The sequence below is a fragment of the Pituophis catenifer genome, unplaced genomic scaffold (genome assembly GCF_029215685.1).
Source record: "Pituophis catenifer annectens isolate HBS135680 unplaced genomic scaffold, rPitCat1.0.hap2 SCAF_16, whole genome shotgun sequence".
In the NCBI taxonomy this organism is placed as follows: Eukaryota; Metazoa; Chordata; class Lepidosauria; order Squamata; family Colubridae; genus Pituophis; species Pituophis catenifer.
Genome location: NW_027256896.1, coordinates 10,892,277 through 10,964,365, shown reverse-complemented (window position 1 = coordinate 10,964,365; position 72,089 = coordinate 10,892,277). Strand labels below are relative to the sequence as shown.

At 44.3% G+C, this 72,089-nt stretch overlaps 1 protein-coding gene across 1 annotated transcript; it reads right to left on the bottom strand.

Annotated features, from left to right (window-relative positions):
* Positions 1–20,322: 20,322 nt before the first annotated feature.
* RAB40C (RAB40C, member RAS oncogene family) lies at positions 20,323–71,321 on the bottom strand. Its single transcript, XM_070955003.1, has 7 exons — positions 71,244–71,321; positions 67,201–67,556; positions 35,119–35,179; positions 29,843–29,903; positions 28,092–28,169; positions 26,706–26,928; positions 20,323–20,899 (listed from the first exon to the last, which is right to left on the bottom strand). The coding sequence occupies exons 2-7, from the start codon at positions 67,352–67,354 to the stop codon at positions 20,619–20,621; spliced, it is 858 nt and encodes a 285-aa protein (XP_070811104.1). The 5' UTR covers positions 67,355–67,556; positions 71,244–71,321; the 3' UTR covers positions 20,323–20,618.
* Between the last annotated feature and the right edge of the window lie 768 nt (positions 71,322–72,089).

Genomic DNA, 72,089 nt, shown 5'->3' with positions numbered 1-72,089 from the left:
GAGAGAAGCAACTTAGAAATCAAGAGAATAATTTTCCGACCGGGAGAACAATTAACCAGCGGAACAACTTGCCCCCAGATGTTGTGGGGTGCTCCATCTCTGGAGGTTTTTAAAAAGAGACTGGACAGCCACATTTGTTTGAAATGGCATAGGGTCTCCTGCTTGAGAAGGGGGCTGGACTAGAAGACCTTCAAGGTCCCTTCCAACGCTGTTAGCTTAAGTCAGATCTTGGCTCATTTGGTTCATGGATGCGGTAGGCCCCCGGATTTAACTAAATTTGCTGCAAGTGAATCCAAGCTTAGCATGGCAGGCAGGCAGGCAGGCAACTTTGATTGTAGGAGGAGATATGTAAGGAAGCATCTTGGGAATTAAATGTAAGGTTTGGGCAAAGCTAACAGGTTTTCTTTGGATCTCTGAAGGCTTCTGGGCCACCAAGGTGGCAACCTATTGTAGGAAGAACAAGAGTCAAATCAGAATAGCAGACTTGGAAGGGACCTTGGAGGTCATCTAGTCCAACCCCCTACTCTCGCTGGAAACCCAGTACCATTGCAGGCAAACGGTTGTCCAACCTCTTCTTAAAAACTTCCAGTGTTGGAGCCTTCACAACTTCTGGAGGCAAGTTGTTCCACTGATTCATTGTTCTAACTGTCAGGAAATTTCTCCTTAGTTCTAGGTTGCTTCTCTCCTGGATTAGTTTCCATCCGTTGCTTCTTGTCCTGCCCTCAGGTGCTTTGGAGAATAGCTTGACTCCCTCTTCTTTGTGGCAGCCCCTCAAATATTGGAACACTGCTATCATGTCTCCCCTAAGGCTTCTTTTCATTAAACTAGATGGACGGGTGTGTGACCAGGGGTGAAATCTACTTACCTTCCCAACCGGTTCAGAACTGCACGCGTGTCATGTGTGCACTTGGACAAACAGGTTACTTCCTGGTTAAAACCAGGAAGTAACGACGACCGGGCGGATGGACACGCTGCCATCACTACCGCTTCTCTGAACTACCAGCCGCCATCGCTACCGATTCTCCGAACTACCAGCCGCCATTGCTACCGATTCTCTGAACTGCCAGCCGCCATCGCTACCGATTCTCCGAACTACCAGCCACCATCGCTACCGATTCTCTGAACTACCAGCCGCCATTGCTACCAATTCTCTGAACTACCAGCCGCCATCGCTACCGATTCTCCGAACTACCAGCCGCCATTGCTACCGATTCTCTGAACTGCCAGCCGCCATCGCTACCGATTCTCCGAACTACCAGCCGCCATTGCTACCGATTCTCTGAACTGCCAGCCGCCATTGCTACCAATTCTCTGAACCACCAGCCGCCATTGCTACCGATTCTCTGAACTACCAGCCACCATTGCTACCGATTCTCTGAACTACCAGCCACCATTGCTACCGATTCTCTGAACTACCAGCCACCATTGCTACCGATTCTCTGAACTACCAGCCACCATTGCTACCGGTTCTCCGAACCACAGGCCGCCATCGCTACCGGTTCTCTGAACCACCAGTTGCCATTGCTACCGGTTCTCTGAACCACCAGTTGCCATTGCTACCGGTTCGGTCGAACTGGTCCAAACCTGGAGTATTTCACCCCTGGGTGTGACATGATATCGGTGTTCCAATATCTAAGGGGCTGCCACAGAGAAGAGAGGGGTGGAGAGGGGCTCACAAAAGGATTGGGAAATCCTCTTGTGAGTTTTGTTAAGCTTCTCAAAAGCTGTCATGGAAAAAAAAAAAGTCTAGCACCAGGCAGTACACTGAACAGTTGGTGGAGCTAAAATAAATCCTCACCGAGAATTGTGTTGCTAGGAAGAAGAATCAGCCAGCAAATTTTGGACCCACAAACCTCATGCTGGAAAGGTTGGGTGCTGTCCGTAACCACCTCATTGCCAGGAAAGGCCAGGAAATTAAATTTTTAATTTAAATTAATTTTAATTCCTTAGCCATGAAAAAGAGAGTTATGGACTCAAAACACACACACACACACACACACACACACTGCTCTTTGCCTTCTTAATAGAAACAACTGCAGAATCGCAGCAAATCAGAACTATTTGGGGAACCTATTTATGCATTTATTATTTGATGGATTGAATTAAAACGTTTATATAGCTGGCCGTTTTCGGGCAGTTCCCAAATATTTTTTTTTTAAATCAAAGTGTTTTAAAAACTAGAAAACACAAATGAAAACAGAACACATTAAAAACAACAAAAATGGGGTGCCAGTTCATGCTAACAGACCATCATCTAATCTCCCAATGCTGAACTGAAATCTCTCTCTGTCTCTTTCTGTCTCTGTCTGTCTGTCTGTCTCTGTCTCTCTGTCTCTGTCTGTCTCTGTGTGTGTCTCTCTCTGTGTGTCTGTCTGTCTCTCTCTGTCTCTCTCTGTCTCTCTCTATCTGTCTGTCACTCTGTCTCTGTCTGTCTCTCTGTGTGTGTCTCTGTCTCTCTGTCTGTCTCTCTCTCACTCACTCTATCTCTGTCTCTGTCTCTCTGTCTCTCTCTCTGTCTCTCTCTCTCTGTGTGTGTGTCTCTGTCTCTCTGTCTGTCTCTCTCTCTCACTGTCTCTGTCTGTCTGTCTGTCTGTCTCTCTCTCTCTGTCTGTCTGTTTGCACATGCGTGTATATGTGCATTCAGAATCCCGTAGACTTTTATTCCCACAGAGGAAGGGAAACAAAGTTGTTATATATAAAGAGATGACTACAGTCTATAACAGAAGGGGGGAAAAGCAACGCGAAGCTAGGAAAATAGTCTGTCATGTTCTTTAATTATAGCAAGTTTTAATGGTAGGCGTTCCTTCCATGTCTCTTTCCTTGGTATTGTGCGTGTTCTAATCCTGCATTTCTCAAACTCAGCAACTTAAAAACACGTGGACTTCAATTCCCAGAAGTCCCCAGCCAGGAGGACTTCAATCCTGGGAGTTGAAGTCCACGTGTCTAATGGTTTCCAATTTTGAGAAACTCTGTTCCACTCCTTTGTAAAGTCAAATGGTCCATCCCAATTTACTCCTCAACCTAAATTCCAGGGATTGCCCAGGGCCGTGGGGGCTAAATTGGACCCATAAACCAGATGTGTGTCAGCTTTTAGACTAAATGACACCCCCAGATGAACAGCCCTTTTCACACGTCTTCTGTTTGTTCAGCTGTTGACTTCTTCGTCTTCTTGAGAAGACAGAATCCTAGGATGGGAAGGGATTTTGAGGTCTTCTAGTCCAGCGGTCACCAACTGGTGGTCCGTGGACCACTGGTAGTGTGCAAGAAAATTTTGGTGGTCTGCAGAAAAATTATTTGCATTTTTTATGTTGCACTAAATCAGGGGTCCTCAAATTACGGCCCCTGGGACAGATACGTGCAATGAACGTTTGTGTTGCTACAGAGAGTCTCCCTCTTTGGAGTCTTTTTGTGTGGGTCAGAGGGGGGCAGAAATTCCGACTTGGGGTCTGCTTCAGCCTCCTGGTGTGGGGCTTTGGGCAAAGGCTGGAGGGAAGCACCACTGGTGGTGAAGAGCCAGAGGACCTCGTTCCAGTGGGACTGCATCATGGCCTGGAACTGGCTGACCATCTCAGCCTGCTGAGCCTCCAGGCACCAGAACCTGGCCTTGCAGTCCCGCAGGTCTTCCCTCTGCTTGGAAAGCCTATGCTCGTAGTCCTCAGTGAGGTGCTTCTACTGAGCCTCCTTCTCGGCCCGATCCAATTTGAACTTGAGCTGTTTTGCCAACTCTTTCTCACTGTGGCTTGTTTATCTCCAACAACTGCTTCCTGTTGGGGCCCTAAGGAGCCCGGGCGAGGAGGCGAGGAGTAGCTGGGAGGGGAGGGGCGAGTAGAGACTGGCGAGGCACCCCTCGACGTGAATGACACAGAGTTGGCCATGCCCACCCAGTCACATGGCCACCTAGCCATGCCCACCCAGCCGGTCATTAGGCAGATCATATTAGTGGTCCGCGGGATTTAAAATTATGAATTTAGTAGTCCCTGAGGTCCGAAAGGTTGGTGACCCCTGGACTAGTCTACTCCCCTTACCCAGGGCAGGAATCCTAATCCCATACAGGGCAAGCGGTTGTCTAGTCTTTTCTTGAAAATCTCCAACAGTCAAAACTTCAGGAGGGAGGGAGTTTCATTGTTGCATAGCTGCCACAGTCAAACAAAATTCTTCCTTGTTGAACTCTGGATCTCTCAAAAGGTAAGGTGTCAATCCTGCAGTTCTTGACTTAACCCCTCTGGTGCTTGGGAGAATAAGTCAATCCCTCTTCCAGGTGACTTGCCCTTCGTCTATCACGTATCTGGCTGAGTTTGGTTGATCTGACAAAAGTGAAGTACAAAGCTGTAGAGGAGCCAAGAAACCTGTTCAGAGGTGGGTCCCTCAAAAGCCAATCTCCACCTGGAGAGTTTCCTTTTTTTAGTGGGTTATGAGGTTTGGGATGTTGATGGGTCAACATGGAACCCTTAGAAGCTGAAAACACTTGAAAAAGTCAAATCAGTAGGTCCTGGTTGAGAGCTTCTTTCTTCCTTCTTCTTCTTCCTCCTCCTCTTCTTCCATCCCTCCTCCTCCTCCTCTTCTTCTTCTTTTCCTTCTTTTTCTTCCTCTTTTTTTCCTCCCCTCCGCCTCCTCTTTTTCTTCCATCCCTCCTCCTCCTCCTCTTCTTCTCCCATCTCTCCTCCCCCTCTTTGCTTCCTCCTCCTCCTCCCCTTTCTCCTCTTTTTTTCTTCCATCCCTCCTCTTTCTCCTCTTTTTTTCTTCCATCCCTCCTCCTCCTCTTCTTCTTCCTCCTCCTCCTCTTCCTCCTCCTCTTTTTTTCTTCCATCCCTCCTCCTCTTCTTCCATCTCTCCTCCCCCTCTTCTCTTCCTCCTCCTCCTCTTTCTCCTCCTTTTTTTCTTCCATCCCTCCTCCTCCTCTTCTTCTTCTTCCATCCCTTCTCCCCCTCCCCCTCCTCTTCTTCTTCTATCCCTCCTCCTCCTCTTCTTCTTCTTCCATCCCTTCTCCCCCTCCCCCTCCTCTTCTTCTTCTATCCCTCCTCCCCCTCTTCTTCTTCTTCCTCCTCTTCTTTTTTTTCTTCCATCCCTCCCCCCTTCGCCTCCTCCTCTTCCCCCTCCTTGTCTTCCTCCTCCTTTTCAAAATTGTTTCCACAATTTTGGCTGCTACTGTATAGTTTCCAAAAGAAGGAAAAGTTTCCGATTTCTTCCTTGTGGCTGGGCCAGAATGGGAACATGTGATGTTCGTGTACATCACAGTGTCCTTCAGTTTATTGTTGCATCTGAAAAGACCTGATGGTTTATTAGATCAGTTCCTGGATAACAATAAATCTAGAATCCATTTTTGAGTCATCCTATTTTGTATAAAAAGACATATAGAACAGCCTTGGTGCTCTGAGGACTGCAGAGTCCATCACCGCTCACTCGACAAGATAAAATTTCAAATCTTGCCAAAATCGAGCTATTACAGAGGATAACATGGCCATACAAGCTCAGTTTTGGGGAGAACTTCTGTCTCCTTCCCGGGAGCAGAAAAGTCATTTATTCTCTCCTGATTGTTTCTGATCCTGCTGATCAACTGGGAACCGAAGAGAGCAAAAGCTGGTCGATCGGATCTGTTCTCTTCCAACAGAATTTCATCCCTCCAATTGGTCTTAATACAATACAACGCAACGCAACGCAACGCAACACAACACAACACAACACAACACAACACAATACAATACTACAATTCTTTATCGGCCAAATGTGGTTGGACACACAAGGAATTTGTCTTCAGTGCATATGCTCTCAGTGTACATAAAAAGACAAGATACATTCGTCAAGAATCAGAAGGTAGAACACTTAATGATAGTCATAGGGTACAAATAAGCAATCAAATCATACTAGGAAACAATCGATATAAATCGTAAGGATACCAGCAACAAAGTTACAGTCATGCAGTCATAAGTGGGAGGAGATGGGTGATAGGAACGATGAGAAGATTAATAGTAATAGTAATGCAGACTTAGTGAATAGTTTGACAGTGTTGAGGGAATTATTTGTTTAGCAGAGTGAAAAAACTGTCCTTGTGTCTAGTTGTTCTGGTGTGCAGTGCTCTATAGTGTCATTTTGAGGGTAGGAGTTGAAACAGTTTATGTCCAGGATGTGAGGGGTCTGTAGATATTTTCACAGCCCTCTTTTTGACTCGTGCGGTAGACAGGTCCTCAATGGAAGGCAGGTTGGTAGCCATTGTTTTTTCTGCAGTTCTAACTATCCTCTGAAGTCTGTGTCTGTCTTGTCAGGTTGCAGAATCCAACTTTCCCAGTTAAGTAACCACCAGGTCAAAGCAAAAGCCAAACCAGGGATTGAATAATACAGAAAGCCCCCCCCCACCCCTCCAGTTTCTATGCTTGTTTTCTTTCTCTCAAAACAAAAACACCTACCCACCCACCCAAAATCGGAAGGATCAACAAACAATTTCACGGATTCTCTCCTCTTGGTGCCCCAAACGCACCAGGCAGCATTGCTGTAATTTCAGGTGCAATTAAGAAACAAACAGCAGGGACGAATGATTGACGGGTATTGTACATTCTGTTTCCAGCCAGATGTCTTTCGGTGTGCGAGGCGGGGGGGGGGGGGGGTTGTCACGATCTTGGAAAGAGGGGGGGGGGCAATCTAAAGATGAAATTTGTTGCAGAATTCTTGCTCTCCCCCCACTTCTCCTCCAAAGCTTGCCTGATGCAGCTATTTCCCCCCCCCCTCCCCTCCTTCGTTGCAAAAGGCCAGCTGGAGGAAATCAAATTATTTGCTTGGCAGATCTTCTTTTAGGAAGATCTAAACTGAATTGATGGCTAGTTATCCTGGCCCTTGCGCTGATTTATTAGCCCTCGAGCTTCCAAAGAAAGCAGCTTGGCAGCCTTTAATATTTTCAGAAGTTGAAGAACACTCCAGAGAAACAGTTTGCGGTCTTCCAACAGTAGTAAAAAGTTGGAAGTGCTGAAGCTACTACTCGGTTGAACAAGCCATTCCTAATTTATTTATTGGTTTATTTATTGGTTCGATTTATATGCCGCCCTTCTCTGGAGACTCAGGGCGGCTTACAATGCGTTAAGCAATAGCCTTCATACTTTTGTATATACCTGCTTAGTAGGGCTTTTGGGCCCCCCCTAAGCGGTGTTCTTTTTTATACAAAGTCAGCTTATTGCCCCCACAATCCAGGTCCTCATTTTACCTACCTCGGAAGGATGGAAGGCTGAGTCAACCTTGAGCCTGGTGAGATCTGAACTTGCAGTAATTGCAGGCAGCTGGTGCTACTTAATAGCACTTTAGTCTGCTGCGCCACCAAGGCTCTTATTCTCATCCTGTTAACCGTAACTGAGTTGGAAGGGACCTTGGAGGTCATCTAGTCCAACCCCCTGCTCGTGCAGGTGTTGTGGTCCGCCAGCAGCCTGTGGAGCTGGCAGCAGAGTCGGACAGGAAGGAGGCTGCGGAGGACCATGGGCCAGTCCTGGAGTCTGGGAAAGGCTCTGCATCGGAGGCAGAGAAAGGGCCGTCTGGGAGGTATGTGCTGCCTCCGCAGCTTCCAGAGTCGGACCTCAGTGAGGCAGAGGAACAGGAGGATCCTGTTCCCAGTGCGCGCATGCACAGAGCTGCCAGAAGGCAAGAACAGTTCAAACAAAAGGGACAACTCGGGAGTAAGGCTTGGAGATGATTGGCCCCTCCCATAAGACTTGAAAGAGGAGCAAAGGCACGTGGGCCTTTGCAGGAAGCAACGTTTGTTCATTCGGTTCAGCTTAAAGCCTGAAGCTCTGTTTGATTCTGGACTCCGTGCGGCTTTGCCAATGAGGTCTTTGGCAGCGTGTCAAAGGAGATAAAGGTGGGTGATTATCCCGAAGGACTCTTGATAACTAATTGGGACTCCTCTGTGAATGAACAGAATTCACAGCTGTTGCAATAAAAGATATTTTTGGGACTACTGGTGTGTTTTACTGACTCAGGAAGCCTAGGCCAGAACAGCAGGAGATCTATACTAGGGATTCGAACCGCTGAACTGCTGACCTTTCTGATCGACAAGCTCAGTGTCTTAGCCACTGAGCCACCTAGGCAGGCCTGTCCTACTCATGACAGCAGAGAGGGCCTACCTCTCGAATCCTGTCGGTCAAAGGAATCTTAACTGTTGGGAAACAGAAGAAGAGCCTTCCCCGCTGGAACAAATGACCTCTCTAGGGTAAGATCTGTCCCCAACCTCCTTCCGTCCTGCACAGCCTGAAGATTTGGCTCTGCAAATTTTGGCCTGGGGGGACCCAATTGGGGGGGGGATTCGACACTGGAGGTGATGGCTGGATTGATGGCAGACTCCATCTCCCCTCTCCTTGCGCTCTGCTTTCCAGTCACCCATCTGATGATGTTACCTTGTTGGGTAATGAAATGTCTGTGAGAAAACAACCAAGCTCAGAGAGCACCACCACTAACAACAACAATATTAATAACTTTATTGTCATTGTACGTGTATACAAAGTATACCCATACAATGAAATTCACTTAACACCCAAAGACCAGGTCCAACACACATAACAATCCCCAAACACCCCCCTACTCACCACAAATTCCCCACCCCACAGAGGAGGACCACACAGTAGTAGTCTCCTCCTTCTCCTTCTCCTTCTCCTTCTCCTTCTTCCTCCTCCTTCTCCTTCTCCTTCTCCTTCTCCTTCTCCTTCTCCTCCTCCTCCCCTCTAGCACTGAAGTTGTTTCCTAGTTGGCTAATGAAATGTCTGCAAGAAAAGAAGCTCAGAGAGCACCAAGGACCCCTCACTCCCCCATCTCTTTGTTATCATGTTGATGCGTTTTCATTCTGTTTCATGGTTTATTTTATTGTTCTGTTATTTTACTTCAAATGCACTCTTTTCATGTCTTCCTCTTGATTGTTGTTGAACCGCCTAGAGTAGCCTAGAATAGGGAGATAGGCGGCAAACGAATTTAACGGTAAATAAACACAATAAACAAATATGGCCGCCAATCAAAATGGCCAGCTGTCTTTCCGAAAGGATTCTCAACGGAGAAAAATACCTGAAGGCCATCGATGAAGGACGTCCACCGCAGTGTTGTTCTGCAATATTGTGTTCCCCTCAGCTTGGGAAGAGGAAATCATTGTGTGTCATTTGTGTGTGTGGGTTTGTATGTCCTGCTTTTTCCCTTAACCCACACTATAGGTAGTCCTCAACTTAGGACCACAGTTGAGCCCAACGTTTCTGTTGCTAAACGAGACATTCGTTAAGTGAGTTTTACCCCATTTTACCACCTTTCCTGCCGGAGTTGTTAAGTGAATCACTGCAGTTGTGAAGTTAGTAACCCGGTTGTGAAGGGCACCCGGCCTAGCAGTGAAATCCAGCCGGATCTATTCAGCTCGCGCGAACTGGTAGCGCCGGGATGTCATTACGTCCCATTTTTTACCCTCTGCCATGCGCAGAAGAGGTGGGTACGGGCATAGTGCACTCCCGTTCCCGAACTGGTAGGGAAGATAAGTGGATTTCACTGCTGACCCGGCCTCCCCATTGACTTTGCTAGTCAGAAGGTCGCAAAAGGGGATAAAAACACTGCAACCGTCATAAATATGAACCAGTTGCCAAGCTCCTGAATTTGACTCCCGCGACCTTCTGGGGATGTTGCAATGATTTGTAAGTGTGAAAAACGGTCATAAATCATTTCGGTGCTATCGTAACTTCTAATGGTCACTAAATGAGCTGCTATTAACTCGAGAATGACCTGTATATGTCTTCCCAATGAGCTGCACTCCAATTCCCATCACTCTCGCCTTAAATCTCTGCTGGACCGGCTGGAGATGATGGGGGTTGTGATGTAGCCCATCTGGAAGCCATCCATCGAGATTTGGAGAAGCCCAGCTGCCCCCTGGCCTTGCTGGCTCTCTTCTGGGGGAAGCAGGCGAGACTCCTGGCTTGGGAGTGACGGGGTCACCCCAGGGGTGGCCAGGGACCATGGGATCAAACGCCCGAGACTGCGGCTGCTGCTTCCTGAAGCGAGAGGGCCTCTCTCTCCGGGGGAAGCCGGAGCTGCTGTTCCACACAAATGTTGCCCTTGACAACTTCTGGCTTCCTGGCGTTTGATCTCCCGGGCAAAGAGCGAGAGGCATCCCAGCATCGCCTCTCCAACCGCCAGGGAGGAACCGGATGTCGCGGAGCGAGTGGCTGGTTGGTTAAGTCACACGGTTGCATCTGGGTCTCTCTCTCTCGCTCTCTCTCAGTCATGGCAAACCTTTGGGGTCCCAGGTGTCAAAAATTTGGAAAATGCCAAGTCTGTCTTTCTTTCTTTCTTTCTTTCTTTCTTTCTTTCTTTCTTTCTTTCTTTCTTTCTTTCTTTCTTTCTTTTTCTTTTCTTTCTTTCTTTCTTTATCTTTCTTTCTTTCTTTCTTTTTCTTTCTTTCTTTCTTTTTCTTTCTTTTTCTTCTGCCCTCCCTCCCTCTTCCTTCCTTCTTCCTCTTCCTTTCCTTCCTTCCTTCCTTCCCTCCCGCTCTCTCTCCCTCCCTCCTTCCTTTTTCTTTTTCTTTTTCTTTCTTTCTTTTTCTTTCTTTCTTTCTTTTTCTTTCTGGATCTCTCTCTCCCCTTCCTTCCCTCTCCTCCCTCTCCTTCTTTCCTTCCTTCCTTCTTTCTCTTTCCTTCTTTCTCTTTCTTTCTTTCTCTTTCTTTCTGTCTCTTTCTTTCTCTTTCTTTTTCTCTTCTTTCTTTCTTTCTTTCCTTCTTTCCTTCTTTCTCTTCCCAATAAAAGATCAACCTGTGTCTCAATTAGAGCAATTTAATCTCCAGAAGAGAGAAAAATACATTATGTTGAAATGTTGCCCTTTGGGGGAAAAAGAGAGACAGATTTCAACATGGACAAAGTGAGATTACTGCTCCTTCCTTCTGACATTCTGGTCTGCAGTGGATATAGTGCTTGTAGTGTACTTTTTTGGCACTTCCACACAAGGAAGTTGTTGTCCGTCTCGATTCATGGTATTGTTTCAATACAGTGATGATAAAATATGATTAAAGGGTATCAATGTTGTATTATTTAGATAGCTTAGGCTTAGGGTATTGTGGAAGAGAGAAGAAAAAGAAAACATATTCTATCAATATTCATTACAATTGAGGATGTCAACGCTAAAAGCATAAAAGTATTTGACATTATGACCATTTTCGATGGCCGGAAGTGCTTTACAGGCTAAATCTCACATCATGTCTGCCGTAACTTTGAACGCTTGTAAAATAACCAATCATTAAGCAGGGATGCCATATATATTAAATCACACTCCCCTTCCCTCCCTCCCTTTCTTTCCTTCCTTCCTTCCTTTCCTCCCTCCTTCTCCTTCCCTCCCTCCCTGTTTCTTCCTTCCTTCCTTCCTTCCTTCCCTCCCTCCTTCCATCTTTTTTCTTTCTTCCTTCCTTCCTTCTTTCCTCCCTCCCTCCCTCTTTCCTTTTTTCTTCCTTCCTTTCGTCTCTCCTTCTCCTTCCCTCCCTCCCTCCCTTTCTTTCTTTCCTTCCTTCCTTCCTTTCCTCCCTCCTTCTCCTTCCCTCCCTCCCTGTTTCTTCCTTCCTTCCTTCCCTCCCTCCATCTTTTTTCTTTCTTCCTTCCTTCCTTCTTTCCTCCCTCCCTCCCTCTTTCCTTTTTTCTTCCTTCCTTTCGTCTCTCCTTCTCCTTCCCTCCCTCCCTCCCTTTCTAACTTCCCTCCCTCCCTTTTTCTTTTTCTTTCCTCTTCCTTCCTTTCTTCTTCCTTCCTTTTCTTCTTCCTTCCTTCTTTCCTCCTTCTTCTTTCCTCTCTCCCTCCCTCTCTCCCTTCCTAACCTCCCTCCCTCCCTCCCTCCCTCCCTTTCTTTCTTTCTTTCTTTCTTTCTTTCTTTCTTTCTTTCTTTCTTTCTTTCTTTCTTTCTTTCTTTCTTTCTTTCTTTCTTTCTTTCTTCTTTCTTTCTTTCTTTCTTTCTTTCTTTCTTCTTTCTCCTGGACCTTCCCTCTTTGGGGGTACGTTCCTTCCCAGAGCTTTTACCTAACTCTGACAAAGTTTTTTTTTTTGTCGGAGGAAGGGTCGGAGAGCAGAAAAGATCTAATGAAATATCTCTGGGCGGTTTTCTAATCCCAGTTGTTTCATGATAGCGACACGTGGCTGGGTCTTCTTGTTCAAAACAGCCGACCCTTTGAAATGAAGCTGGCAGAGGTTGGAGGCACTGAGGCTGCGGATGTTTGTAGATGTGCGAGGAAGGCGCTGGGTTTATTTCTGGTCCTGAAAACACATTCCTTAGCCAGGATTGGATCCAAGGCATCCTTGTTTGTTTTTTACCCCCCCCCCCAAGGACGCCTTCAGAAATTCACTCATTCGGCACGGAGGGACGAGCCAAGAGCATTCATAAGATTAAGGGGCGTCCATGAGGAGAGGTCCAAAAAGACAAGATGGCAGTTGCAATTATGCCATTGAGGCCCCGCCCAAGGGTGAAATTCAGCAGGTTCTGGAGAACCGGTAGCAGAAATTTTGAGCAGAACCGGCAAACACCACCTCTGGCTGGTCCCAGAGTGGGGTGGGAATGGAGATTTTGCAATATCCTTCCCCCAGGAGAGGGGAGGGAATGGGGATTTTGCAATATCCTTCCCCCAGGAGTGTGGAGGGAATGGAGATTTTGCAGTATCCTTCCCTCAGGAGTGGGGAGGGAATGGGGATTTTGCAATATCCTTCCCCCAGGAGTGGGGTGGGAATGGAGATTTGCAGTATCCTTCTCCTGCCATGCCCACCAAACCAAACCACACCCACCAAGCCACGCCCACAGAACCTATAGTAAAAAAAAATTGGATTTCACCACTGGGCTGTATGTAATGTGTGTGTCTCGTTAGCCAGCTAGAGTTCTGTATGTGAGATGGGCCGGCATATAAATATCCTAAATAAATGAGTAAATGAACAAGTAAACAGAAGTCGTGTCTACCATATTAACCCAGTTTAGCGTTACATGTTATCTGGGTCATTACATTTTCTAACAGGACCACTAGAAATAGAGAAAGACTTTTCAGCTTTCAAGATTTTTATGATGGGCAAATTACTGGTTGATTACTGAAATCTCGGGTAAGACTGTGAAATAAAATATTGTATTAAAAAAATATCTTTCCAGGATGCCTTGATGCTGACCCTTATTCCCACGCCTCCTTCTCCTCTGATTCGGGTGCTGGAGGGGCTGGTGGCCGAGAGGCCACAACAGAAGGGATGGATGGATGGATGGATATATGAATGGATGGTTGGATGGATGGATGAACAAACAGATGGAACAGCTTGCCTTCAGGAGTTTTTTTTTTTTTTTAAATTGATTTATATGCCGCCCTTCTCCGGAGACTCAGGGCGGCTTACAATGTGCTCAGCAATAGCTTTCATCCTTTTGTATATTTATACAAAGTCAGCTTATTGCCCCCACAAACTGGGTCCTCAATTTACCTACCTTAGAAAGGATGGAAGGCTGAGTCAACCTTGAGCCTTGGCGAGATTCGAACCTGCAGTAATTGCAGGCAGCTGATCTTAATAACCAGCTTAATAACAGGGTGCCTTAGACCACTGTACTACCAAGGCTCTTATACGAGTTATACGCGCTCCATCACTATAAGTTGTTAAGAAGAGACTGACCATTTGTCTGAAATGGTATAGAGAAAGTGTCAGCAACCTGTAGCTCTGGAGCCGCATGCGGCTCTTTGAGCCCTCTGCTGTGGCTCCCTGTCAGGTGATCCCACCACTCCCTGGCCCTGGCCCTCCCTTCCCAGTCACTTCTTGCCTGGCCTAAGAAGGGTGACAGCGGGTGATGGAGAAGTGGCCGGGGCAGAGACAGAGAGATACAGAGAGACGAGGAGAGAGAGAGACATAGAGAGATAGAGAGGTGGGGAGAGCTGGGGGGAGGGAGGAAGAGAGAGATGTCAAAAGGGTTTTGTGGTTCCCGGTGATTTTTAGCAACTGGTTCTCTGCCCTAATGACCGGTTGAGTAGGTGTGGCTAGGGGGGGATCATGTGACTGGTGGAAGTAAGTGACATTGAGTTGGCCACGCCCACCCAAGTTTTGTGGCTCCCGGTGTTTTCTTTTCTGCGGGAAACGGGTCCAAATGGCTCTTTGAGTGTTTAAGGTTGCAGACCCGTTATAGTTTTTCCTGCTTGAGCAGGGAGTTGGACTAGAAGATCTCCAAGGTCCCTTCCATCTCTGTTATTCTGTTTCTGTTTAATATTAAAGATTCGGATTAAATAAATCTGCCTGTAGTTCAAATGGAAGAGTTCCGAGATTACAAATACCCTCTGCTCCACTTCAACAGCAGGGCTGTGTATCAGTGGATAAACTGGGTCATTGCAGGAAATTCAAATATAATTTTTTGAAAACTATTCAAATACATGTATTATCTGCTCCTCGGCTGTGTATCTCACAGCGTCACTATCTTGTCCCATCTACAGGAAAGCACCATAATTTCGGATGGTGATAAAAAAATGTTTTCAAAGACTCGCTTATCTTGTAAGGTTTGTTTAGTGTCTGCATCAATAAATGTTTTACTAAGCAAAGAGATTAAAGGCGTCATAAATAATCAGGCACAATTTGACCATGGTAAGATACAAGCTCTGAGATGGGGCTAAGTAAGAGGGCCCCGATTTAACGGCTAAAAGGAAAAGAATAGCTTCTATATACGTTCCATAAGAATGAGGATAGAAATTGAATTGCGAAAAAGTAGTTTTTTCTGAGAGATTTCTTGAATCTAAAGTTACTTTGTCTACCGTGTTTCCCCGAAAATAAGACCCTGTCTTATATTTTTTTTGAACTCTGAAATAAGCGCTTGGCCTTATTTTCAGGGACGTCTTATTATTTTGGGGCGCATGGAACAAGACGGGGCTCCCCTTGCCGTCTTACCTGATTACCAGCTCTGTCTCCTTAACCCTAACCAGAGGAAATGGCAGGGACCTGCTGGGCATGCATTTAAATATTTTGGGGAGGGCTTATTTTCATGGGGGGGGGGCTTATTTTAGCCCATGCGCTCAAAAGTCCAATTAGGCTTATCATCAGGGGATTATTTTTGGGGAAACAGGGAGTGGTTAAAGCGCTAGGCACAAAATTGGAAGACAGTGAGTTCTAGTGCCAATTAGGAGCTTTGAGCCAAGCACTAGGAGATGGTGAGTTCTAGTCTCACTAGGTTTAGGCATCTGGGTCAATTTAGGTCAATCACCAGGAGATTAACAGAGTTGAAAGGGACCTTGTAGGTCATCTAGTCCACCCACCCAAGCAGGAGACCCTACACCATTTCTGACAGATGGCAGTCCAGTGTCTTCTTAAAAGCCTCCAGTGATGAAGCTCCCACAACTTCTGCAGGCAACTTCTGTTCCATCGGTTGATTGTTCTCACTGTCAGAAAAATTCTCCTTATTTCCAGGTTGAATCTCTCCTTGTTCTATTTTCCTTTTCTGGCCTTTGGGTGTCTTGGAAAATAGCTCGACCCCCTCCTCTCTGTGGCAGCCCCTCAAATATTGGAAGATGCTATCCTGTCTCCTCTGGTCCTTCTCTTCACTAGACTAACCGTGCCAGTTCCTGCAACCCTTCATCATATGTTTTAGCCTCCAGTCCCCTAGATGGCGAGTTCTAGTCCTGCCTTTGGCACAAAAGCCAGGTGGGTCTCTTTGGCCCAATCACCCAGGGAACGGTGAGTTCAAGTCTCGCCTCAGGCATGAGAGCTGACTGGGTGACTTTAGGCCAGTCCTCCTCTGTCAGCCCAACCCACCTCAAGAGGGTTGTTGTCATGGGGAAAATAAGAATAGGAAGGGGTATTTGATACATTTGTCTTATTTCTAAAATCAAGACAGGATTTTTTTTTTTTAAAATGCCTGTCTTCTGTTTGTCAACACAGCAGTTAAATACTAGAAGACACTACTTTCTAAAGATGCTGAAAACAAAACCTAGAATAGAATAACAGAGTTGGAAGGGTACATGACTACAGTAACAGAGTTGGAAGGGACCTTGGAAGTCTTCTAGTCCAAGCCCCTGCCTAGGCTGGAAACTCTACGCCACTTCAGACAAATTGTTGTCCAATCTCTTCTTAAAAGCTTCCAGTGTTGGATCATCCACCACCTCTGGAGGCCAGTTGTTCCACTGTTTAATGGTTCTCACTCTCAGGAAATTTTTCCTTCGTTCTAAGTTCCTTCTCTCCTTGATTAGTTTTTATTTTTATTTTATTTTATTTTTTTATTTATTTTTATATGCCGCCCTTCTCCGGAGACTCAGGGCGGCTTACAATGCGTTAAGCAATAGTCTTCATACTTTTGTATATTTTATACAAAGTCAGCTTATTACCTCCACAAACCGGGTCCTCATTTTACCCACCTTAGAAAAGATGGAAGGCTGAGTCGACCTTGAGCCTGGTGAGAATTGAACTCGCAGTAATTGCAGGCAGCTGGATGTTAAATGCTGCCTTAGTAGGAGGCATTAGCCTCCTATGCCACTCAGGCTCTTAATTTCCACCCATTGCTTCACAAATGATGTGCTGCCTAGGGAGATCAAGGTGTTGTTGTTGTTTTAACTTTCTCAGGAGGCTCTTTTCCAGAAAAGTTTCAAATAAAATCTTATCGGCAGGACCCAGGAGGGAGCTGCAGACCGGTGTGTACGAGCCCTCCTTGCCTTGGCACCGAAGGCAGATTCTCTACCTAGTCAAACGCGAAGGAAACACGCCTCTCCTTTTGATGCTGCTTTTTAAGTCTCTGGCCGCTTCAAATGAGGCCGTTAATCAAGTGCCTTCCACTGTCCCCTCCTGGGAATATCGCATCCACACAAGCTCCCTTAATCCCTTTAAATCCACCCTGCCCATCCTTCCTCCCCTCCCTTCTCCTTTGCCCTCGCCCTGTCCTTCAACGTCACCCTCTGAACAGCAACGCCATCTAAGCTCATGCCCGGACAAAAATTCCACAGCCAGAAGGATGGTTTCCAAAGAAAAGAAGAAGAAAAATATATATTTTTTCCCCTGTGATGGTGTGTTTTAATTTATATAAAAACCGTCACTTTTTAACATCGACTGTACAAAGCCATTAAAAAAAAAACCAGGAGGAAGTGTGTCCCACAGCAGCGAGTTTTTTAGTGTTTGATTCTCGGATCACATTCTTGGAACGTTCATTAAAATAAGGTTACAAACAAAACCCAGCTCGGATCGGGGCAGCAAGCGTACTGGAGCAAGGCACCTCTGCAAAAATCTGCCAGGATTAAATAATAATAATAATAATAATGCATTGGGGAAGACGGGGAGGTGGAAATCTGCAAGAGGTGAGGCTGAAACGATTCTCGCGTGATTTCAAAGGGAAAATTAATAAAGAGTGCGATCGGATCTTGATTCTCCATCTGGAGCATCTTTTTGACTTTCTGGATGGAAAACAGCCGTGCCTGCTACCTCTCGGGATCAAAGGAAGACCGCAGGGAGGAGTGCCGAGTGCCAACCCGCACGGGTTGAGGATTCCCTGTAATTCTTCAGAAGAAATAAGACTCACACACACAATGCACATTCTCCGGCTGTTTTAGGAAGGGGCTATTTTAAAACCCAGGGTGGAAAGATGGCTGCCTTCCTGGATCACCTGTTCTCTGCGTTACTCCAGAATGCCAGGCTTTTGAGTCAGCGATTTGTCTCTTGCTCCATTTTGAGCAGACGGCAACAGGTGCCGGGGCTTGGCGGACATACCCCGTAAATCTCCCGGCTTCGGCGCTCCCTGCCCTTGGGCTTGGCACTCGCTTTCTTCGCGGGCCAGGAAGAGGCCGCCGGAGGCTTTATCCCCCCTGCCCTTGACCCGTCCCCGCCACCTGGCTTGAGCCGGTCCCGAGCGCTGGGACTCGCTCGATGCCTCGGTGCCAAGCGATCTCCGAACAGCCGAGGGAGGCATGGAGGTGCCAACCAGGCGCTTGTCAAAAAAAAAGAAATAAAAAATTTCCGGAACAAAATGGGCGATCAGCTGTGCCCTCGGGCGCTGAACAGCGTCATGCGGCCCACTCCATCCGTGGCCAATTTCTCTGGGTGGCAGCTGCGGAGAGAGAAGGCAGCTTGGAAAAGACGTTAATGGGGAGCAAATGAAGATTGGAGTAAGGGGAGAAGCGGGGTGAAATCCTCCCGGTTCGCACCGGATCGGGTGATCCGGTAGCGATCGTCCCAGGTGGTTCGGCGATCCGGTAGCGATGGCGGAGCAAAGCTCCGTCCACCCTCCTGGGTGTCATTACTTCCTGGTGTTAATCAGGAAGTAATGTGTTCTTTACCTTCTGTGCATGTTCGGAAGTGGCGCATGCACTTCCGAACCGGTAAGGAAGGTAAGTAGATTTCACCCCTGGGGAGAAGGGGGTATTGGGTTGGGTGAACTAGCTAAAAAAAACAACAACCACCCGAGGACCCCTTGCATTTCATGAAATCAAAATTTAAGTGCTGCCTGGCTTTTATCGCTTTCCCTCAGTTTCTTATCGGGTTCTTTCAATGTCAACCCAAGTTAGAAGGCCTTTAGGACCGGGGTCTCCATCCTTGGCAACGTGAAGACTTGTGGACTTCGGCTCCCAGAATTCCTCAGCCATCATGGCCTGCAAGGGGAATGCTTGGAGTTGAAATCCACAAAGTCTTAACGTTGCCAAGGTTGGAGACCCCTGCTGTAGACGACTTCTAGAAGACCTAGATTTGCAGAGGCAACAGCTTGGCTGGCGTTAGGAGACATAAAACGAGCCCAAGTCAACTTCTGGCCAGAGGGCACCAGAAACAGCCCAGAAGCCACACACACACACACACACACACACACACACACACGCACACACAAAAGCTGCAACTCGGTCTGAAGAAAGATTCTGCCATGGAGCGAGAGGATAACATCGAAGGAAGCAGCATAATGAACAAACATGATCTGGTTGATTGGGGGGGGGGGGGTTTAGGCCACTTCAGCTTGAAGGTTTTGGGGGCCTGGTGGCATCTCCTTCCAATGTCCCTTCCAGTATTTCAAGAAATCTACGCCCAGGGCCTGTTCTTAAGGAGAGGCTACCACCACTCCGGGGCTTCTTGGCACAACCTGGAGTGGCCATGTGGCAGAGCCCGGAGAAGACGACAACCGGAGTCCCTCAATGGCGATGGTCATCTTGAAGTCTCCTCCAAGCAGCTCTGAATCAACAACCCCAGCAAGCTGGGGAAGCACCATCAATTCAAGTGACCAAGCCAATGCCAAAACATGCAAATATTTCTGTATGGGCCAAAAAAAAATTGTGCTAAAGAGGTTAAATCAGGAACTCTTGAGTGGGGCGTTGGCCTCCACCTCTCAACTATGCTAAGACACAGAAAAGCAACCGGGGAGAATATTCTGTCCTTCCCAACCAGGATCGTGAATTCTTGATATACCCAACATTTTTGCCTTCCTTCCCTTGAAGGCAGGGAGGGCTCCAGCGTGATCTGCTGCTAACCAACTCCAGATGTGGACGATGTTAGCCCCCCCCGCTGGCCCCCCACAAGCAGGTAATCCCCATTCCAAGCCTAACTTTTTTGCTTGTCTGTCTGAGCTGTGCACTTGCTACCAGGGAATGTCTGGAAAACTCCAATTTAAAAAAAACAAAAACAAACCAAAAACGAAAAAGGGAAAGAAAGGAAAATCTTCTCTCCTTCTTTACCTATTCGTCTTCATCTATTCTTTTGTAGAAGGAAGGAAGGAAGGAAGGAAGGAAGGAAGGAAGGAAGGAAGGAAGGAAGGAAGGAAGGAAGGAAGGAAGGAAGGAAGGAAGGAAGGAAGGAAGGAAGGAAGGAAGGAAAGAAAGAAAGAAAGAAAGAAAGAAAGAAAGAAAGAAAGAAAGAAAGAAAGAAAGAAAGAAAGAAAGAGAAAGAAAGGAATCTCAGGACAATTCTCCAGAGTGTTAGATCATTTCACCTCCTGACCCCTGCCAGCCCCCCCTCCGACTTCAATTAGCCCCAGAATTCAAGGCTCAGCGCTTCTATTTACAAGACATTTCCCTTCCCTCCGTGGCCTTGGCTTAAAAAAACAGACCGGAGGTGCAGAGTTGGGAGGGGGGGACGGGACGGGGACGGGAGGGAAATTTCACATCGCGAGCTAATTTCTTTATAAATAAAAGCCAAAAAAAAAAAAAAAAGAAAAAGACGCGAAGTGGCCTGCTTCCTCAGGAGCCCTAGGCAGCCACAGTCTTCGTCCGGTCAAAGCTGGACTTTTTTTTGTCTGGGTCACGTCAGTCCAACCCGCGGTCCCATTGATGTGGGGTTTTCGTTTTCCATGTAGCACCGGCAATCCCCTTGGAAAACCAAGGATTAAAGTGGCAGCACGCTGCCCTCCCTATCACTCCCCCCCATCAGCCCTCCACCCCCCACCTCCCCCAAAAAAGAAGAAAAATTGACGCCCTGAAGGCTGCTGGTCCTTTCCTGCCAGAGAAGGGGAAGACCTATTGCATTCTGGGAAAGCTAGTGTGGTGCGCCCTTGTCCTTCCTCTCGCCTGGGCTCCCGCCACGCCGAGCTGGTTCTTTGCAAACCCGTGGCCGACACGGTGGGCGTGTGGCCGTCGAGGGCGACCGAGGAATGGGTGACGTGCGGTGTCGACATCTGTACATCGGCGAGCAGCTGCAGGTGCATGCGCTTGGAGGAGACAGCCCTCCCTCCCCCCGCCATCCCGGGGGCGCCTCCCCGCTAAGAGATCTTGCAGTTGTTCCGCGAGCAGTTCTGCGGTGGGCTCTGTGGCGGGCGGATCGACTTGGAGCGCTTCAGGCTGTTGCCTTTGCTGCTGCTGCCCCCTCCGCTGCTCGCCAGGGAGTACGAGCGGCCGTGCATCATCACGGCGTTCATGCCGTTGGCCATGGAGAAGGACTTCAGGTGGCTCTTGATGGTGACAGGAAGCGGCAGCTTATCGATCAGGTGGACCGGCGTGCAGGAAACGATGGCCCGACAACAGAGGTCTTGGAGGCTGAATACTGAAAGGGGGTTGGGGGTGGGAAAAGAAAGAAAAGTTTAATTCTCGAAGGGTGGAGTCAAGGATATAAGTCTAGTATAGCCTGGGGGTTAAGGCACCAGGCTAGAAACCAGAATACTGGGAATTCTAGTTCTGCCTCAGGCATGAAAGCCAGCTGGGTGACTTTGGGCCAATCACCTGGAGATGGTGAGTTCTAGTCCCACCTCAGGCATGAAAGCCAACTGGGTGACTTTGGGCCAATCACCTGGAGATGGTGAGTTCTAGTCCGGCCTTAGCCATGAAAGCCGGTTGGGTGACCTTGGGCCAGTCACTCTCTCTCAGTCCAACTCACCTCACAGGGTGGTTGTTGTGAGGAAAACAAGAGGGGGGAAGAAATCTCTGGAGAAGACCATTAAAATGGCTTCCCTGGCTGAAGACTGAATGTGAGAATACTGGCCTAGTCTAGACGTGTGATGGTATGTGAGAATGACATTGAGGGACGAGGGGGAGAGGGACATTAGGGAAGGGCCAGTTAAGAAAAGGGGGAGCCCTCAGTGGCTTAATAGTCAGAAGAAGAATCTTAGGAAGGTCTTGCCCTGACTTATGAGGCATTAAAAAAAAAAGATGGTGGGAGATTTGTACTATTAAGACTTGGAATACTCTGTTGATTTAGCCTTACAATAAAGTAGGATTGGCTCATCGCATCCTGTTCCCTTTTGACCCTCCCTTGGGAGGCTGACAAGAGGTGAGGTGGGAGGAGGGCTTGGCACAGAATCCAGTCCAAGGTGGACATGCTCTGGCAATTGAGTCTGTCATCTGCACCTCTATAACTGTCTGGTTTGGTTCTGCAACCCAACAAGACAGACACAGACTTCAGAGGATAGTTAGAACTGCAGAAAAAACCATGGCTACCAATCTGCCTTCCATTGAGGACCTGTATACTGCATGAGTCAAAAAGAGGGCTGGGAAAATATTTACAGACCCCTCGCATCCTGGACATAAATTGTTTCAACTCCTACCCTCAAAACGAGGCTATAGGGCACTGCACACCAAAACAACTAGACACAAGGACAGTTTTTTCCCCAACGCCATCACCCTGCTAAACAAATAATTCCCTCAACATTGTCAAACTATTCACTAAGTCTGCACTACTATTACTATTAATCTTCTCATCGTTCCCACCACCCATCTCCTTCCACTTATGATTGCATGACTGTAACTTAGTTGCTTGTATCCTTATGATTTATATTGATATTGTTGCTAGATTCCTTATTTGTACCCTATGACTATCATTAAGTGTTGTACCTTATGATTCTTGATGAATGTATTTTATTCTCCTTATGTACACTGAGAGCGTATGCACCAAAGACAAATTCCTTGTGTGTCCAATCACACTTGGCCAATAAAGAATTCTGTTGTTCTGTTCTGTTCTGTTCTGTTCTGTTCTGTTCTGTTCTGTTCTATTCTATTCTATTCTATTCTATTCTATTCTATTCTATTCTATTCTATTCTATTCTATTCTATTCTATTCTATTCTATTCTATTCTATGCACCATTCTGAACTCTGACCCCTTCCCAACAGGTGGACCGGACTCTACAAGCAGAAAAAGGGCATTAACTAACTATGAGAATTTAAGGCCTTGCATTGTCTGGTTAACTCAATGAGCTCAAGCCAGCCTCTTCTTTTGGAGATGGGACGTTAAAAGAGATCATGATGTCCAGACATGGCTTCTAAGCAGGCTTCAGGCTAACATCTAATGACACATCCCAAGGCAAATCTAACAAGAACTATCAGCTGGAGCCAAATCACTACTCTTGCCAGGTAGAGAATAAATTCACTTCCTTCCCCCTTCCTCCTCTTCTAGGCCCCCTGTGAATCCATGTTCCTGGATCTACAGGTAAGCAGCAACCCAGCGGCCCCTATCCCCGGTGCAGACCTTAAAAGCTCTCCACTTTTCAACGCGTATTTTGGCCTATGGGGTCTCAAAAGAGGGAGAGAGAGAACATGGCAACTTTCAGAAAAAACGGGGTGCTTCTGTGCCAGACAAGAGATTCGTATCCGGCGCAGAAATTAGGCATTGCCATCTTCTGGCCAACAGATGATCTGCACCTTAGAGGAAGACAAGAAAGTTGACTTGCCACAAGAAACTTTTGCAAAAACTTCAGGGGGCTGCGCAGGCAGCTGGCAAGATGGTGACAACGATCAGCAAGGCCCCACCAATTTATACCTTTAATTATTTACGAATCAAATCTAATTTATTAATCCAATTCTTCTCTGCTGCGGTGCCCGCCTTTAATGGAACATCCTTCCCTCCCCACCCCCGAAATTAGATCAGCTTCATTATTTCTTTTGATGTTCCGGAAGGACCTCAAAAGCTGGTTATCATATCAGGCCTGGGGGCTACGAAGGAACCGGAGATGTTCTTAGGTGTTTCCACTGCTGAGCTGGCTATTTTTATTCCCTCTTCGCTTAGGCACGTCTCTTGTTTTTGTAATATTTACTGTTAATGTGATTTCTCTCTCTCTATATATATTTTGTATCTGAGGCTTCTGGTTTTACCTGTGTGTTGTGTGCCTTTGGTGAAGTGGGAACTGTATGCATTTGATTAAAGAATAAGTAGATAGATAGATAGTTAAGTGGTTTTAATCTCCTTGAAAAAAATTGAAATCTCACAGGAGGGCTCTTTTCCTAACCGAACATCAAAAACGTCATCAAAAAAGCACAACACAAAATGTTCTTTCTGCACCAACTCAGAAAGCTCAAACTGCCCCAAAGAGCTGCTGATCCAGTTCTACAGAGGAATGATTGAATCTGTCATCTGCATCTCCATAACTGTCTGGTTTGCCTCTGCAACCCAACAAGACAGACACAGACTTCAGAGAATAATTAAAACTGCAGAAAAAACCATGGCTACCAACCTGCCTTCCATTGAGGACCTGTCTACTGCACGAGTCAAAAAGAGGGCTGGGAAAATATCTACAGACCCCTCGCATCCTGGACATAAACTGTTTCAACTCCTACCCTCAAAACGACGCTATAGAGCACTGCATACCAGAACAACTAGACACAAGGACAGTTTTTCCCCGAACGCCATCACTCTGCTAAACAAATAATTCCCTCAACACTGTCAAACTATTTACTAAGTCTGCATTACTATACTATTACTATCTTCTCATCATTGCTATCACCCATCTCCTCCCACTTATGACTGTACGACTGTAACTTTGTTACTGGTATCCTTACGATTTATATTGATATGGTTTCCTGATTGCTTATTTGTACCCTATGACTATCATTAAGTGTTGTACCTTATGATTCTTGACAAATGTATCTTTTCTTTTTATGTACATTGAGAGCATCTGCACCAAAGACAAATTCCTTGTGTGTCCAATCACACTTGGCCAATAAAAACATTCTATTCTATTCTATTCTATTCTATTCTATTCTATTCTATTCTATTCTATTCTATTCTATTCTATTCTATTCTATTTTATTCTATTCTATTCTATTTAAAGAATAAGTAGATAGCTAGCTAGTTAAATGGCTTTAATCTCCTGGAAAAAATATGAAATCTCACAGGAGGGATTTTTTTTCATAAACGATGCTATCATTCACAGCAGCCTCCTAATTCAGTTCTTTATAAAGGATTAAGAATTTGTTAAGCCATTTCTACGTTAAAGAGCGAACTCTGCTCCAAGGGTAGCGCAACATAATTCTCAATACACCATTTTCTACCAATAGAGGAGAATAGATGGACAGTATATCACAGAAGTGAGTATACCCCTTCCCGTTTTGTAAATATTTAAGTATACCTTTTCATGTGACAACTCAGATGAAACGACACTTGGCTACAATTTAAAGTAGCGAGGATACAGCTTGTATCCCAGTGTAAATGGGCTGTCCCCTCAAAATAACGCAACACACAGCCATTAATGTCTAAACATCTAAATTCTATGCCAAGGTCTTAGCAGATGCACCAAGTTGACTCAATTTATTATTTACTGTTTATAAATAAATAAAATAAAATAAAATAAAATAATAAAATAAAATAAAATAAAATAAAATAAAATAAAATAAAATAAAATAAAATAAAATAAAATAAAATAAAATAATAAAATAAAATAAAATAAAATAAAATAAAATAAAATAAAATAAAAATTATTATATGTATATGAAATCTTAATCTGTTCACCGCCCTGAGACCTTCGGGAGAAGGGCGGTATAGAAATTCAATGAATAAATAAATAAACTGCTGGCAACAAAAGGGAGTACACCCCTAAGTGATAATGTCCAAATGATGCCCCAAGTAGCCGTTTTCCCTCCCTGGTGTCACGTGACGTGTTGTCACATGAAAAGATATACTTAAATATTTACAAAATGTGAGGGGGGTATACTCACTTCTGTGACATACTGTAAAGTAGCATCCTCGGTGCTCTCTGAGTTTGTTTTTTCCCCCTACAGACGTTTCATTACCCAACTAGGTAATATCATCAGTGCTAAAAATGGGGTGGGTTTGCTCTCTGCTTATATACAAATGGCTTGCCTCCATTCAACACTCCCATGGACACTGAGAGGGCAAACTACTTGGATATGAACAGAGAGCAAAAACCCCACTCCCTGCCTGGAACTGATGACATCTTCTATCTGGGTAATGAAACATCTGTGAGAAAAGCTCAGAGAGTCCCAAGGAATGTAAGAGCAAATATGGAATGGAGCCTTTTAAATTATACGATGAATATGATGAACGGTTGCAGGAACTGGGCATGGCTAGTCTAGTGAAGAGAAGGACCAGGGGAGACATGATAGCAGTCTTCCAATATTTGAGGGGCTGCCACAGAGAGGAGGGGCTCAAGCTGTTTTCCAAAGCACCCGAAGGCCAGACAAGTAATGATCAATGGAAACTGATCAAGTAAGGTACTAATACCACTCTATAAAGCCTTAGTAAGTCCACACCTACAATACTGCATCCAGTTTTGGTCACCACACTACAAAAAAGATATTGAGATTCCAGAAAGAATGCAGAGAAGAGCAACCAAGATGATTAGGAGACTGGAGAGTAAAACATTATGAAGAACGGTTGCAGGAACTGGGCACGGCTAGTCTAGTGAAGAGAAGGACCAGGGGAGACAGGATAGCAGCCTTCCAATATTTGAGGGGCTGCCACAGAGAGGAGGGGGACAAGCTATTCTCCAAGGCACCCAAAGGCCAGACAAGTAATGATCAATGGAAACTGATCAAGTAAGGTACTAATACCACTCTATAAAGCCTTAGTAAGTCCACACCTAGAATCCTGCACCCAGTTTTAGTCACCACACTATAAAAAAGATGTTGAGACTCTGGAAAGAGTGCAGAGAAGAGCAACCAGGAAGATTAGGGGACTGGAGGCTAAAACATAGGAAGAACGGTTGCAGGAACTGAGCATGGCTAGTCTAGTGAAGAGAAGGACCAGGGGAGACAGGGTAGCAGTCTTCCAATATTTGAGGGGCTGCCACAGAGAGGAGGGGGTCAAGTTATTCTCCAAAGCACCCGAAGGCCAGACAAGGAATAATGGATGGAAACTGAACAATGAGAGATTCAACCTGGAAGTAATGAGAAATTTTCTGACAGCGAAAGCAATCAATGGAACAGAAGTTGCCTTCGGAAGTTGTGGGAGCTTCATCAATGGAAGCTTTCAAGAAGAGACGAGACTGCTATCAGTCAGAAATGGTGTAGGGTCTCCTGCTTGGGGTGGGGGTTGGGGGTTGGACTAGATGACCTCCAAGGTCCCTTCCAACTCTGTTCATCCATTAAGGACTCCACAGAAAGGGAGGGGATTAAGTTTACTCACCCCTGTTGGGCCTCCAGATCTTCTCCATGCCATGTCTCATCAGCACAATGCGGGACAACTCGGTGAAGGACTCGATCACGTTGAAGTTGCACAACGGGCTGACTTCGAAGAAGGTCATGCAATTCTTCTCTGCGTAGGATCGGGCTTGCTCTGTGGGCACCTGCCGCTTGAAGGCCAGGTGAAGGCGGTTGCCAACCAAGATCCGGGGCACCCCAGGGGCATGCTTTAAATAGATACAGAATAAGGTTACGCACACTGGAAACACTCATGCGCCCCATCCAGGCTTCCGTCATAAACGTTCTTTAGATTTGGCAGTCAATTGTACCCATCCAGCAGTTCTTGCAACTTTAATTAAACTTTCTAGTTTAATTAAACTTTGAGGTTTAATGAAAAGAAGGACTAGGGGAGACATGATAGCAATGTTCCAATATCTCAGGGGCTGCCCCAAAGAAGAGGGAGTCAAGCTATTCTCCAAAGCGCCTGAGGGCAGGACAAGAAGCAACGGGTGGAAACTCATCAAGGAGAGAAGCAATCTGGAACTAAGGAGAAATTCCCTGACTGGACTTTTTTTTTTTTTCAATTTTTATTTTCCATTTTTCCAATTTACATAACAATAAGCATTTTTTAACAGTACTGTGCCATGTGTCTCTTACAGTTATCTACATTTATTTCTATACATTTTTGTTTCCCTGTTCTAACCACTTATATCACTTATCCCAAACCTCGTAAAATTCTGTTTCTTCCTTGTCTTTTATTTCTAACGTGAGCTTATACATCTCGGCACTTTCTAATATCTTATGAATAATCCTTTCATTGGCTGGTATATATTTTCAAGTTTCCAACATTGGGCATAAACAATTCGTGCTGCTGTTACTTATATGTAAAATGATATGTTGGAGTTGCTTCTTTATCTTTTGATTAATTATTCCTAATAAAAATAATTCAGATTTAAATTCAATTTGTTCTCCTGTTATCTCCTGGACTTTCTTAAGTTTATTTCTTGAAAACATTTTGCTCCTCTATCCAAGAAGCTTCTTCCCTTCTGGAACTGAAAAAGCTTCTTGGAGGAGAAGTGAAATGTTTTTCGGAAAAAAAAAGAAAAGAAAGAAAGTCCAGTTGCTTTTTGGAAAGCATCTTCGGGGTGATCATTTCCAACTGCAAAAAAGATATGGATACAGTTAATGGAGCAGGTATCCACTGATTTAACTTTCCTTTTCTTTACTTCCCCATGCCTTTCCTTTCCTTACCTCTCTGGGTTTGTTTGTTTTTTTTAAACACGTCACATAAGGTTGCTGATCTCAAAACGGAACAGCGTGACTGGACCAAGGTAAGGTCACTTTGACTGCATTTTAAGAGCTTTCAAAAGCCCAGCTCTGCCACGCTTACCTCGTCAATTTCCTTGATCCATCGGTCTATTCCATCAAAGGACCAGCGATTGGTGATGTCGTACACCAAGAGGATGCCCTGAGTGGAACAAAACACTCCGTTGATTTATATATTTACCGATCAAATTTATACGGCTGCCCATCTCACAAGAAGTGACTCCGGGTGAACAGCAGGGGTCCCTAACTTGTGGGCTGCGGCCCACTACCAGGCTGCAGCCTGTTGGCCACCGGGCCCGCGTGAGTGGCTGGCCAGTGCATGTGGGCACGCCCTGCCTACTAGCGCTAGTGTCATTGCAAGCGTCGTACGGGTGCTCGCAGCCACATTCACGTTGCGCATCAAGGCACCTGCCCAGTGGTGAAATATAAAATTTGTTACTACTGGTTCTGTGGGTGTGGCTTGGTGGGGGGGGGGGTAATGTGACGGGATGGGCGTGGCCAACTTTAAAAAAAATGCTTTTAAAAGGCTCTGACGATCCCAGCTGAGCCCCACGATCATCAGAGGTTTTTTTTTTTTTTTTACTTTTAAAAGCATTTTTTCAGCCAAAGAGGTGGCTCAGCTGGGCATGGGGGGGGGGCAGGGATTTTTGCTACCGGTTCTCCAAACCACCAGCTGCCATCGCTACCAGATCAGGCGATCCGGTCCGAACCGGGAGCATTTCACCCCTGCCCCTCCCCCACTCCGGGCCACCATCCCAGAAAGGTTGGGCTATTCTAAACTCTTAAAAAAACAAAAAAAACAAAAAAAAACAGACCCCATAAAAGAGGAGGAGGAGTTGCACTGTATGTAAAGGACCACTATATTGCTACAGAAATGCACGAAACCGAAGACAAAAAACCTCCTAGAATGCATATGGGTCAATATAAAAGAAAAAAAAAAAAGAATGACATGGCCATAGGTGTATACTACAGGCCACCCAATCAAGCAGGAAAAAAATAGATGTCCTTTTTGCTAACCAACTAACAAATATTATGTAGGAAACAGACTTACAATAGTAATGGGAGTAAAAAAAACAACTACTACTACTTAATAAAACAAGAACAAATTAAAATATTTCAGAAAACCATTGACATGTACTCACAACAAAATGAATCTGATTGCTTTGATTATTTTTTTGTTTTTGTCTTTTAATGACCCCATAATCCCTTACATCGGGGTGGAGTCGGGGCAACTGAATGGAGCTTTTACTGGCCGGATGCCCTTCCTGTCACCAATGCAGAGTTCGCAGCAGATATAATTACTTACTGGGCCCAGAGAGAGAAATATCTGCCGCTACCTAGGTTTGAACTCACAGCCTCCTGATCGTGAGGTGAGAGCTCCAACCTCTAGGCCACCGCACCACTCAATCCGACTGCTTTGATACTGAAAGTCATCTGAAAGTTCGCGCAATGCGTATATATTTTTGGATATAAAGACCGCCCGAAGAGAGAAAAGGCCAGTTATCAGAATTTAAGTTGAACAGGGAAGGAATCCTTTAAGGCAGTGCCCCCCCCCCCAACTTTTTGGGCACCAGGGACCTGTGGCACCAGGGGTGGGGCGGTTTTACACCCTACGTAGACCCCGCACATACGCAGATGAAATTTTGCTTGCACAGCAATGGGCCATGGACCAGTATCAAGTCTACAGCTCAGGGGTTGGGGACCCCCTGATTTAAGGGGAGCAGAAATGATTATGGCAAGACTCTCGTTCCAACTGGCTCTCATCTGTGCTGAAGACAAATAGCAGCAAGATTTGATATTGCTAGCGGGACTCACCTGGGCTCCTCTGGAGTAAGATCGGAAAATAGTACAGAATCGTCCTTGGCCAGATGTGTCCCTGGAATAGAGAAGGGGGGGGGGGTGTTTAAATCAGAAGCACAGAAACTTTGAAAGGTTTCCTCACCTCACCATAGGAAGTATGCAGTGGTGGGATTCAGCCAGTTCGCACCTATTTGGGAGAACCGGTTGTTAACTTTCTAAGCAGTTCGGAGAACCGGTTGTTGGAAGAAATCTTATTTTGTTTTTTTCCACTTTTCAGGGCTAATCCTGTAAGGAAGGCAGGAAGGGAACATTTTGCTAGTGTTTCTAGCCTAATCTTTATTGCCCTGCTTACAGAAACTGCCTCTCTGGTTAACCCTTATTACATTGTAACAGCTAAGGCGAAGCGCCCAGCGACGTGAGTAATGTTGAGTTGGCCACGCCCACGCAGTCATATGACCACCAAGCCATGCCTACCCAGCTGGTCATTAGGGAAGAGAACCGGTTGTTAAATTATTTGAATCCCACCACTGGAAGCATGAGACAGCTGGACACTTGATTGTGCACTGACTAACATTGGAACAGAATTAATCTGAGCAATTATTTTTAATTTCTGAACATTGCTAAGGATTCAGCCGGTTCGGGAGAACTGGTAGCTCTGACGATCAGCTGGAAGTGAACCGGTTTGCTCCGACGATCAGGTGGGCCCGCCCACCCAACCCTGCGTGCTTTACTTACCTTTATCCTCTCAGCTGATTTGCGCGGCAGAGCGGATTGCCGCGCCTCAGCTGTGTTACTCCCCAGAAGTAACATGAAAAGTTAGTTTTGTTAAAACGGTGCATGCGCGCGAAGCGCACGCACACGAAACACGCGATTACCGAACCGGTCATTAAACTGGCAGGATCCCACCACTGGCTAAGCCATATCTCTGCTCAAAGATGGGGTGGGGGGCTTCTTAGGTATGAAGGATCCTTGGTGATCTCTGAGCTTGCTTGTATTTATGGAGAACTTCTCATTAGCCAAACTAGTAACATCATCAGTGCTAGAAGGGAGTGAGGTTTACTCTCAGTTTATATTCTTGTCAGTGTTGGTGGTGGTAGGGGGGCTTGGAGGTTCTACTGCCCCAATGGCTGTTGGTTAGGCTGTTAGCTTGATTCTACTCCTACTGGGGCAGTAGAACCTCCCAGACCACCCCCACCAACACTGACCAGGCAAGCCACTGGAATGTAAACCGAGCGCAAACCCCACTCCTTTCTAGCACTGATGATGTTATCAGGTTAGGTAATGAAACGTCTGCAAGAAAACTACCAAGCACAGAGAGCACCAAGGACACCTCATTTCAACCCTGAGTTACAAATATTCTCCTTCTGTCGTCTTGTGGGGTAGAAGTATGAGGAGGAGGAGGGAGGGATAAGAAAAGACTGCTCAAGCCTGTAAAAAAAGACCTTGTTCTTGCCTTTCTTGTATTTTTGTTCTGGACACTGTCATTATACAAGGATCGTACACTGAATTAACAAGTTATTTCTTTGAAAATATTTTACAATGCATGAATATGTGTTTGTACTTTCTAGTCTGTCTGTCTCTACAGACAGATAGACAGACAGATTGATTAGATGGATAATATAGATAAAAGATAGATAGATAGATTATGGTACATAGATTAAATTAGATGGATAATAGAGATATAGATAGATAGATAGATAGATAGATAGATAGATAGATAGATAGATAGATAGATGATAGAAGATAGATAGGTGATAGAAGATAGGTGATAGAAGATAGATGGGTAGGTAGGTAGGTAGGTAAGTAGACAGACAGACAGACAAGATACGTAGGTAGGTAGATAAATAGACAGACAGATAGATGATAGAAGATAGATAGGTGATAGAAGATAGGTAGGTAGGCAGGTAGGTAGGTAAGTAGACAGACAGATAGATGATAGATAAATAGACAGACAGATAGATGATAGAAGATAGATAGGTGATAGATAGATAGATGACAGATAGATAGATAAAGTAGATAGATAGTACGAACGCATATTCTTATATATATGAGAGATACCCAAGCATGGAGAATGTGTATAAAAATACCCTATCAGCTTTGGCAGAGCAGAGGCCCTTAATGCTTTTGCCTGGCTATCCATATTAAACCAGGTTTCGGTTCAGTAGCACGTCATTTATTAACGCAGATCCTTGTTCCCCCGTGCATTCTTCCCCGGCCGTTTCTTTTCAACTCTTTGTCAGAAACGATCCTCGGGAAACCTCTGATCTCTTCTTCACTGTGCAGCTACGACTAAGAGAAACCAAGGCTTATCCATAAATCGTCCTCCTGCTTTGGCCAAGCAAGTAGCTTTTTCTCTCTCTCTCTCCCCTGGGCCTCTTTCTGAACAGAGGTTCCGGCAGTACAGAAAGTGCTCTGTGCTTTATTGTGTAAGTTATAAAAACAGATCCAGAAAAGCAAAATAGTGGGGCCCAGCCATCAAGGTCGGGTGGCCGAGGCCAACAAACCATCAGGCGATGGTTACAACCGTATTTGTTTGGGAGTACAACGTGTTCCGTAGTAAACAGACGCGCGGGGTGCCTTAAAGGATACCAGCTGTCTCCACGCGGGCATCCGTGTTTTTCCAAACCCCCCCCACCTTTGAATTTACCTAAACAGTAGAACGCACCAAGGGGCACCTCCAGCACATCTCTGATGTTACGGGGGAGGGCCGTGTGCGCAACTTAGCAAGTTCCTAACTGAAAACGCAAAGCTGCGGAGGTCAGGTTCAGTTCGGCTGAGGATCTCGTCACGGTCGCTTTGAATCCTGCTGGGTTTCTAACGATCTTGGGAGGATCCCACCACAAGCCGCTGGAAGCCTCATTAGCTGAAAATTTCCCTACGTCTGGGTTTTTCTCTGCCCGATCGGATGGTCTGTACCGCAAAAACCAGAGGAAGCGCCCCGCTTATTCAATCGGCGCTCATTATTATGGAAAGCCTGCAAGGAGGCATTTTTGGCAAGCGTTTTCCTAGAAAGTGTCTTCTCCAGGGGTGAAATCCAGCAGGTTCTGACGAACCGGTAGCGGAAATTTTGAGCCGTTCGGAGAACCAGCAAATATCACCTCTGGCTTGCCCCAGAGTGGGGTGGGAATGGAGACTTTGCAAAATCCTTCCCCCAGGAGTGGGGAGGGAATAGGGATTTTGCAGTATCTTTCTCCCAGGAGTGGGGAGGGAATGGGGATTTTGCAATATCCTTCCCCCAGGAGTGGGGAGGGAATGGGGATTTTGCAGTATCTTTCCCCTGGAGTGGAGAGGGAATGGGGATTTTGCAGTATCCTTCTCCTGCCACGGCCACCAAGCTACACCACGCCCACCAAACCACACCCACAGAACCGGTAATAAAAGAAAATTGGATTTCACCACTGGTCTTCTCTCTGCATATGGAGGATTATGCAGGCAGTCCTTGAATTAGAACCAGAGGTGGTATTCAGCCGGTTCGTGCCGGTTCGAACAAAGCGGTAGCGGAGATCGCAGGTGGGCCCGGCCCCCCTGCCTGCCCCGGATCTATATTGTCCTATTTAGGCACGGTTTTGAGGCTGGATGTATGCATGAAAGACTCACATGCGAGCAAAACGCATTCCTGGAAGGCTGGGTGCATGTGGGGAAGCGAGCGTGTGTTTAGAACCATTTGTTTAGTGAACGTTCAAAGTTATGGCACGGCTGTCACCAGCATTTTGAACATCTGTGTTTAAAAACCAGGGAGATTCAGTGTTTCTTCTCGTGATAACTTTTCCTCCTTTTCTTTCGATTATATATTTAGATGTTGTTTAGCGAGCCAGTCTGGTCTAGTGTCTCGTCTAGTCTAGCACCAGGCTAGAAACCAGGAGACTGTGAGTTCTAGCTCTGCCTTATGTCTATGGAGATTCTCAGTCCTCCAGGTCACAGTTGTCCGAAAGCTGCTTTTTTTCCAAGACGCAACTGGACTTTCTGGTTTTTCTTTTGAAGACGTTTCGCTTCTCATCCCAGAAGCTTCTTCAGCTCTGACTGGATGGCGAGGAATGGAAGGATTGATACTCCTTGCAGGCAGCTGGTCATTTGCATCCTTTTAGAGGGTCGTTGAGGCCACTTGGAGGTTTATCTGTGTCCGCAGGGTCACCTGAGTGGTGCAAATGGTTCCTGCAGTCTGCAGTTTTTCCTCTGGAAATCCATTCCTACTCCCACACCATTCCAAGGGGGTTCATCCCAAATTGTATGGATAAAAGTCTGTAGAGATTCTCAGTCCTCCAGGTCCTGGTTGTCCCAAAGGTGCGTTTTCAGGAGGCAACTGGTCTTTCTGGTTTTTCTTTGAAGACATTTCGCTTCTCATCCCAGAAGCTTCTTCAGCTCTGACTGGATGGTGGGGAATGGAAGGATTGATACTCCTTGCAGACAGCTGGTCATTTGCATCCTTTTAGAGGGTCTTTTGAAGACAACAAAGTCCATATTTTGGACAGAGAGGACCGCTGGTTTGAAAGAGGGATCAAAGAGGCCATCTAAACAGCCTTCTCTCAACAAAGGGGGAGGGATACGACATCCTCTATCTCCAGTCTACAACACAGTCCTTTCAACAAGGCGGCTCCACACCCATATGCACCACTCAGGTGACCCTGATGACACAAGATAAACCTCCAGGTGACCTTAACAACCCGCTCAAAGGATGCAAAGGACCAGCTGCCTGCAAGGAGTATCAATCCTTCCATTCCCCACCATCCAGTCAGAGCTGAAGAAGCTTCTTGGATGAGAAGTGAAACGTCTTCAAAGAAAAACCAGAAAGTCCAGTTGCGTCTTGAAAAACAAGCACCTTTGGGATATCCCTGCCGTAGCTATGGAAGCCAGTTTTGGGCTAGTCACTCTTTCTCAGCCCAACTCACCTCACAGGATTGTTGTTGTTGTTGTTGTGGGGAAAATAGATGGAGGAAGGAGTATGAGTTATATTCGCTGCCTTGAGTTATTTATATATATATAAAAAATAAAAGGCAGGACATAAAAAAATAAAAATAGTAAACTTGTGGGCTAGATTTCACAGCTTTTAGTATTTGACATTGTACAAAATCTTGCTTTCTGGTAGGTAGGGTATCATTCACTGTAACAATTATAATGGAGGGGAGATTCAACATAAGCTGATTCACAAGTTACACAGATATGACTTCATATGAAATACAGCATAACTAAAACAGACTTTAATAGCTATATAAAGTTGCAGATTATCTTAGTGAATTCAGATTCTGTGCTCAAGTTTTCTACTACTTTGAAAGATTTATATAATGCAGACTCACCAGAGCTCCAGTTTGACCCTTCTGCCATCTAACAGAATTGTTGTGGTTTTGTAATCAATTCCTGCAATGAAAAGAATGAAATAGGGTTCTATAAATAATGGCATATGGACATATTTAATACCACGCTGTTATCAGTGAGACAGTACTTTAGTGCAGAGAAGCTTACTACCTAAATCAAGGAGCTAAAGTTTACCACAATCACGTATTTCCAAATATAGAATAGAATAGAATAGAATAGAATAGAATAGAATAGAATAGAATAGAATAGAATAGAATAGAAGAGAAGAGAAGAGAAGAGAAGAGAAGAGAAGAGAAGAGAATAGCATAACAAGAGTTGGAAGGGACCTTGGAGTTCAACCCTCTACTTAGTTAGGAAACCCTACACCACTTCAGACAAACGGTTGTCCAATCTCTTCTTAAAAACTTCCAGTTTTGTTGGAGCATCCACAACCTCTGCAGGTAAGTTGTTCCACTGATGAATTGTTCTAACTGTCAGGAAATTTCTCCTTAGTTCTAGGTTGCTTTTCTCCTTGATTAGTTTCCACCCATTGCTTCTTGTCCTGCCTTCAAGTGCTTTGGAGAATAGCTTGACTCCCTCTTCTTTGGGGCAGCCCCTGAGATATTGGAACCCTGCTATCATGTGTCCCATAGTCCTTCTTTTCATTAAACTAGACATACCCAGTTCCTGCAACCGTTCTTCATATGTTTTAGCCTCCAGTCTCCTAATCCTCTTGGTTGCTCTTCTCTGCACTCATTCTAGACTCTCCACATCTTTTTTACATCGTGGTGACCAAAACTGGATGCAGGATTCCAAGTGTGGCCTTACCAAGGCCTTATAAAGTGGTATTAACACTTCATGAGAACTTGATTCTATCCCTCTTGTTGATGCAGCCTAGAACTGTGTTGGCTTTTTTGGCAGCTGCTGCACACGGCTGGCTCATATTTAAAGGATTGTCCACTAGGACTCCAAGATCCCTCTCACAGTTACTACTATTGAGCATGTGGGAACTATTAGTACAAATGTGCAGTTCTCTTAACTTTGCTGAAACAGTTCTGCAGCAGGACACCAAAAGTTTTGGTTTAGTGTTGATACTTCATTCTATTCTAATTCTAATTCTAATTCTAATTCTAATTCTAATTCTAATTCTAATTCTAATTCTAATTCTAATTCTAATTCTAATTCTATTCCTCTTTCTAATCCTTCTGAATATTTAATCTGCATAGTTCTTAGTAGAAACCAATTTTTAGCGGACAGATTCAATATTTTGTTAATTGACTACTTTAATGCACCACATACTGCCTTCTAAAAGATCCAGAATCATTTCTTTTGACAATTTAAACCTTTAATTAATTAATGTCAATTGGATAAACGAATAACGTTTACAGACTTGGCCGATCTGATTGACATTTTGCATCGTGCCAAGATAGCCACAGGCTGCATAAGATTTGAGGAATTAAAGGACAAGTAACTTAGGCTAAGGAAAATAAACAGTTTTCAGGATTTTGGTTTCAAACCTGAACTTTTCAACTTGGTGACTTCTAATCTCATTTTAGCATCTTACTCGTATAATTCAGGACACGACCTGCTCACAGGGCACACTTAAGTATCTTCTATTAGTACAGACTATTGGGCATCCTATGTTAAGGAGTTACTATTGTTCAGCTTTCTAGAAATCAGCTTATATTTCTGGAGTTTCTGGAAGCAAGCCCACTAATAAAATCCAATAACTATTTCCCCTAAAAATAACCTTTCATTATTTTTTTCTCCCCTACCCAGGAAGTCACTGAAAAACCAACAGCTATTCAGAGGAAGGAAGCTAAGACATTCCAAGCTGTGTTACTAAATCCGTGATGTCAACATTATTTAATCCATGGTGGCCTTCCTTCACAATCAGCTAACCACGAAGTTGGTTGTTTCATTTAAACACTCAAGTCCAATGTGCTGGACTTCAATGAAATGATAAATGCTGCCAAAACTTCACACAAGAAAGGAGTCCATGCAATTACAGGTAGTCCTCGATTTGCGACCCCAATTGGGGCTAAAATTTCTGTTGCTGAGCAAGGCAATTATTAAGTGTGTTTTGCCCCCATTTTATGACCTTTCTTTCAACGGTTGTTAAGTGAACCACTGCTGTTTTTAAAGTTATTTAACAGGGTTGCTAAGCGAACCTGGCTTCCCGATGGACTTTGCTCATCAGAAGGTCACAAAAAGGGGATCACAAAACTCCAACCGTCATTAATATGAGTCAGTTTACCAAGCGGTCAAATTTTGATCATGTGACCATAGGGATGCTGCCAACGGTCATAAGTGTGCAAATGGTCATAAGTCACTTTTTTCAGTAACTTTGAATGGTTATTAAATGAACGGTTGTAAGTTGAGGATTACCTGCATGTTTTAAGAGTTATCTGATCAGTTCACCCGTGCCAAGCAAGGCCATCATAAAATTCACTGCAACATTGAATATCCTTTAAAAAAAAAACAAAAAACCTAACTGCCTTCCAAGTGCTGCAGCAATTCCTTTAATTCGAAGGAAACAAATTCTAAGTTTTTCATTATGCCAATGCAGAATAACAAAATAATAAGAGTCGGAAGGGACCTTAGAGGTCTTCTAGTCCAACTCCCTGCTCAAACAGAAAACCTTGTACCATTTCAGATAAATTGTTGTCCAACCTCTTTTTAAAAACTTCCAATGTTGGAACATTCACAACTTCTGGAGGCAGGTTGTTCCACTGGCTAATTGTTCTAACTGTCAGGAAATTTCTCCTTAGTTCTAAGTTGCTTCTCTCCTTGATGAGTTTCCACCCATTGCTTCTTGTCCTGCCCTCAGTTGCTTTGGAGAATAGCTTGACTCCCTCTTCTTTGGGGCAGCCCCTGAGATATTGGAAGACTGCTATCATGTCTCCCCTGGTCCTTCTTTTCATCAAACTAGACATACCCAGTTCCTGCAACCGTTCTTCATATGTTTTAGCCTCCAGTTCCCTAATCGTCTTTGTTGCTCTTCTCTGCACTCTTTCTAGAGCCTCAACATCTTTTTTATATCGTGGCGACCAAAAACTGAATGCAGGATTCCAAGTGTGGTCTTACCAAGGCCTTATAAAGTTCTATTAACACTTCACATGATCTTGAATATCTGAAGAGGTTGATCCTGCCCCCTCTTCTTTCTGGCAGCCCCTCAAATATTGGAACACTGCTATCATGTCCCCCCTAGTCTTTCTTTTCCTTAAACTAGGCAATAGGCAGCTATTTATATTTTTCAAATCCGCAGACACTCACTGCAGCCATGCCATCAACACCCTGTCTAGGTTAAGCCTCACGTATCGCAATCGCTGGCAGCTACAGGAAACATTGCAGAGGGTGTGAAAAATAACTCAGACGTTGTCGCTTTGGCAAGTCTGCACAGTGCTAACAGGGGGGGAAAAACGACACTTTCAAAAGTCAGATCTCAGGGAAATATGGAAGCTGTTATTCCGTTTCATTTTATAGTAGCTTTTTTTTTTCCCTCAGAAGCTTTTCTATATCAGGGACTGATGGACTTTTTCCTTTTTTTTTTTTTATCCTTTACTCTTGGCACGATCTCCCCAGTGCAGGCAACAGCTCTGCGTTTCAAGCTCACCCTCCCCTGATCATTTGCACACCACTGCAATTTTAAGATTGCAACGGCACCTATTTTAATCCTATTACAAATAAGGGAGCCCTTTCCAGCACCCAAGTCTTTCATGACAGCTGCTGTTTGTGTTTGAAAGCCTATCAGGCCAGTTCAGACAAGTTGCCGGAGCAGGGAACTGGGCTGCTCAAATTAGGCTTGATAAAACATTGAAAGCAAGCAAGGTGGATTTAACCTGACTTGAACACTAGAGGGAGCTGCAGTATAAAAGCTTCTAAACTCCAGGGAAGTTGGTTGTCATTTGATACAAAATTAAAAACAATTTGTAAAATTTTTTAAAACAACAATTTGATACAAAATTAAAAACAATTTGTAAAAATTTTAAAAACAACACTTTGATACAAAATTAAAAACAGGAAAGATAAACAGAGCAAACATGCTACGTTTATCTTTCGTGTTTTTAATTTTGTATCTTCTTCTTTTGGTAGACTGTTAAAAAGGTTGTATTTTATCTTATAACTGCATCCATGTTGAAGAGAATTGGACGTAACTTTTTTTAAAATGTTATTTTTTGCTGGGGGATTTATGTCACTTTGTCAACTTCCCCTATTGGTCCCTCCCTCCCAGTTTTCCCCTTTATATTGTAATTTTGCATAATAACTTTGTTTTTTAAAATTTATTAATTTTCATATTTATTAAAATTTATTAAGTTCTTTTAAAACAATCCAATCATAAAACACCATTTCTATGGGGAAAAAAACAGGTGAAAAAACTCCTTAACAACTACCTTGCTTAGCGATTGGGCCCAATTATGGTTGCAAGTTGAGGAATACCTATATTAAGGTAATGAATAGCAGTAGGCTTTGTACAATTCACTTGTTGAACCTGGCAAACTCCTGTCTTATAAAGAAATCTCCTGCCACTGGATAATTCCTTGTATTAGGTGTTAAAAAGATGCCAGAAAAGGAAAGTTGGCTCTCTGATAAACATCAAAGTGATAAAAAATGAATGTTTCAAGACTAATACCGTGTTTCCCCAAAAATAAGACCGGGTCTTATATTAATTTTTGCTCCAAAAGATGCATTAGGGCTTATTTTCTGGTTAGGTCTTATTTTGGGGAAAATACGGCACTAAATGCACCCATCTGGTTGACAATCTTAACTGGGGCTCATTTGGGGGGGGGTAGGGCTTATATTACGAGCATCCTGAAAAATCATGCTAGGACTTATTTTCCAGTTGGGTCTTATTTTCAGGGAAACCCGGTATATACTTGCAGAGATATTCAGTGAAACAGATTATTGAAATATTGAGAGTACATATGGAATAGACAGACTTTAAAGGTTTCAATTAGAGCCTGATCTTTGCAGAAAGAATAATTTTCTTGATTCCCAGCTATACCAGGCTTATATTTTGACCTCAAAGAAATAGCGTCTAAGTGATGCATCTTAAAAATCATTATTGTATGAGCCACAAGTTATTTGAACCTCTTAAAATCTTGGCAGCGGTTCAGTTCCTGTTTTAAGGGTTACAAGACCTAATACAAGCAATGATGGGAAGGGGCTTAATTCTGATCCTAATTATCATGAGAAACAGACGTTAAGGATATTATAATCCTACCCTGAAAAACTGCAGATAAATCTTTCTTTTGTGTCCATGGGTAAAAAAAAAATACTTTGGATCAACTCACTGTTAATTACTTGTTTAAAATTAATTGTTAATTAGTTTTGGATATTTTCCAAAAAAGATCTGGGATTTCTTAAAATCTGTTCTAGTTTTACAATTTGCACATGACACATTACCTCTCCTAAATTACTAATATTATTGGAAAAAGGTTTTGAGTTGAAGTTATTATTTTTTTTTATGTACAATGGAAAAGTAGTAGCAAAATATAAGAAAATGCTGTAAGCAATTTGGAACGAAGAGATGGAACATCCTGTTTTAACAAACCCAATAGGCTTGTCTTTTAAAGAATGTCAAATTAACATCCTGTTGTCTTAAGACACAATTAATACAAACAAACTGGCTTTTTGGATAACCAGACGGGTGGCCAAGGTTGTCTTTTAATTCCTGTATGTTGGAAATGTAATATTTTAGAAAGCACAATGACTCAATTTTGCTTTGCTGTACAATAGAGGTGTCAAACTCAATTTCATTGAGGGCCGCGACAGGGTTGTGTCTGACCTTGGGGGGACTGGGGGGGGGCATGGCCAGGGTGGGCGTGGCCAGCTGGATGTCACTCATGTCAGGGGCCTTGTGGTGGCCCGAGTGCTCACGGCCCTCCCGAACTCTGTTTTCACTGGCAGAGGCACTGGGGGCCGGTCCTTCGCTGTTTCCAGGGCAGCCCTGCGGGTCAGATCTAAACACCCCCTGGGCCGGATCCGGCCCCCAGGCCTTGCATTTGATACCACTGCTCTACAACAACACTGTTGGACTTCATTAAGTTGTTAATAGGGCACTGGGGAAAAAAAAAAACAAATAAGGGTTATATTCTTAAATTTTGTATTGTTAAATTTTATCCCCCCAAATTGGCAACTATTGAAGAAATTTGTAATTGCTGTGGGGGACCACAACTAAAAAGACTACTCTGGAGGAAAGATATTGAAGGTCTAAGATTTAAATCTTTGGAGGGAGGATATGGGTTCACTTTCAACACTGATCAGTCTGATGATAACCATTTACTCTATATCAGGGGTGCTGAACCCCCGGTCCATACCAGCAACTGGTCTGCACAAACAAGCAAAGCCCCATCCGTGGGATGCAGGCAGCACATGAAACCACACCTCCTCCGATCCGTGGAAAAATCTCCCTCCACGGAACCGGTCTCCGGTGCCCAAAAGGTTGTGGGCCACTGGCCTATCCGGGTCAAGGCAGGGGTGAAATTCAGCAGGTTCTGACCAGTTCTGGAGAACCGGTAGCGGAAATTTTGAGTAGTTCGGAGAACTGGCAAATGCCACCTCTGGCTGGCCCCACCCCTGTCTATTCTCTGCCTCCCGAGTCCCAGCTAATCGGGAGGAAATGGGGATTTTACAGTATCCTTCCCCTGGAGTGGAACGGGAATGGAGATTTTACAGTATCCTTCCCAATGGTGGGTTGCCCCCGGTTCGGACTGGTTCTATAGAACCAGTAGTAAAACTGGTGGGGGGCTCCTCCCACTGACCCTGACGTCATCAGAAGTGATCTGCGCATGTGCAGAAGCTTCTGTGCAGGCGCAGAAGGCGTGTGTGCAAGTGAAGCATGTGTGCATGCGCGATCCCGTTGTGAACCAGTAGGAAAGGTTATGTAGAACCCATCCCTGATCCTTCCCCTGCCACGCCCACCAAGCCAAACCACGCCCACAGAACCGGTAGTAAAAAAAATTGAATCCCACCACTGGTTAAGGTTAAGCAATAGCAACAGCACTTAGATTTATATGCCACTTCACGGTGATTTGCAGCCCTCTCTAAGGTGTTTACAGAGTCAGAGTATTGCCCCCCCCCCAACAATCCAGGTCCTAATTTTACCCACTTCAGAAAGGTGGAAGGCTGAGTCAACCTTGAGCCGGTCAGGATCGAACTCCTGACTGTGGGCAGAGTTTGCCGGCAATGCTGCACGTTAACCACTGTGCCACCACGGCTGCGTTTAATCTGTGGGTTTAAAACTTGAGCTTTTTGCTTTATATATATTCATTTCAATAATTATTTATGTACGGTTTATTTTTTGTTGGCATTTTTCATTTTTTATCTCACTTTTTTTCTTTTTTCTTTTTTTGAAAAGGCTGCCTCAATCTGCACAGCTTAAAAAAACACAGAATATATTTCTTATCTTATTTCTTATTTTAAATTTATATACCGCCCTTCTCCCTGAGGACTCAGGGCGGTGTACAGCCAGAATTAAAATACCCCCAAAACAAGCTTGGAGAAAAACAGCAGGCAAAACACCCCACAAAAACTCTCCCACCTATTCTCTCACAGGAGTCCAGGACAGAATTAGGAGTTGTTTAAAAGGGCCGCGAAGGAGACCCACAGGAATGCCTTTTTCCCTCTTACCTATATATGAAAAGCAGTAAAATAAATATAAAAGATGCCTGCTGGCTAGAAAACCTGGTTATGGCCTGTATAATACCTATAAGGTAGGGAAGTGAAACATGACAAAAAAAACACAAAGGATATTGACCATACCCAGCCTGAAATGCGAGACTGGCAAAGGTTGACAAACCAGTTTGACCTGTTTTCAATTTAGAATTCAATTTCAATTCATTCCCAGCTCTGACTCGCTACACGAGTTCGGTTTTATTATGAAAAGAAACTATTTTCCTATCCATTCTCTCTTCTGAAGCCGTCCGTAAACACTGTTATTACCAGTACGTAGTTTAGACAAAAGAAAGAAATACAGGTGTGAGACGGTCAACGACACACATACAAAAGGCCATATTACCGTGGAAATTATTATATCCATGAAATGCCGACTCTAAAGATGATTTTCAGGGTCAATTAACAGCCTCAGTTCTTTATAAGGTTACAGGTAGGTTTAGATGACCCTGAGAAGCGATCCCTTGCTCGGGCGCTCTTCATGAGAGATTTTGTTTTTAATCGTCCATCAAAAACCATGGCAAATAATCAGCTGTTTTATTTCGTTTCATGTGCCGCATTCACGCAGGAAGCAGCTGCTGTATTTCCCAAGGAACGAGTTCAAAGAGGCATTCCCTAGAGATGCTTCATGACAAGGACTGTAGTAGAATGGAAAACGCGATTCTGTTTTTCCAACAATAAAGATGGGGTTATTCAGACGCCACAAGGCCATGGGTACAGGGTGGATCAGATTTAAATCACTAGTAAAAAGGCTTGATTTAAATCAACTCCAGAAGTGGTATTCAACCGGTTTGGATCAGTTCGTCCGAACCGGTAGCGGAAATCGCGAACTGGTCCGAACTGGCTGAATACCACCTCCAGAGTTGATTTAAATCAAGCCTTTTTACTAGTGATTTAAATCGTGATTTAAATCGACTTGATTTAAATCAACTCCAGAGGTAGTATTCAGCCAGTTCGGACCAGTTCATCCAAACTGGTAGCGGAAATCGTGAACCGGTCCGAACCGGCTGAATACCACCTCTAGAGTTGATTTAAATAAAGCCTTTTTACTAGTGATTTAAATCTGGATTTAAATCGAGTTGATTTAAATCAGATCTACTCTGTACCCATGGCCTTGTGGCATCTGAATAACCTCATCTTTGGCGCCCAACTGCCCCGGCTCTATGCCATCCTATTTAGGCACATTTTCGAAGCCGGGCGCATGCATGGAAAGTAGGCGCATGCGCAAACCGTGCACACGCACAAAGCACGCACACGCGTGGGGGGTGAACCGGTAGCAACATAATGTGAATCCCACCGCTGATCAACTCAATTTAAATCATAATTTTTAAAGAGCAACTGTCCTCTGTCCCGCAGCGACTCCTCCTCTGACCCGCTGTTGACTCACCGACAAGTCCCAATATTGCAGAATATACAGCCTTGTGCTACATAACCATGCTCCATTTCATGCTGAATAAACCAAATTATTAATGTATCTTAAATAGAAAACTATCTTCAGATAGATTTTTCACTCCAAAAGCATTTTATTGAAATGAATTTGATAAAAATAAAAAAAAATATGTTTTAAATAAAAAAAAATGATTTTTTTTTTTTAAAAATATTTATTTTTATTTAAATTATCGATTTTTATCCACCCTGCATAACAGTTTGTAGCTGGAAGGAACTGAACAACAGCTTAACACAGACGAATCTCTCTAGACTGCATTACGTATTATTTCTAAGGTACGGAAGGTGCTTTCCGCCTATGTAAAGAGTTGCTCTAAATGCAATGTTTTAGTAATCCTGTAAAGCAGGGGTCTCCAACCTTGGCAACTTTAAGACTTGTGGACTTCAACTCCCAGAGCTTTGCTGGCTGATGACCTCAGCAAAGCTGGCTGAGGAACTCTGGGAGTTGAAGTCCACAAGTCTTAAAGTGATGAACTCTGGGAGTCTTAAAGTGGTGAACCCTTAAAGTTGCCAAGGTTGGAGATCCCTGTTCTAAAGGGTTACTCCTTTCAGGACTGAGTGGGTGCGACTCCGAATACAGGTAGTCCTTGACTTACAATGAGGACGGGGACCAGAATTTCCCTTGCTAAACAAGGAAGTTAAGTGGGTCACACCAGTTTTAGACCGTTGATGCCACGGTTGTTAAGTGAAACACTGCAGCCATTAAATGAATAACACGGTTGTTAAGTAAATCCAGCTTCCTCCATTGACTTTGCTTGTTGGAAGCCAGCTGGGAAGATCACAAGCCCAGTTGGGTGACTTCGGGCCTGTCATTTTCCTTCAGCCCAACCCATCTCACAGGGTTGTTGTTGTGTGTGGGGGGGGGAAGAGGAGGAGGAAGGTGTACTGGATATGCTCGCTGCCTTGAGTTATTTGTAACAAAATAAATAAAGGTGGGAAATGAATGAATGAATGAATGAATGAATGAATGAATGCAATTACAGGACCCCAGGATGCTCCAACCCCTATAAATCCATGCTGGTTGCAAGAGCCTGAATTTTGATCACGTGACTGTAGGGTTCCTGCGACGGTTGTAAAGGTGAGGACCAATCCTATGTCACTTTTTTCAGTATTGTTGTAACTTTGAACAGTCGCTAAGAAATGGTTGTAAGGACTACTTAAAAGCCCAAAGGCTCTTGTGGAATGCAAGACTTCAAACGACTGAAAGGAACTTTGGATGGTACCAGTTCTTCTCTTCTACGTATTTGCTGTTATTGGGTCAGGCAAGAATTTTGATTGTATCCTGGGATCTAATTAATGACTATCATTAAGTGTTGTACCTTATGATTCTTGATGAACGTTTCTTTTCTTTTATCGAGAGCGTATGCACCAAGACAAATTCCTTGTGTGTCCAATCACACTTGGTCAATCAAGAATTCTATTCTATTCTATTCTATTCTATTCTATTCTATTCTATTCTATTCTATTCTATTCTATTCTATTCTATTCTATTCTATTCTATTCTATTCTATTCTGGATTAGGCCATAAGAGATGATATTCCAGGTTAGAAAAATTAATATCAGAAGTCCTGGGGGACCACATAAATCTTTTATTTCTCCAGACTGGGACTTTTTTAAGCAAATGAAAATTCCTCCTGCTTGCATGACCAAACCAATCCTATTGTAAGAGTTTATGATGTGGGAAATCTAATTTACTAATAAAATCCCCCCATTCTATTATCCTATTGTTAGAATTTATTCTGGCTCATGGACTAAAAAACAAACAAACGAAGCAGCACATTTGTCATCTCCTGCCCCCATAACCCCCATCCCTCTGGAAATCCTTTCCTGGAGTCCATAATTAAGCAAGCATTTTAAAGAGATTTAGGAATACCAAGCCTGAAACAAAAAGAGAGACAAAAAGAACCAGTCAGCTCAGAAAATTCAAGTGGATGGAGGGAGGGAATATGATGTTGCATAGATGCACCATATGTAAATATACAGACATGCATACACATTTGTGAGTGCACAGAGGAGGCATTGGTCTAGTTAGCTTTTAAAAATTGACAGATTGCTATTCAAATATGAGGGATAATTAGTCCAAGTTTCACCATTCCCAGAGCCTGGAGGCAAAGACAGGATTTGCAGATGGCAAGAGAGTATAAAACATCAGAGGCTTGTCTACAAGGCCTTAGAGAATAACTTTAATGCATGGGGATTTCGGCATCCCCATCTCTCTCTCTCTAATAGGTACTCAAGGCAGCTTTGCCCTTAAAATATAATAATCACTTGTTTGTATTGCTAAGCAAGGAGGAAAGGGAAGGCAAAAATGGCCATAGAAACACCACGGTCATAAGTAGAGCTCGCTGAAATGTCAACAGAATGAGTGACACAGATGACGTAGAGGTGAAGAGGAATGCTGGAAAGCTCAGCAAATTAAGGCTTGGCGTAAGTCACCAAAGAAGTGACACAGCTCTCATACTGAGGTGTACTGAATCCGGATACAAATGGTTGTTCCTTGAATAGAATAGAACACCAGAAGTTGGAAGGGATCTTGGAGGTCTTCTAGTCCAACCCCCTGCTTAGGCAGGAAACCTTACACCACTTCAGACAAATGGTTGTCCAACATCTTCTTAAAAACTTCCAGTGTTGGCGCATTCACAACTTCTGCAGGCAAGTTGTTCCACTGATGAATTGTTCTAACAGTCAGGAAATTTCTCCTTAGTTCTAGGTTGCTTCTCTCCTTGATGAGTTTCCACCCATTGCTTCTTGTCCTGCCTTCAGGTGCTTTGGAGAATAGCTTGATTCCTTCTTCTTTGTGGCAGCTCCTGAGATATCGGAAGACTGCTATCATGTCACCCCTGGTCCGTCTTTTCATTAAACGAGACATGCCCAGTTCCTGAAACTGTTTGTCATGTTTTATCCTCCAGTCCTCTAATCCAGGGGTGAAATCCAACAGGTTCTGACTGGTTCTGGAGAACCGGTAGTGGAAATTTTGAGCAGTTCGGAGAATCAATAGCGGAAATTTTGAGTAGTTTGGAGAACTGGCAAATACCACCTCTGGCTGGCCCGAGAATGGGGTGGAAATGGAGATTTTGCAATATCCTTCCCCCAGGAGTGTGGGGGGGGAATGGGGATTTTGCAGTATCCTTCCCCTGGAGTGGTGTGGGAAAGGAGATTTTGCAGTATCCTTCCTCTGCCACGCCCACCAAGCCACGCCCACAGAACCGGTAGTAAAAAAAAAATTGGATTTCACCACTGCCCTAATCCTTTGTTGCTCTTCTCTGCACTCTTTCTAGAGTCTCTACATCTTTTTTTACATCGTGGTGACTAAAACTGAATGCAGCATTCCAAGTGTGGCCTTACTAAGGCCTTATAAAGTGGTCTTAACACTTCACGGGATCTTGATTCTATCCCTCTGTTTATGCAGCCTAGAACTGTGTTGGCTTTTTTGGCAGCTGCGGAACACTAGAATTTAGAATCGTTATGTCTGAAAGCGCCAGCAATTCTGAGCGATGCCATGTCTCAAACAGCACCACTTTTTGCCAATGGAAGCTGCATTGCCCTAACAACGTGTTCCCGAATGGCGGTGTTAAGAATTTGCTTTTTATACATTGCAAATCTGGGTTTGACCAGCTGAGTCATAAGAAACGGTGTGGCAATCTTTATTTTTAATATATACGTTTCAGGGTGTGTCGTATCCATGCGGTAATTATTTCAGATGAAGTGGCTTTTTAGGAGGCCCTGTCAGTCAACACGCTGCAAATTCCAGGAACGTTGACAAAGCTTTATAGATCCCAGGGAAAGATTCCCACTTGCATTTTAGAGATATATTTTTAAAAAAGTTAATTTGATTTTTAAGGCCAAGACAAACCCGTTGTGAATGATATAGAGGCAGCTTTCTCTGGCTTGATTTCTAAATCTCTTGAGGTGTGATCATAAAGAAAAATCAAGACCTTGGTAATTTAAAGGAAGTTCTGATTATCACTGGATAGGTACAGTCGTATCAAGTTATCAACGGGGCGGAAGGTGCATTTAAAATGGGTGATGGGATGGAGAAGGAAAAGAATATGGAATTGTAATGTGATCCTGGAGGGGGACATATTATCACTAAGCTTTTCCAACCAGATGGTCCCAAAACATGAAGCAGTGATGGAAGATGCCTGTCCAAGAAATTTGGACAGCATCCTTGAGGAAGACTGAAAAGGGGAAGGAAGGTTAAGCGGTATGGAAGAAATTGTGTATTAATGCTTCCAATCAAACAGTGTATAGCAGGAGTGTCCAACCTTGGCAACCTGTGAACTTCAATTCCCAGAATTCCATGCTGGCTGGGGAATTCTGGGAGTTGAAGTCTGCAGGTCTTTAAAAAGTAGCCAAAGTTGGACACCATTGGTGAATAGTATGTTGAGGCTACACTCATAATCTTAAACAAATCTGCAGCATGTTGGAATTAAGTCTAGAATAGACTAGTCCTGCCCAAAATGGGTTTGCCAAGCTTGTGACTCAATGAAACTCAATAAATCTACCAAAACTTGCCACTCCTGGGAAGGAATGGTTGCCAACACCCCAAAACACATGCTTCGAAGTCCCACTAAATCCATTTTTTAAACTGGTACAGTAGTTACATATTCTGCATTGCTTTGAACTTTTGCAGAAAAGATGGAGCACCAATTGCACTTCAGAGCTACATCAAGATGCCATTCTGATACAAATGCAGATGGAAGAAAGAAGTACAAAAACCATACAAAAATGATTTCACATTTTTAATTGCATATTACAGCATTTATTTTTGTAGGGAAGGAAAACGCTTAACTTATCACCACCGTTGTTAGTCAAGGAAATTTTATCAGGCAAAACCGTGGGGAAAAAACTGTAACATGGTACCCTAAAAACTCAAAAGGTAAGTTACGCACCCCACATGACCATTCTTATATGTTTAAATCATAGATGGTTCGCCATGTGCTTCTTTTAATATTAAATACCTAAAATGAAAAAAGAACGAAATATTAGATCAATCTTCCCACGCAAAACTTCTCTGCGATTTCATGCAGCCATCCGGGACTTATTTTCCCACATAATGACTGCGTTTTTTATAAGGAAATGGAGGCTTGCAACATACGAACTGTTAAAGAATGCTTGATCCCTGTGGAACGTGAAACAGGATTTACTTAGAACAACAGGAAGTTGGTTCTATGGAATCTGCACACGGACAAATCTGCTCCTTCATTCCAGAGGCAGCTTAAAGGGATCCTTCAAATATTTTAATTACATATGCCAAGAGACAGTTGATTAATTCTCTTTGCAACTAGCAAAACCATTGATTATGACAAGGTCTGCCTCCCCACCCAGCCTCCCCATTTAATCACTGGCTCCCAGTTCTCTCTGTAACTAGGGCATAATCATACTTTTAAAAAGACGGAGAAGGGGGAATGAAACCACAATGAGCTGGGCAAGCTTTTAATTAGCCAAGAACACTTCTCAATTGCAAACTCGGATATCGTATTAATTAAGCTACTGAAGCATTTCTCTGGCAGGGCAGCAGACGGCTGCAAACGGTGGTTAGATGGGGTTTATTACCTACCTATTTATTTTATTTATTGAATTTGTTGAACATGTACTAGATAACAGTATAAACATGGACATGAACAAGGAATGGGTACAAGTAAATGGGGAAAATAGGACAGGGACGGAAGGCATGCTGGTGCACTTATGCACGCCCCCTTTAGGGCCTCTTAGGAATGGGGTGAGGTCTACGGTAGACAGTTTAAGGTTAAAGTTTTGGGGGGTTTGGGGAAGAAACCACAGAGTCAGGTAGAGCATTCCAGGTGTTGACCACTCGGTTGCTGAAGTTGTATTTTCTGCAATCGAGTTTGGAGCGGTTTAGCATAAGTTTGTATCTACTGTGTGCTCGTGTATTGTTGTGGTTGAAGCTGAAGAAGTCATTGACAGGAAGGACGTTGTACCAGACAATTTTGTGTACTACGCTTAGGTCAGACTGAAGGCGGCGTAGTTCTAGGTTGTCCAAGCCCAAAATTTCAAGCCTGGTGGCATAAGGGATTCTGTTGTGAGCAGAGGAGTGGAGGACTCTTCTCGTGAAATACCTCTGGACTCGTTCAATTGTGTTAATGTCTGATATACAGTGTAGATTCCAGGCAGACGAGCTGTATTCAAGAATTGGTCTAGCAAAGGTTTTGTATGCCCTAGTTTGCAGTACAATGTTACCGGAGAAGCTTCACAAAATTAGGTTAACGTGTAGGTATGGCCTATAGAGACCGCCTAAAGGGCCTGCCTTCCCCCACAAAACAGGGAAACTGCTTCAATGATCTTGCGTTCTTGCAAATCACAGGTAGTCCTCAACTTACGGCCGTTCGTTTAGTGACCATTCAAAATTACTACGACACCGAAAGAAGTGTCTTACGACCGTTGCAGTATCCCCACGGTCGTTTGATTACACCTCCTTGCTTAGCCCCAGAAATTGTGGCCGTAAGCCGAGGACTGCCTATTGAGTCCAAAGTTACTGTTGCAAAGCAAAAGAGTTGTTAAGTGACGGTTGGCAGCGCAAAAGTATAAAACCCGGTTCGACAAAAAGAGACGGCCACAGACCCCCTTCCATGTGGGCCAAAAGGTATACCTATCCATCCAATACCTAAACCTGAAGGTGCCCTGATAAAACTTGCACCCAAATATATCAGACCGTTTACAATAGTACAGGTAATAAATCCTGTCGCAGTGCGATTACAGCTCCCGTCTTTATTGGGGAAGACACATCCAGTGTTCGACAGTAGCCTTCTACGTCCACGCAGGACGTCTTCGTTACGGGGCACCCTTCCTCCTCCCCCTATCGACGTTGGGGGAAAACGACATTTATGTGGTGGAAGAGATCCTGGACTCTCATTGGCATCAAGGTCGCCTGCAATACCTTGTCCTATAGAAGGGGTAGCCACTAGTGGAGGCGTCCTGGGTGCGCTGCCAGGACATTAACGCGGAACGTCTGCGCACTCGATTCCACCGTAAACATCCGACCAAACCTGGGGGAGGGGGGGATGCACGGGCACCATGACCTACCTTACTTTGTTTTTCAAATGTCAACTTCGTGGTGGTGGGGGCGCATGTCAGCCCTGACGCGCTGGGGCTGTCATTCTGGTGGGACTGGGGGAGGCCGCTTACCAGGCATCCTGGCCGAATGGGTCCCACCGCTGCATTCGCCATCACGCCCGCTGCAGCCTTTGACACTGCTGTGGCCGCCATCTACCCACGGCGGTGTCAAAGGCTGCAATGGGCGTGACGGCGGCTGCAGCGGCAGAGCCCATTCAGCCAGGATGCCTGGTAAACGGCCTCCCCCAGTCCCGCCGGAATGACAGCTCCCGTGTGTCAGGGCTGATTGCTCATTGCGTTGAGCTGGTTGCAGGGAAGAAAGAGTTAAAACAGCCCCATCTGGAAAGCACCTTTACATAATGAACCCTGAGGCTTCTAAATCTTCATTCAGCAGTTATATACCCCATAGGAGTTCTACTCCAGGCAATGGACAAGTGATTTATATTCCTGGTACCCACAACTCGTATTTCACAGACGAGGTCCATTTAATTTTTCCATCCCTAATCATTCCATCTCATATGTAGAAGCCCAGCAAATTGGGCTCCCCTGGGTATTAGCGCTTCATTTAACAGCACCTGCCCAACTATCCCATCACAGGCAGCCCTGGACTTAACAACCGTTCGTTTAGTGACCATTTGGAATGACAAGAGACTTAGAATAACTTTATTGTCACTTTAAATGTACACTGATGGGCATTCATTAACAGGGAATTTCATTGCATGCAGCTTGCTTAAAGGGCCACTGCCTCCAATATATGCTACATAAACATGACCAAAATATAAATAAGTAAATAAATAAATATGCATATACCCACATATATTATATGACACAGAGAAACAACACGGTCTAGTTCAGGTATCTAAATTTACATGGTGAGAAAAACCGGGGGGGGGGGAGAGAATCTTTTGAACGGCACTGAAAGAAATGACATATGACCATTTTTCACAGTTACGACCGTTGCGGCATTCCCAGGTCACGCGATCAAAATTCAGACGCTTGTCAACTGGCTCACATTTATGACGGCTGCAGTGTCCCAAGGCCACGTGATCCCCTTTTTGCGACCTTCTCGACAACCAAAGTCAACGGGGAAGCCAGATTCACTTCATAACCGTGTTAACTAAACAATGGCAGTGATTTGCTTAACAACGGTTAAGGAAAGGTCGTAAAATGGGTCAAAGCTCCGTAACTGCCTCACTTAGCAATGGAAATTTTGAACTCAATTGTGGACATAAGTCGAGGACTACCTGTATATGGCTGAGACAGGATAGTTTCTGACTCTCCTTCTCTGAGTAAAGGACTGAGTTTGTGATGACAAAGTACAGATAGTCCTGGATTTACGACCACAATTGAGCCCAAAATTTCTGTTGTTAAGTGAGATATTTGTTAAGTGAGTTTTGCCTCATTTTGCGACCTTTCTTGCCAGAGTTGTTAAGTGAATTACTGCAGTTGATAAGCTAGTAACCCCGTTGTTAAGTGAAATCTGGCTTCCCCATTGACTTGGCTTGTCAGAAGGTCGTAAAAGAGGATCATGTGACCCCGGGATGCTGCAATGGTCATAGATATGAACCAGTTGCCAAGCATCTGAATTTTGATCACATGATCATGGGGAGGCTGCAAAGGTCTTAACTGTGAAAAACAGCCATAAGTCACTTTTTTCAGTGCCATTGTAACTTCGAATGGTCCCTAAATGAAGTGTTGTTAAGTCAAGGACTGCCTGTATAGGTCTATAGGTCATTCTTTTGTACAGTAGCTTGAATGAAGGTTTGGAAAACAAAAAGCACATCAATGCAAAGAAGTCTATATTGTTTCTACCAGCAGAATTACCTAAAGGTAAAGGTAAAGGTTCCCTTCGCACATATGTGCTAGACGTTCCCGACTCTAGGGGGCGGTGCTCATCTCCGTTTCTAAGCTGAAAAGCCAGTGCTGTCCGAAGACGTCTCCATGGTCATGTGGCCGGCATGACTCAACGCCAAAGGCGCACGGAACGCTGTTTCTCCCCCTCTGTGCTACCTGCCTCTTTTTCTTCTGTTAACAAGTAGTAACTCTCTAAGCAGTTTTACAGGATCAGCCTATTGCCACCATCCATCTTGGTCCTCATTTTACCAACCTCAGAAGAATGGAAGTCTGAGTCAACCTTGAACTGGTTGGGATCGAACTCCTGACAGTCGGCAGAATTAGCCTGCAATACTGCATTCTAACTCACTGCGCCACCATAGCTCTATAAAAAAAGTTAATTAATTAATGAGTTATTACACAGCTTCTCTTGTGGAAGGTTGGTTATTACTTCGGTAGTGGAGCACTTGATCGATTCAAAGACCCAGTGCGAATCATGCCTTCACAATTTGAGCCCTTGGGACCAGCTTAAATTTATGGCCATTTGTCGTTATCCTGCAGTCCTACGGCTGCGATTGATATGATGTTTTTGGCTGAAAATCAGCATTTCCTTCCTGATCTTGGCAAGTGACATTCACTTGCAAGACACTTAACTGACATCTTTGCTTAACAACTGTGACATTCATTTTAACAGCTCTGGTGATTCACATAATAATAATAATAATAATAATAATAATAATAATAATAATAATAATAATAATAATAATAATAATAATAATAATAATAATAATTTTATTTCTATACCGCCCTTCTCCCGAAGGACTCAGGGCGGTGTACAGCCTGTTTAAAAACACAAACAAAACAACAATATAAAATTTAAAATAATTAAATAAAGTGGCTCAGATTTAAAACCCCAATAAATTTAAATATCCCAATTTAAAAGCTATTGTGTTGTTAGTCCGGCCTGGCGGAATAATAGGGTCTTCAGTGCGCAGCGAAACGCCCGGAGGTCGGAGATCTTACGAATTTCCGGGGGCAGTTCGTTCCACAGGGCTGGGGCTCCCACAGAGAAGGCCCTCCCCCTGGGCGCCGCCAGTCGACATAACTTGGTTGACGGCACCCTGAGGAGACCCTCCCTGTGGGAACGGACTGGTCAGCGGGAGGCTATTGGTGGCAGGAGACGGTCTCGGAGGTACCCGGGTCCTATGCCATGGAGTGCTTTAAAGGTGGTAACTAACACCTTGAATCGCACCCGGAAGACCACTGGGAGCCAGTGCAGCTCGCGCAGGAGGGGTGTCACATGGGCACAACGAGTTGTGCCCATAACCACCCGCGCGGCAGCATTCTGGACCAGTTGGAGCCTCCGAGTGCTCTTCAAGGGGAGCCCCATGTAGAGAGCATTACAATAGTCCAACCGGGAAGTAACAAGGGCATGAGTGACCGTGCGTAGGGCGTCCCGATCCAGAAAGGGCTGCAACTGGTGAATCAGGCGAACCTGATAAAAGGCCCCCCTGGCCACGGCCGTCATATGCTCTTCTAAAGACAGCCGCGCATCCAGAAGGACACCTAGATTGCGAGCCCTCTCTGTGGGGGGCAGAGATTCACCCCCAATAGTCAGTGATGGCACCTGCTGACTATATCGGGGCGCCAGAAGCCACAGCCACTCGGTCTTGGAGGGGTTGAGTCTGAGCAAGTTCTTCCCCATCCAGACAATGACAATTAATGACAATCACACACAAAAAAAGAGATTGTAAAATCGGGTGTGGTCACATGGTGACTTGCTTAACCACCAGCACATGACCGTGATTTTGGCTCAGTTACGTTCATAAGGCGAGGACTACCTGTTGGCATTTGAGACCCTCCTTTCTGTAGCTAGATAAAATCTGTGCACTGTTGAAAACACTGTCTGAAAACTTTTGATGATTTTTCAGAATTTTACTAATGCTGTTTGCATTACAGTGTTGAAGGAGAGTAAGAGAATGAGGATGACAATTCTATATCCTGCCCTCGAAGGGAACAGATTTTTATCATCAAAGCATTTGTATTTGTAGTCATTCTCAATTTTTCCCTTACGTGACGTTTGATTTTATTTCTTCAACCTTCCTTGTGGGTACTTTGAATTGGAAACTAAAAAAAAAAATGCATTCCTTTGTACGTTATTTCTTTGTCCTATTACAAAATCGCTCCGTGTCAAGATTAAAACGAAATCGTATCCTTGGAACCGACAAAAGAAATGTCTAAGAGGAAACAAAACACTTTGTGGTCATGTGGCAGATTTAATGGTTATTCACTGACTTTCAACCGCTGCAATTTCGAACTCTTTGATTCCAGATTGTAAATATCTACCATCGAGTTCAGGTTTTCGTAATTTTGCCTCCTCTTGGCTTTTGGGGAAAAGTAGGTTTAAAAAAAGGGAAGTGGGTTTTAAAAAAAGGGATGCGGTGGCTCAGTGGCTAAGACGCTGAGCTTGTCGATCGAAAGGTCGGCAGTTCAGCGGTTCGAATCCCTAGTGTTGCGTTAACGGGGTGAGCTCCAGTGACTTGTCCCAGCTTCTGCCAACCTAGCAGTTCAAAAGCACGTAAAAAATGCAAGTAGAAAAAGAGGGACCACCTTTGGTGGGAAGGTAAAATGCCTCCTTGCCACAAGAAATATCACTAGGGCATACTTCGGTTTCTGAAAACGCCATCTAAAACGGTAAGAATTCTCCCATGTCACATTCCTCCTTTAAAACCTAATTAAAGGCAACCATTTATTTCCTTTATTCCTTCCTACATTCCTTTGGGTTGCAGTTCCACCCAGGAGTGATAACTACTCCAGTTTTTTGATAACAAAATACCTACGGTAAATAAGTCAGTGCAAATGTTAGCATCGGATTGAATCAGTTTCCAACCCCTTTTGAAAACCAGCAGGCAGATACGGTTCCAAACTGATTTTTTACAGCGGGGGACACACGGAGGTTAAGGATTAGGAAAGAGTTACAAGGCAGCCTAAACCGAAACGAGACAAATTGCTGGGCTGCCAACTTCTCCAGAAGTTCTAATTTGCGCCAGTACAAAGAGAAGAAAAAAATACATCTTGCACAACAAAAAACAAAACACTAGTGCTGCGTAAGGCTTTAGTAAGGGCAATGGTTCTACCAGGGAGGTGTTGTATAGATTTTTATACTCTCAATTATGCAAAAAGTAAGGTAGAATTCTGTGTTTGATTCTAATGACAGAACATGATCCTTTCAGTTCTAATTACTGTACATTAAACTAACGCGGTTATCTTGCTTTAAACAACCTCCTTAACTTGTCAAGAAAACATGCATATTTAGGGGAGGCAGGAAGGGAGCACTTTTATCTCTTGACTAATGACAGCTTGTTACACACAAGAAATTAGAGCTACACATTTTGAAAGTTAAAGGTAAAAGGTAAAGGTTCCCCTCGCACATACGTGCTAGTCGTTCCTGACTCTAGGGGGCGGTGCTCATCTCCGTTTCAAAGCCGAAGAGCCAGCGCTGTCCGAAGACGTCTCCGTGGTCATGTGGCCGGCATGACTCAACGCCAAAGGCGCACGGAGCGCTGTGACCTTCCCACCAAAGGTGGTCCCTATTTTTCCACTTGCATTTTTTACTTGCTTTCGAACTGCTAGGTTGGCAGAAGCTGGGACAAGTCACGGGAGCTCACCCATTACGCGGCACTAGGGATTCGAACCGCTGAACTGCCGACCTTTTGATTGACAAGCTCAGCGTCTTAGCCACTGCGTCCCTTTTTGAAAGTTAGAAAAACCTAAAAATTGGACCTATTAGATTGATAGCTTTACCAGTCAGCTCATGTCCTAAACAGATAATCTCCTGGTGGTCTCCTAGCCAGATGTCAATTACTTACAACTGTTCATTTAAGGATCATTCAAAATTATGACAGCACTGAAAAAAGTGTTTTTTCAACCAACCTTTATGACTGTTGAAGCATCAAAATTTGGGTGCCCGGTCACCAGAAAGTATCCCTGGGGTCATGTGATAGCAATCTGTGACCTTCCTAGCTGACTTCCAACAAGACGTTTTTAAGAAGAGGTTAGATAACCATTTGTCTGAAGTGGTGTAGGGTTTCCTGCCTAAGCAGAGGGTTGGACTAGAAGACCTCCAAGGTCCCTTCCAACTCTCTTATTCTATTCTATTCTATTCTATTCTATTCTATTCTATTCTATTCTATTCTATTCTATTCTATTCTATTCTATTCTTAAATTAAGTGCATGGATATAACAACGGGAAGACTCTCTACTATGATATATGAGTTCCTTCTCAGAGAAATCCCGTGTAGTACAAGCTTTGCTATTTCCTTGGCATTGACAAAGGCTTTTCTTTTTATTTACTCTGGCATTCCAGCCTATAGCGTGATTTCACTGGATGTTTTGCTGAGGCTTTTAAAATTTGATTTGTTTTTTTTAAAGTATATGCTGCTTTGATCAAGAAGCCTCCTAATATAAATATCTGATAGGCGCCTGTGAGATTGCTAATATCAAACCTCAGGACAAGAACAGGTTACATAACATTTTGAAGATTCCTATGTAATCTAATTTTAGGTCATGTAGGCTGAGTATGCTGAGGAAATAACGTTTCAGAGGAAATGCAACACTGAACAACCCAACAATAAAATGTAACCAAACCAAAGCTCATTTAACTGCCCTATTGTAAAATAGAATAGAATAGAATTCTTTATTGGCTAAGTGTGATTGGACACACAAGGAATTTGTCTTTGGTGCATAGGCTCTCAGTATACATAAAAAGAAAAAAAAGAAAGAAAATGTATCGTATACAACTGGGTACAGTAGTTCTCAACTTATGACTATTTATTTATTTATATTTATTTATTTATTGGTTCGATTTATATTGGTTCGATTTTATTATTCGAAATTCGAATAATAAAAATAAATATGCCGCCCTTTTCTGGAGACTCAGGAATTTAGTGACCATTCAAAGTTATGACGGCACTAGAAAAAAAGGGACTTATGACCGTTTCCCCTCCACTTACAACCACTGCAGCATCTCCATGGTCATGTGATCGAAATCCAGGCGCTTGGCAACTGGCATGTACTTATGACTGTTGCAGCGTCCCATGGGGGGGGGGTAAGTGTCGTGATTCCCCTTGGTGACCTTCTGAGAAGCAAAGTCAACGGGGAAGCCGTAAGTTACTGTTACTAACCTAAGAACTGCAGTCGTTCATTTAACAACTGTGGCAAGGAAGGTTGTAAAATGGGGCAAAACTCACTTAACAAATAACAGCAGAAAATTTGGGCTCAATTGTGGCAATAATTCGAGGACTACTTGTTACAGATGGAATTTTACTGATTCATTCATTTATAAGATTCCTAGAATAATATAGAGCTGGCTGGGTGACTTCGAGCCAGTTACTCTCAGCCCAACCAGAGGTGGTCTTCAGCAGGTTCTGACCAGTTCTGGAGAACCGGTAGCGGAAATTTTGAGTAGTTTGGAGAACCGGTAAATACCACCTCTGACTGGCCCCACCCCCATCTATTCTCTGCCTCCTGAGTCCCAGCTGATCGGGAGGAAATGGGGGTTTTAGAGTAACCTTCCCCTAGAGTGGAGAGGGAATGGAGATTTTACAGTATCCTTCCCAGGGGTGAAATGCTCCCAGTTCGGACCGGATCGCCCAATCCGGCAGTGATGGCGGCGGGTGGTTCGGAGAACCGGTAGCAAAAATCCCTGCCCCCCCCATGCCCCACGAGCCACGCGATCATCAGCGGCTTTTTTTTTTTTTTTTTTTTTTACTTTTAAAAGCATTTTTCTACAACCTCTTCGGCCGAAAAAATGCTTTTAATAGTAAAAAAAAAAAAAAGCTGATGATCGCGTGGCTCAGCTGGGATTGTCAGAGGCTTTTAAAAGAAAAAAAAGCCTCTGACGATCAGGCAACTCAGCTGGGATCGTCAGAGGCTTTTAAAAGCATATTTTTAAATGTAAAATGTAAAAATGGTTTTAAATGTTAAAAAAAAAAAGTTGGCCACGCCCACTCAGTCACATTACCCACCAAGCCACGCCCACAGAACCAGTAGTAACAAATGTTACATTTCACCACTGATTCTTCCCCTGCCATGCCCGCCAAGCCAAGCCAAGCCATGCCCACACAACCGATAGTAAATTTTTTTGAATCCCACCACTGAGCCCAACCCTACCTCAAAGGGTTGTTGTTGCGGGGAAAATAGGAGGAGGAAGAAGTATTAGACATGTTTCCTTCCTTGAGTTACATATAAAGTAATAAAGGCCGGATAAAACTTGAATAAATAAATTAAAAGTCCTATGTATGTTTTCCTCCAATGGTAGAATTCCCTTCTCAGATGTAATATCGCAGCCTAAGAGGATATTACCAGCAAAACAGAAGAGGGCCCAAATAAGAACAAATGATATACATTCCAGCACTTGTCGCTTATGAAGCCGGAAAAGATGAAATGGAAATTGCAGATGTGACTGTAAACACAAGCAGCGGAGGCCCAGCGTCTTCTGCTCATTAAATCTGCAGGATCCTCTTAGAAAATAAATGTTTTTTCTCTTATGACCGTCACGCAGGCTTGCGGTGGTAAAAGTCACGGTGGGACTTTTATAGTTAGCCCCTCGATTTTACTACCATAATTGGGCCTGACGTTTTGGTCGTAAGTTGTGACAGAGGCTCATCCTGTGGCTGTGCCTGATTTTACAACCCCTTTTTTTCCCCAAAGTGGTCGTTAAATGAACCTGGCAGTTGTGAAGTGAACCCAGTCTTTGCTAAATTGTGTTTTTTTCCATTGGAAATAAATGCCAGTTTCCTACAAAAACCGTAAACCACAGTCCACTGGCTGTGGGATGCTGCGAACAGTCAAAAATGTGAGCCGGTTGCCAAATGCAAAATGTGGTTGCATGATCACACGGGGGGCAGATGTTGGAACTCTGAATCTGGGCCGTAAGTCCATTTTCCAAGGTTCATCATGACTGAACGGTCACTAAGCAACTAGTCATAAATCAAGGACTACCTATACCCGTGATGGCGAACCTACAGAAGTGGCACGCAGCGCCCTCTCTGTGGGCACGTGAGCCGTCGGCCCAGTTCAGCTCTGCCGTGCATGCGCGCGTACCTCCCGCCGTCCAGCTGGTTTTTGGGTCTCTGCCGCACATGTGCAGGGGGCGCGCACACATGCGCAGGGAGGGCGCAGGGGACGCACATGCTTGCGGAGGGGGAGGGTGCGAGTGGGGGCATGTGCATGCATTGCATTTTGGGGTTTGGGGCGTGTGCATTCGCGTGCGTGTGCACGCGCTCTGGGCACTCAGTCCGGAAACATTTAGCCATCACTGACCTATACGTACTAAATGTGAAGAGCATTTCACTCATATATAAACAGTAACAATTCCTCTCTGGGATTTTTCCCAGTCCTTTCTCATTTTATTTCCTCTGGAAAAATATGAGCCCCCCCCAGGGAAGAAAAATTGTGGGGGGGGGGTTTCTGCCTCAGGTTTGCCCATGTGCCATCACACCTCTAAGAAGGCTCCTATATTTGTTTCTGCAGCAGCTCCTTAGAATCACAGCTTTTATCTCCCGACAATCATCTTAATAACCTGCGGCCTCTGAAGCTGTTTATTTGCAATTACAAAGTGCAACGTGTCTGTAAACACTCAGGTAAGGTACACACCGATAGCTCGATCATAAAAATTTCCCCTTTTGGTCGATGTTTAATAAAAACGGACTTTTTCTCCCCCCCCCTCCCATATTTGCAGAGCCTTCTATTTACACGGCATTCCCATCTCCATTCACCTTAGGAAAATGCCATGAGAAAAGCTTCTCTATTAGAAATTTACTCACATTTCTTCTGAAAAATGACACCCCAAACTGTGCACAGCCAGAAGGCACAACCAGGGCTGCGACTGAAGGAAAGTCACACAACACGCCATGCTTTTCTCCAGTTTTGATTTGGAAGAATTTTATTTCAGGGGCGGACGTTCTAATCCGAATGTGTAACAAGTCTTTTATGCAGCTCTGAAAAGACTGGCCGGAGGGGGGAAAGGGGGGGGGGGGGTAAGGGGTCTCTAGGAAGGATGTCTCTAGCCAGACTCGATTCCTGGTGATTTTAGGGACCCATGTATGGGCAGTTTTATGGGGAACAATGCAAGGCACCCCAGCAGCAATTTTTTCACGACCAACAGCAGCTCTCGCCGCTAATTCAAATGAAGAAAAATATGTGGAAGTCTGCACAGGGAGAGGGGGAAGCACGACATATTATGATCCAGCTGTGGGCAAGCTCCCTCCAAATCCCTTTGTGTGGTTGTGTGGTCATTTCTGTTTGGTGTGCAACAATCCAGAGACTAGGGCAAGGCGTTCACATGACTCATGCCTTCAGAATGCACACCAGAGTGTTAATCCAACAGAAATCAACTGGATATGATTTATTGCAGTGGCCTGTGTTTAAAGGAGTGTGTTTGGATTACATGACACATTCTGCTGTCCTTTACTGGGAGGTAACTAGATTCCTGGGAGGTAACTAGATTAAGGGGCGTGGTGGCTCAGTGGCTAAGACGCTGAGCTTGTCAATCGAAAGGTCGGCAGTTCGGCGGTTCGAATCCCTAGCGCCGCGTCACGGGGTGAGCTCCCGTGACTTGTCCCAGCTTCTGCCAACCTAGCAGTTCGAAAGCAGGTAAAAAATGCAAGTAGAAAAATAGGGACCATCTTTGGTGGGAAGGGAACAGCGTTCCATGCGCTTTTAGCGTTGAGTCATGCCAGCCACATGACCACGGAGACGTCTTCGGACAGCGCTGGCTCTTCGGCTTTGAAACGGAGATGAGCACCGCCCCCTAGAGTCAGGAATGACTGGCACATATGTACAAGGGGAACCTTTACCTTTGCCTAGATTCCAATGAAGGTCTGCAACAGGTACACCCATACAGGTAATCCTTGACTTACAAGCACAATTCAGCCCCCAATTTATGTTGCTAAGTGAGACATTTGTTAAGTGAGCTTTGCCCCATTTTACGACCTTTCTTGCCACAGTTGTTCAGTGAATGACTGCAGTTGTTAAGTTAGTAACACTGTGGTGCAGTGGTTAGAATGCAGTACTGCAGGCGACTTCTGCTGACTGCCGGCTGCTCCACAGTGCTTCATAGCCCTCTCTAAGATTATCCTTTAGTGATAAAGTGGAAGAAAATTATATGTTGAGACTTGCAAGATTGATGTTAGACGAGATAGGTAAACTAACTCTATTTTATGTAAATCTATATTAACAGAATCTTGCAAGTTTGAAAGCAGAATAGCAAGAGCACTTAGACTTATATACTGCTTCATAGTGCTTTACAGCCCTCATTAAGCAGTTCACAGAGTCAGCCTTATTGCCCCCAACAATCTGGGTCCTGATTTTAATGACCTCGGAAGGATGGAAGGCTGAGTCAACCTTTAGCCGGTCAGAATCGAACTGCCGAACTGCTGGCAGCCTGCAGTCAGCAGAAGTAGCCTGGTCATAAATCATTTTTTTCCAGTGCTGTTGTAACTTTGAACAGTAAATGAACTGTTGTAAATCAAGGACTTCATGTATTTTGAGGATGGGCTGGCTGTTTTGAAACGTGCTTCCAATACCTGTGAATATTTCCTCCAGATAAGCTACCATGGATCAAGCAGTTTAACTGAACTGCTATTTTTTCAGTCCACGCTGTGAAATGCAACCGTTAACGGACATGTTCTAGAACGAAGTGATGCAAGTCAAGTATTGCAAGCGTCCTTCCTGATACTTGCGACAGAGAAATGGCTTAAAGCCAAAGGCTGGGGGGGGGGGAACCTCTGCAATGTGAATCCTAAATAGAGAAGAAAGATCACACAAAGCTCAGCTCAGGAACTGTTTTAATATGCTAGGTCAGTTCCTCATTATATCCCATGGCCAGATCAATAGAAATCAAAAGATCAGTTCTGCGCAAAGCATAATCTTCCCATTTCCTAAGAGCTTCTACCTTCCCTGGTGGACTTCTCTGGACTAATCCTGAAATGCTTTTTATTTCAGCTCTAACCGCCAAACTCATGCAGAAAAAAATATATATCAAAGGTCATTATCAGGATTTATTCTTCACTCTCCTTGCAAATAAATCTCCTGGAAAAAATAACTTAAGCTTTTAAGGTATTTTTTTTTCTTGCCCATCAAGAAAGACAAGGTTTATTTCATTCTTAAGAATTGAAAGAAAGACGAGAAACTTCGTGAGTTATTGCTATCTATACTTAGCAATTTTTGCACATAACAGACATGGCAAGAGATTATCGGATACCTGGGAAAACGAAGGTTTGTCTGTCTTTCAAAAAAGAACGGCATCAAGACATAGATTGCTCCCAGCTCATACTTCTGAAACAAACTTTGGGATTATCCTTGGGATTATAGCAATTTCATACTGGGAGAGAGCTGTCTTCAAGAGGACAAATAGATGGCACACTGGAGCATCGGTTTACAACGGGAACTACAATGTGTGAAAAGAGCCTTGATAGTACAGTGGTCTAAGCACCCTGTTATTAACACAGCTGCCTGCAATTTACTGCTGGTTCGAATCTCTCCAAGGTTCAAGGTTGACTCAGCCTTCCATCCTTTATAAGGTAGGTGAAATGAGGACCCTGTTTGTGGGGGCAATAAGCTGACTTTGTATAAATATACAAAAGTATGAAGGCTATTGCTTAACGCATTGTAAGCCGCCCTGAGTCTCTGGAGAAGGGCGGCATATAAATCAAATTAAAAAAAAAAAAACTGTAGTGGTTTCCAGATTTTGAAAAAAACGAGCCTCAGCAAACGGCTTCAATTTTGTGGTCTGGTAAAAGTTTTACAGCTCCTTAAGATCCGGTCAGAAGAAAACTGAACATTTCACTTCCGGGTTAATTGTTTCAAACGACATCATCCATGATTACAAATGCTGCAAAGCAGGGTTTCTCATTGCTGGCAATTTTAAGATTTTAAGCAGTGGTGGGTTCCTCCCGGTTCGGCCCGGTTCCACCAAGCCGGTAGTGGTGACGATATGACGTCACCGAACCGGTTCTGCCCCCCCGCGTTATTCTTACCTTTTTTTTTTTTTTAATTTGATTTATATGCCGCCCTTCTCCGGAGACTCAGGGCGGCTTACAATGTGTTAAGCAATAGCCTTCATTCTTTTGTATATTTTATACAAAGTCAGCTTATTGCCCCCACAAACTGGGTCCTCATTTCACCTACCTTAGAAAGGATGGAAGGCTGAGTCAACCTTGAGCCTTGGAGAGATTCGAACCAGCAGAAATTGCAGACAGCTGTGTTAATAACAGGGTGCACTAAACCCCTGTACTATCAAGGCTATTTGGGCCCACCCCCAATCTATTGCTGCCTCCTGAGTCCCAGCTGATGGGCTATAAGGAAAAAAACTGTTTAAACTCTTGCCGTGGGGCTTCAAAGGGCCGCCCTACAGCTGATCAGTGGTAAAAGGCAGTTTGGTGGTAGACCGGTGCCTCCAAAAATAAATGAGTAGACCGGTGCTTGCAAAAATAAATGGGTAGACCAGTGCCTCTAAAAAATAAATGGGTAGATTGGTACAACTCTGCAAGCAGTTAAAAGCCTGGTAGACCAGTACCTCTGCTAAATCCTAAAGAATTGTCACATGACCATCAAGCCATGCCCACAAAATAAGCCACGCCCACAGAACCGTTAGTAAAAAATTTTAGAACCCACCCGATTTTAAGATGGGTGGACTTCAAGTTCCAGAATTCCCCAGCCAGCATGGGGAATTCTGGGAGTTGAAGATCACCCATTTTAACCGTGCCAGGGGTTGAGAAACAATGCTGTAAAGCAGAGGACTTCAAAATTGGCAGCTTTAAGACTTGTGGACTTCAACTCCCAGAATTCTCCAGCCAGTTACTTGTGGACTTCAACTCCCAGTATTCATAGCTGGCTGGAGAATTCTGGGAGTTGAAGTCCACAAGTCTTAAAGCTGCCAAGTTCGAAGACCTCTGCTGTAAAGGCATAACTGTCAATATTATTATTTATTACATTTGTTTGCCACCTCTCTCACCCACAAGCTATCGTAATAATTTAACAAATACCCCAAACCAGGCTATTGAATTTCCCATAGTGATTAACAACCTGGCCTTAGAAACTCCACTGCAGGGCAGAAGACAAAACTTTCTTCTCAATTACAACAACGCAGACGCATAGCTTTGCCAAAGAACGCAAAATGCATGCAATGTGATTGAAGCTACTGACAGATATTCTATGCTAGTGAAATGAGCTGCACCAAGAAAAGCTTGTGCCTTTAAAATAAAAAACACAAACGTGTTAAGTCAGAAAAAGCGCGATCACGCTCCTCTTGATTTTTTTTTTTTTGCCACTAAGAGTAACAAATGGACAAGTATGAAAAGTCACGCCATCTCTGCATTTTCAATTTTTCAAGCAGGTTTGTTTTTTTTTACCCCCTAGAGAATCTAAATTCCATAGAAATTCTGACTGCCTGAATCTAAACTGCCTATCTGCAGCATGCTAAGCAAATATATATAAACGCGATAAAACACTTTTGCATCCAAAACTTATTGAAGCGGTCCTACATCCCGACATGACTCATAGGACGGAATGCAAATTGTTCGAGCATGGAGTCCAAATTGATGTCAAGAATGAGGCGTTTTTGCTGCCTGGCTGGGAGTGAAGGAAGAAAAGAAAACTTTTTGGTATGCTGAGGGAATCAGCTCTTGGTACAGATAGTCTTCGACTTACAACCGTAACCGAGCTCAAAATTTAAGTGAGACATTCGTTAACTGAATTTTGCCCCATTTCGTGACCTTTCTTGCCACTGTTGTTAAGTGAATCACTGCAGTTGTTAAGTAACGTGGTCGCTAAGTGAATCTGGCTTCCTCATCGACTTTGCTTGTCAGAAGGTCGCACAAGTTAACTGCATGACTTTGAGACACTGCAGCCGTCACAAATACGAGTCGGTTACCAAGCATCTGAATTTTGATCACGTGACCGTGGGGGGAAATGCCACCATGGTCGTTAAGTGTGAAAAATGGTTCCGAGTTGCTCTTTTCAATGCCGTTCACAAACAGCTGATCACATGGTACCAGGCCACTGCAACCGTCATAAATATGAACTGGTTGCCAAGCATCTGAATTTTAATCCTGTGATGCTGCAACAGTGGCCACTTTTTTCCCAGTGCCGTCGTAACTTTGAACGGTCACCAAATGAACTGTTGTAAGTCGAGGACTAACCTGTACTTCGATAGTCATAAACCAGTGTTGATGAACCTTTTCGGCACCGAGTGCTGAAACGGGACTGCAGGTGTGCGTTCATGCGTGCGTGCCGAAAACTGGAAGAACAGCTGGCTGGCGTGCATGTCGGCTGGCTGGTCTTTGCATGTGCATCAGAAACCGGAAGACCAAGTGGCCAGCACGCATGCACATGCCAGAAACAGGAAGATCAACTTCCCGGCGAGCGCATGCGCACTGGGCAGCTGCTCTTCCGGTTTCCGGTGCTCCCGCGTGTATGAAAACCAGCTGGCTGGCACTCTAGAACCCGGAAGAGCAACAGGCAACGTGTGCCCAGAGAGACGGCTCTGCTTGCCACTTCTGGCACACGTGCCATAGGTTCACCATCACCGTCATAAACAATCTGTTTCTCTCATATCCACTTGAGCCTTTCTAACTTTCCCATCGGTGCAGGCAGAGGTGCCAAGCGTTTAATCCAAAGCTGGTATAAGAACCGGCATTTTCCCGTCAAGGTCGGTCCCTTACAGCGGTTGCACAGAATTTTAAACGGCCAGCGCGACAACAGCTTGCAAAGACACAACCTGACTAGACACCATTACATTTTTAAACTACCGTGAAAGGACACAAGGGAAAGTGCGATGCCTTGAGCCTTGGCTTTTAATTACAGTCTTTTGGCATGACGGTTAACGATCTCTCCAGATAATTATTTTAAAAAAAGGGTTTATTGGTGCAGAAGGAAGCTGGATTTAGCTCGGGCACTCTTGGTACCCCCCAACTCTGAAATGCGATACAACTTGAGCAAATCCTGCCACGATGGGCTTGTGCACTTCGGAATCGTGACGCGCGCGACGTGCTTACCGTTGCTGTAGGCGTAGGGCGATTCCGATGCCCCGTCTTGAAGGCTCTCGAGGATTTCTCCTTTGCCCACGTCGCTGTCCCCGACCAACAGGAACTTCAGCAGGTAATCGTAGCTTTTGAGAGGGCTGCCCTGGGTTCCCATTCTCTCTCTCATTAGGGAAGACCCACAATCCGCATGCTAAACACCCAGCCAGACTGAAAGATTCTGCGAGACGCCAAGCTTGCAGGGAGTCAATCTGGAGAGAATTCGTGCGATTCCGCTTTAGCAGACCCAACTCAAAAAGAATTGTTCTTCTCCCAAGAGTCTCGTCATTCCTTTTGTGAATGAAGGGCTGCTGTCAAAAGATGTCAGGATTCTGGGAGTGGGGTGGGGGGGGAGAGAGAAGGGGAAGAAGATGACCTACTTAATTTGTTCAAGAGTTGCAAAATACAAGCAGGCTTTAAAAAAAAAGTCTCTAAGCTACCAAGGATGATATTAACAATAGCCAGATCGGTTGACTCTTCCAGATCTACATGTCAAATAAGGGAGAAGATCCATTGATTGCCACTTCAGTGACAAGCTAATCTAGCAAGGAAAAAGGGACTTCTGATAAAAAAAAATAATAATAACCCTATTGTGAAGGAAGAGACCGTTCCTAGATCAGTAGATCAGTACATCAATCTAGGAGACCGGTATCCTAGACTGGATACTGTAAGAGAAGGGTAAGCACAATTTATGTACACAAAAACACACGTATAGATTTTAGATTTCTTGTCCCTGCCCTTCCTTTCTCCCAGCCACACACCCAGCACCTTTTGACAGCCCTGTAAGAGAAATCTGTGTGTGTTTTTGTGTTTTGTTTGACTTTCCGGATCAATAAAGTATAATTACAATTAATACAGTGTCCTGCAATATTGATATTTTTTACAGTGCTGCCCATTCCCTTACTCCACCTACTTTTTCTATAAGGGATATTATTATTTTCTGCCCTTCTTAATCTTTCCCAAGGCTAACTGCAGTCAGATCAGGATTTTCCAAAACAAAGGGATATTCAAGAAGGAACCATATAAGAAACTATATTCTCTGTCTCTCTTTTTCTTTTGTATTTGGAAATGAGAGCGAAATTGTAATAAAAAAAGGAGCAAATTGTTTTTCCGTTCAGGGTATGCTTCTCTCAGAATTGTGAGCTAATAAATCATGTCAACCATTGCAATTACAGAAAGAGGGGGGTGGCTGAAGATTAATTAACAAGGAACAGAAGGTTGTGAACCCCCGTGTGGGAGAAGTCCAGAAAAGGACAAGAATAAAAATGAGGTATGAACACAAAGGTGTAAAACCATAGTGACTGGGAAGAGTATGAGGAGAAGAGTGTGACAGCAAAGATAGCCAGAATATTAGAGATTAGACAAGAATGGATAAATGTGGCAATGAAGAAAGAGAGCCTAAGGGAGTCATGCAAGAGATAGTTATCTTCAAGTTAGTTAACTATTTATACACGTTATCCACCAACGGAGAAGAAATATGTGGCTTCTTTCTTCAATTTCATTAGGTTTTTTTTTTTCCACACACACAAAAAAAAGGTCAAGATTAAAGAACAGAAATTAAACCTCGTGTTAACAGTGACAGCTGACAAAAGATTCAGTTGTGTACAGTACAAGCAGGTCTAAGAAAGGCAACCCAGGATGATTTAGGGTCTGTAGAAAGGAAATTCTTCCAGGGGAAAAAAAAAAAAGCAGCACATTCTTTTGCATTTAAGGAAGTCTAGAAGCAAACAAACATACCGGAAAAGAAACATCAAAACTAGAAGATGGGTTATCTACAGCCCTTCTATTACTTGACGTTCTTTGATCATCTGGTGGCATCTTTTTCCAAGACAAGACAGAAGTTTTAGATGCCCCCTTGGATTTGGGGGCTGGAGGACAACAAAAACACCGCAGTTTGACAAATACACAGATTGCAGGTACTGTGTAAACCCATCAGTCTCTTCAATTTTATTTCTATGGGGGGGGTGGGTGGGGGGGGCAAAGGCTGGAACAAAGCTGCAAGGGAGCCGTTTCCTAGCCAGACCAGCTCCGATTCAGATATGAGACAATGCTAGATCAAATCCTACCCCCTACAAATACTCAGGTTGGTTTTGGAATGTTCAAATGGACTCTGTTGAGATATCCACAGAGATTCTCAATCATCCAGTCATGGTTGTCCCAAAGGTGCTTTTTGCCAAAAGGCAACTGGACTTTCTTGTTATTTCCCTTCAATTGAAGAAGCTTCTTGGATGAGAAGCGAAAGATTTTCGAGAGGAAAAAAACAACAACAAAGAAAGCCCAGTTGTCTTTTGGAAAAAGTACCCTTGAGATGCAAACGAACATCAGGCTGGGATGTGCACATCTGAACAATGCACACGCACACACATACCCACAACAACTCCCTATATACCATAGGCAATTCTTGCTTCTTTCAGACTCCCCTAAATGTCTGGTCTGTCGTCTGCCTATCAATCCCCCCACCTCCCAAATTCTTTCCTTGTGTTTTTAGTTGCCTTATACAAGTTTTAATTGCACCATAAAAGCAGCCACTCCAATTGATGGCTTGGATCTGGGTGGATGGAGGGAACCAGGAGGAGAAGAGGGAGGGCAGCTGGGCGGGTAAAGGCATGAGAGATCCAGACTGAGGTCCCCTTCCAGACCTGGACTCTGGAGTGGCTGAATTGCGAGTGTCTCTCTTTCAGATGAGCCTACCTTACAGGGATGTTGTAGTGGGAGACCTCCCCTCCCCAGATACTGTCCTCAGCTTCCAGAGTAAGGGTGGGATAGAAATGATAATGATGATAATGATAGTAATAGTAGCAGGGTGGATTTGATTTAAATTGAGTTGATTTAAATCACAATTTAAATCACTAGTAAGAAGGCTTGATTTAAATCAACTCAATTTAAATCATAATTTTTAAAGAGCAACTGTCATCTCTGCTACTCCTTTGACCCGCTGTTGACTCACCGATAGTCCCAGTGTTGCAGAATATACAGCCTCCTGCTACATAACTAAGCTCCATTTCATGCTGAATGAACTAAATTATTTATGTATCTTAAATAGAAAACTATCTTACGATAGATTTTTACCCCAAAAGTTTTTTATTAAAATAAATCCGATTTAAATCAAAAAAATCTGATTTAAATCAAAAAATCTTTCATTTTTTAAAAAAAATCATTGATTTTTATCCACCCTGAATAGTAGTAATAATAATAATTGCAACTAGTATCAACCACCAGCGCCAGTCAATGATATTTGTGATACATTTTTAAATGTTCAGTTGACTGAGTTTCATGTTTAATGAATAAAAGAGATTTATACGTAAGGAGGAGGAGAGTTGGGGAGGCAGGGGAAGCCTAAACACGGTATGAGACAGTTCCCACTAATAATTAACAACATCATCATCATCAACAATAATAATAATAATAAAATGGTACTATCTAAGGAGGAGATGGGGAGGCAGGACAAGCCTAAACATGGGTATGAGACAGAATAATGATGATGATGATGATGATGATGATGATGATGATGATGATGATGATAATAATAATAATAATAATAATAATAATAATAATAAAAATAATAAAAATAAAAATAAGAAGATACTTGGTTGATACCTAGGATGCTGGCAGCAACATTAGCACCAGTCAATGATATTTGTGACACATTTTTAAATGTTCAGTTGACTTGAGTTTCATGTTTAATGAATAAAAGAGATGATAATGATAATAATAATTATATACTTATATATAATGTGTGTGTGTGTGGAAGAGGAGACTTGGGGAGGCAGAGGAAGCCTAAACACGGGTGTGAGACGGTTCCCACTGCCCAGCCCCTTCCAGGGAGTCGAGAGAGGCTAAATCACGCCCTGCGTAACGCTCCGCACGTGTGAAGTCGCCCCGACACGTGTCAAGGGAGAACTGGCGGGTTTGAAAGGAGGGGGCGTGGGGGGGGGGTCGCAGGGTCCCCCGCCCGAGGACTGACTTCGGGGCGGCCCACCCACTTCTGGTCCCGGGTAGCGTGGCCAGCCCAGACTCACCTCTCTCTTCTCTCGCTCTCAGGCCGCTGAGGCCGCCCGTCCCGGGCTCGGCCGCCCCGTCAGCGCCGCGTCTCCTCGGGAAACTGCGCTGGGCTTCCAGTCACCGAGGCCTCCCGCTCGCCCAGCGACAGCGCCGCCGCCCTGCCACTGGCTCCCCGCCGCGTCAATCCTCCCGCCGCCTCTCCCATTGGCCGCCGTCCTCCCGTTCCGCCCGCCTCGTCCAGGAGACGCGGCCTATCAGGACGGAGAGGGGCGGGGGAAAATGCTCTCGGGACGCTTCCTTCTCTCTTTTCCCAGACCTTTACATAAAAAGAAAGGGAGGGGAACCACAGGTCCCGGCATGCCTCGCGGCGACTGCCTTCGTCCGCGGCCATGGTTGAGTGACCGCCGGGGAGGCTGGGAGTGGTAGTAAAGGCGTGTGGGCGTGGCACTGGCAGAGAGATGCTGCTGGTTTGTTTTGCATTTAAAGCTGGGTTAATTGGAGAGAGAAAGGGATTTTGGATGCGGTATAAGGGGCGGTCGGAGATCTGTAACAGGCAGAAAGAGGCTTGGGACACTATAGAATTTAACCCCTTAGGGAAGCCTAGGAGAAATTATGAACAAGAATAAGGATTAGATGAAAATACTACTTTTCCCCCCATAAACCTTTCAACAAGAGCAACAATAAAGTACATTTAAAAAGGCACACCGTGAAAAGCTTAACGACAAGTACATAAATTCTGCTGTGATTACAAGAAGAGTCTTGACTGATCGTTTAGGCATTCGGGGATCACTTTCCTGCAGAAGAAGAGAAGAGAAGAGAAGAGAAGAGAAGAGAAGAGAAGAGAAGAGAAGAGAAGAGAAGAG

Coding starts and splice junctions, on each gene's coding strand:
- RAB40C (XM_070955003.1), bottom strand. CDS start 67,354: ATGAGAGAGAGAATGGGAACCCAGGGCAGCCCTCTCAAAAGCTACGAT. Junction 29,904..35,118: donor AGGGTCAAACTGGAGCTCTG/GTGAGTCTGCAT, acceptor TCTCTATTCCAG/GGACACATCTGGCCAAGGAC. Junction 28,170..29,842: donor CTTACTCCAGAGGAGCCCAG/GTGAGTCCCGCT, acceptor TGTTCCACTCAG/GGCATCCTCTTGGTGTACGA.